Below are 53,109 nucleotides of genomic sequence, written 5' to 3' on the forward strand. Positions count from 1 at the left end.
GTTTATGACTACAAGAGTAAATTCCTTATAGATAGCTGCAGAAGTTACACATTGAGCATCTCTGCTGTGCTTTTGTGTGTTGATATAAGTAGGAAATTGTTTTTTTTTTGTAAAATTTAAATGTGGTCCACATTAGAAAAAAACATTAGCAATTTAGTAAATCTATGCAAATAAACACAAAAAAATAGAGAAAGACACCCGGATGCCTGTTTAGTTTGTGACATGTTTAAATAAATGACCCTTATAGAAATATCATCATTTAGTTATGTGTGCTTTGGGGTCAAAATACTGTTATCAGTAGAAAAAGGGTTTTAAGGGTTTTATTGTGAGATTTGGTTTATAGTAAAAGAAAGTGAGAAGAAAAAGGAGAGAAAATGTTAACAAACCTTATTCTGTTTTATACAACATCGTCACATTTTGTTTTAATATTTATAAGCATTAATGTGCATTCAAATATCATGGTCCACATTAGACACACACATTAGCAATTTAGTCAATCTACGCAAAAAATAATAATGACAGTAAAAAAATCAAGACACTTTGATACCTGTTTAGTTTTCCTGACCTATAGGAAAATATCTGTTTAAATAAATAGTCTCCTCTAATATCTCCTAACATCATGTATTTTACTATGTCATCATGTTGTTATTGTGTTCTATTTATTATGTCAGTTAGATGTATTTTAGTTATTATAGCGTAAATCAAAACAAACCAATTGCAGTTTGATTTATATATTAATCGGAATGCACAATAAAAAAATCATTTTTCATGTTATTTCATTTTGGAACCAAACTCTTCATATATATTAGCCTGATAAAACGTCACCATAACGTTTTTTTTAAAGAGAAGAATATACTTATTTAAGGCTGAAGTTTAAGTTGACATTTTTGTAAAACTCTTGTTGACAGAGCGAGTGAAAGAAATCTTTTGAAGCTTTTTGAAGAGCTTTACGGAAGCGCCCACCACTGGCAGAATCTGGTTCGAAGGGAGGAGTCCAGTCGCAGTATTAAGGCATAAACCTGGTCTGTGTGCAAACACACACCCATAGAAGGCTGTGGAAAGAGAAGGAACTGGAAAGACCATTAAAGAGAAGCGGGCCACCTTCTTTATTACCAACAAACCCGTTCGTCTCCGTGGAATTAAACACAATAGTAATACTCAACGCGTGGGCATCTCAAACGGCGGCGGACGTTGCACTTTGTTTGTAAAGGGAACGGATCTGGTTTGACATTGCAGAAGACCGTGTAGCTATTTGCCTATAATTTTGGGGTCGAATACTAAAGTGAGGAGAAAATGAAAAGCGTCAGGAGCTGTGTCGGCACACTTGTGGTGCTGATACTGTGTCGGGTGGGAGAAATTGCAGAAGCGTGCAGCTGTTCTCCCGTTCATCCTCAACAGGCGTTCTGCAATGCTGATATCGGTAAGTGCGTTTCAACGTTCTTTAAAGGCTCCTACGTCACAATGCGAAATCTTTAGTTCGTTCTGAATGGATCAAAGCTGTCCCGTTAACTGACGGCAATACGTACAATGAGCTCGTGCATTCAGAGTGCGTATGCGCATACATTGGCATCCTGATCTTGTTTTTTTCCCCTGTGTTTACGTGCATTTAATTTGTGAGATCGTGTAACTTTATTTGCTTGACTACTATGATGATGCGCACCTAACAATTATTGAACAATAATAACAATGAATCAAGTTTCCTCCATGAACACATTACCTAATACTGTAGTTGTTTTGTTGAATGACAAATGTGAATGTGGCACAGATGTCTGTTGGGTTAACAGCATGAGACATTCACACCATTCTGCTGGCTTGTGGATTCACACTGATTCAATGTCTAGCTTCAGGTCACCAACATCTCTGCGGTCACCTGCGAGATTATACTGTCACTGAGCACATCTCAGATAAGGAGAATTTATAGCAGATCTTAGTGTCTTTATGAAGCCAAAGAAATCTATTATCGTATCGTTTTCGGTGGTTAATTTGGTAAAACATTGCACCGATAAGAGCACGGTTATGGACCATATTGCAAGTCAGCATTTTTGTATGCGTATGCAGACAGAATTTCTACCAGGAAGAAGTTTGGTTTGCAGAATCATTTATTATTCTATCAGCATCAATCTTCAGTGAGGTCTTTGCCTGAAACATGAAAAATTGGTTCATAAATACACATATGTTAAGATATTTAACTTGTAGAAAATACTTGACAAAAAATGTTAAGAAACTTTTGCGTTGCAAGGAATACACAAACACAAGAATTTCTTTAATCATTAAAGCGTAACGTATATTTAATAATGCAATCGATTTTGCAATGAATGAGGTGTTACGAAGTGAGAGAGAGAAAAGGGAAGTGCCGTATAAAGTGGTAAAGAGAGAACAAGAGAACAACTAAGGTCTTGACTTCCAGCTCAATGGTCTCTATTTCATATTTGTCGGAGACGGAGAAAACCGAGGGATAAAAATGACAAGAATGTATCACATCCCACAGGGGTTTTCCCTCCCAGTTCATGCTTAATTCAAGCCCTGTCCAGAGATGGTTTGCTTGGTACGCGGCTGCTGGAACAGAATCAAAGTCCTGTCCCATGCTGGTAATAGAATTTAAGACAAATGCGCAGAGGCCTGCTCCCTCTTAAAGTGTTTTCAAGGGCTTATGCAGTGTGGTTTGATTAGAACCACGCATCTCCTCCAGAAAGCATCTGATCTGACATCTGGCCGACAGCTCTGGATGTGCAAGAGAGGAAAAAGCTATGAAAGTCTTTTAGAAATATGCATGGCATTCCTGAAACGGTGAGAAAAGCGGAGTCTTTGGCTGCACAGTCCACCCTTGCCTAAGCTCACTGGCTTTGAACCAGTTCGTCCTGGATCGACAGGTTTTTTCCATCGATTTCTAAAAAGTTGACCTTGGTGGCTGTTCCTTGAAGCAGTAGAAATGAACAGGCCGGAAATTAATTCAGTCCTTTTATTTCATGACAAAACCTGTTACTTGCAATATTAATAAAAGAAGCAAATGCTGTCATTTTCCTTTGCGGTCTGTCCGTGTTTTTGCCAGTGTTTCTTTGAATCTGTGGTTGGCATTAATTAGGTTTTTATGTGCCCAGACTCACATACTCGAATACAGTAGCCAGACTTTTGACTGATAATATAAAGTCTGGAACCTTTTTAAAGTTTATTCTGCACAAGAAACGCCCAGTCATAGAGGAAATAAATGTCTGATTGACATGCAATGAAGCCAATCACACATTTATTATTCACTATAATAGTATAAAATATTGAAATAATGTATAGTTAATCAAATAAATGTGATTCAAAAAACCCTTTGTGCATTAGTCTCAGTCAGTGAAGAGATCGTGGAAGTGTCGTCTGACTACTACCCGAGTCATAACATTGAGTATTTTCCTTGTTGTGTACTGTTGTTGAGTCACAAGCACAACGTGAATGTCTGAACGGTGACTTGTTCAGGGCTTGTTACATGATTGACAGCTGCACAGTGAGCTGTGCCATTTTTCATGTCCTTTTAAAGTCTGTCCAAAATGCATTTCTAAGATCATACTGTCGTATTGTCTTAAACAACACTGACAAAGCCATTTATTTTTGTCAGGACAGTGGAGTGGATGACAAGAGATTTTAAGAAATAAAAGAACTCATGTCACCCACTGGACTACTGCGGTATATGGAAAAGTATAGTTTACAAACCTATTGACTCCAACATATATTTAAAGGAACAGTTCACTCAAAATGAAGATTCTGTCTTCATTTATTCGCCCTCAATCTGTTTACATGTCTTTGTTCAGAATAACACAGAGAACGATATTTGGAAGAATGCTTTTAACCAAACAGTTCTTGGACACCACTGACTACCATTGTAGGAAAATTGCTTTTTAAATGTCTTTGTTCTATCGAACACAAAAGAAGATCCCCATTGAAAAATCTAGCATATGCTGGTCAGGTAGGTTTTGAAGCATTATAGCTGGTATGTGCTGGTTTAAGCTGGTCATTGAACCAGCTAAGGACCAGCTTAAACCACCACAAACCAGCTAGCATGCTTCAAACCCTACCTGACCAGCAAACACTGTTCAACAGGGATTTTTTGAAGAAAGTATGAAAGGAAACAGGTCTGGGGCACATTTGACCCCCATTGTAATTTTTCCTACTATTGTAGTCAGCGGTGGCTAAGAGTGTAGCTATGGCTTCACGCTGCTTGGCCTTGGGTGACCCTATTTCAATTCCAAGGTTTAAGGGCCTTTTTTGATCCTGTCCCCTTTTCCATCACTTCCTGTTAGCTTTTGCACTAAACATCTTTATATAAAGGGGGAAAAGTGATCAAATATAGCTTACTAGAAGGCAACAGCTCTATATCAATAAATGCAGTCTCTTTTTTCCTCAGCGGAACTTGTGAGATGTTGAAAAAAGTTCTTTGGCCTCGTTTGGTGTTCCCAGGATTGTTTATTCTGTATAAATAAAAAGAAAGCCGCCCAACTGAAGGCTAAATAATAATGGCCATCATTTTATCAAGATGTTTATCTGTTCAAATGTTTTCAGGCTCGAGCTGTAGCCATACCTGAACCCCTTTTGGCAAACCGTGCATGTTTCTTTTCAACAGTATTCAGAAAGAAGATCAGGGTGTGGTGCTAAACATTCCTGAATAAAACAGTGGTAAATTCCTTTTGGGAAGGTTCAGGGAAGTTATAAATTGGGTAAAAAAGAGGAATTACAAACGCAGGATGCCAAATTCCTCTCTGTGCAAACATTTCTCATAAGAGCACAGGTAGGCCTTTGTGAAGTCGGAGCGCACCAACAACCGGCGTGTTGTGGAAGCAGGGATTTTTGAGCGTGGTATTTGGGCGCACAACGTCAACGGTGGTCATTCATGCAGGGTAACAGGGGAACAATGATGTACGGACGCAGACCAACAATACAGGCGGCATTTTTGACATCTACGTGACATGTCTAGCATTACTGATAAGCTTTACTTAAGTTTCATAAGTTTCCACAAGCTACCTGGAACAAATAGTTCAACCACCAAGTTTTTAGTAAGCACGAACCGTTTTCATAGGGGATGGATTTGTTGATTTCTTATGTTTGTGTGACCAGATTCAAAGATCTGTTCCAATAGAACATGTTTATTAGATGAATCTTGTGTTCAACCAGAGCATTTCTTCTTTGACGTCCCAACCAAACAAATAAGTACCACTAGTTATACAGCTCAAATATCTCATCATCTTATCTGAAAAGAAGGAGAAGCCGCAGTCTCAGATCCAACCAGCCATTAAGACCAAAGATAAAGTTATCAAGAACTGATTAATATTTGGAAACACGTATGTATGTTACTTCTAAAAAAACTGCCATTGGCATGTTAGTCATCCTTCCCATTTATTTCTTGTTGTTTGCTCATTGTTTTTGGATTGCCTACATTGTGCCGCAGTTTGCGTAAGACAGATTGGCGTGAGGATGTGACTTTCACAAGCTACATGTCGACAATCTTCCCCCGCGTGTGGGTGCTCAAGAAAAATTCCCCTACTTGCATTTTGATATAGATGGAAGATAAATGGCGTTTAGATGTAGTCAGCAAACATCATAGAGACCAGCGCTGCCCCACGTCCTGTCACGCCCTCTCTGTGGGTTTATTTAGCCAAGACTGAGGCAGTTGCCAGCGGTCAGCTGGCAGTTGTTCGGACCAGACCTTTCTCATGTGGGTAAAACTCAGTTTTTTTAATTTGCAAAGGTTTTCTTGTACTTGTAATAATGACGATGCAGACAAATCCAGCTTTCTTTCTGTGGCCCTCTGGATCATTAAAGGATAGTTTAAGAGATTGAGTTCCTCATTTACTGACCCTCAGGTCATTCCAAACCTGTAGCTTTCTTGCTTCTGCAGAATGCAAACAAAGATATTGTGATGAACGTTGGTAGCCAAACAACAGTCGCTCAATTCACTTACGTTTTACGGACACAAAACCACTTTGTTTCATTTTTTTAAAGATCTTTGTTCAGATGAAGAAAGAGTCATACAGGTATTGAACGACATGAGGGTGAATAAATAATGACAGAATTTTCATTTTTGGGTGAACTATCTATTTAAGTGATTCTCAAAGGTGTCTCCTATGGCTTTTTTCAGTTCATTGAATAGCATCATCTAACTATATTCACCAATCCAGATATCATTATAGCAATGCGACTAATAAGTGACTCATGTTTCTTCCATATTTTGAGGATTTAAAGATAAAAAGACTTTAAAGATTTGTTTCCAAACTTTTCCAAACAGTATCTCAGAACAGCCATGTGTCGGTGTAATACTAAAAATAAAATAGCGCTGGTTTGATACCCATTAGATGGAATATTGTTTGGTTGCCATCTGTCTCAGTAAGTCCTGTGAGTGGCGTCTGTATAGGTGGGAGTCGAGGAGGAGTTTTGGGGCTTTCAGTGCAGTGGTCTGCTTGGGCTCAGTGTTGGTCGTGAATTCTAAAAGCTGTGCGATTGTACGGAAACTCAGGATGTGGCGGGTATTTGTGGTGGGTATGTTTTCATGGAAACTATGACTTTTTGATTATGATATGTGCATATATATAAGAGAGTGGAAGTCATCCGTGGAGGCAGCAGGCGTTGTGGGATATGCATGATTATCGGGCCACGGGAATGTGGGTCAGTGAGGAAAGATGAAGCTGAAGACACTGCAAAACATCGAAGGAACTGTGAGCCATCAGTAACCTTTTGATGTCAAAATCGTGTATTTTAAGGAAGTTGTACTGTGTGTTAAGAGTCCTTATGTAACCAAATTTGCATGCAAGCACAAGTTTGTTTATCTACCTTGGAAGTACTTTTTCCACACCATACAACAGTTTTACATGTTTCAAGATTTTCATTGAGGCATCTTTTCATTTTTATCATACAATGTATATAATATTTTTGTACTGTTTTCCTCAACATTGGAATTGAGTCCAATTACTTTAAGTGTATCGATACGCTATAGTGCACACATGAACATTTGCTATTCTTTCCTAACTATTTCTGTAATTGGAAAATTAACCAAAATACGGATAATCTTGCATTAATGGGTTTATCATATGATTTTGGTCCACCAACATACTCTTAAGAAAAGAAATTGCCACTTAATACTAGACAACAAATCATAGTTCATGGCTGTGACAAACTAAAAGTTAAGGGTTCCACAATATACCAGTATTGTCCATAATGGCGATATAAAAAAACATGATTATCCATATTGTGTTAATTCTACACAAATGATAATATCATGAATGATTCAGCAAAGCTTTGCCTTAAGAGGCCACAATGGTTACAAACTTCTTAAATCCTGCGATTTTTTTTGTGCCAAAAGTGGAGGGAAACAAAGTTATAGGTGAATTTGACTTATATGATCATTTGTTCATCTAAAAAGCACACATTGAAATAGATACTATGATAAAATCTTAAAAGCGAATTCCTCGACCACGATAAACGTGAAGTGTAAATATAATATGGTGACTGCGCAACTAAAGGCTTTACCCATCCAAACCTGCCCACCCTTTTAAGCCATTTCAGAGTAAATACATAAATTCAGAGATAAATCAAATAAACGGCCCTGGAGAGACTGGAGACCCATAATGTCCTCAAACCCAACAGTGACGTCTGCAAAGTCAGGCAGTTGCCACTGGGATGTTCTCTGAATTCTCTGGAGTATCGCTTGATTATTTCACCAGTAGATGGTTTCATCCTAGCGTTTGCCATCTGGAATTTAAGGTCTAAAACAGCTTGTATCACAACTGTTCAGATAGATGACCTACTTTAAACGTGAAAGGCACATCGAAAGTACTTTTAATTAGTTTAAGGACAGAATCTTTTGGTGCAGAGCTATCACGGCCTCTGCGTGTCCTACAGAACATCTCATCCTTATAAACACAAGAAGTCCTGACATACACAGAAAAGCATGCAGCTTGGACAGGATCGGGAGGGGAACTATCGTTAACTTTAAGAGTAACGAACCCTTCATATTTGTGCCTTTTCCAGCCCATAAAGTGAACCCATGGGTGTAGAATAATGACTGTGCGACTGCATATGTGTTTTTCCTTTTATGTCCCTGCATCTTATATTCCTGAAATCACATTTTCCACTGGTTTCTCAAAAACTGCAACGGTAGATTTGAGCATTTCTGTCTTGGTTCTAACTTGACTTTGGCAGATGCTTTTATAGAAAACACTTACAGTGCATTCTTGGTGTACATTGTATTAGTCGGTACATTCACTGGGATTTAAACCCATGACCTTCAACATTCGACCGGTTGATATACAGGAAGTCGTTATTAGCAGCGAGAATTCAAGCAGCAGGTCTAATTCAACTTGATAAAGCCAGTTTGTCTCATAAATTCTGCTCCATTTGTATCGCTCTTTCAGCCTTTGCCTAAGTAGTTTTGCAGAAATGTTCCTCGGCGCAGCTCGATTAAAACAAGCTGTCCTAACAAAACACACAGCGGATCCAAACAGCTGGCAAAGCACATCGAGCGTCTGTTTTTGAAAGGACATGGGTGGGACAAAAGAGGCGGTGTGGCACAGCTAATATGTTAATCCTTCAGACCTCTTTAAACTGACCTTAGGTCAGTTTTGATATTATGATTTCTGACTCGCACAGAAAGAGCTCATTGGTAGAATGGAACTTGTGCGGATGTAATTGGAGTCTTGGTTTACAGGCAGCTGGTACTGATGAAGGCCTACTTGAGAAGCTGTCTTGGTTCATTTACATCTGCACTCGATTAACATGGAACCGTGTGCTGTAAATCTTTTCAGCTTCTTTATAGCTGTTTTTGTTTTTTCGGGGTTTAGCTGATGAGACGGCGTCAGACAGCGTGTTTCCATCACCCTGTATGATTTAAAGGGATAGTTCACCCCAAAATAAAAATCATTTGATCTTTTAGTCACCCTCATGTCATTCTAAATATGGATGACTTTCTGTCTTCTGTGGGACACAGGCTTTTGTTTTTTTGATAGGTTAACATTGTTCAGAATATCTTCTTTTGTGTTCTGGAGAAGAAAGAAGGTCACACAGGTTTGATCATCATGAGGGTGAATATTTGAGGTGCACAGATTGACCGGTCAGAAACCCAATTTGGCCGGTTTTCGCATGATCGAGACTGACGGTCAGTCTCACTTCTTGCCGATCCGAATCCGATCGTATGTTGGCAGCGACGCGTGCAATAACATCAAATACGCAAGTAAACGTCCGTTCAAGACGGTTGTCTGTCACGGCTCATTTACGCTCGTGACTGCGTGGTTCCACCAAACTGCGCGAGGCTCCGCTCGGGCACACACAACATGTAGTGCACAGAAATTTTTTGACTGTCCACTACTGGACAGTAGTTCAGCTTCGTTGCTCCGTCTACTTCGGGTGTGTCCTCAATGCTAACTGTGATGCTAAACTCTGACACATGCAAAACTCATGTTGAAGTCGTTCACTATGTGTAAAACAAATGTTTATTCCATTCAACCCGATTATTTGTCTTACGTTAAAACTATGGTCATTTCACTGAGGTAAAATGACATTCAACACGACTTGAAAAAAATCCAAACTATAATAATTTATGTAATGATTATAAAAAAATATGAAAAAATGTGTATTGAAGAAAAGTTCATGTTTTTTTTATATACTGTCAATTATAGTTTGTGGATATCGGAATCGGCAGGTTTCTCTTATAATAAAACCGGAAATCGGAATCGGCAAAGAAAATTGCAATCTGTGGATCTCTAGAATAAATGATGGATTTTAATTTTGTGTGAACTATCCCTTCATGTTCATGTATTTATTTGGGGGTTCTCAACTGGTGAACATGACCTAAAAGGGTTTGCAGGTCCATTGTGATAGAAAATATTCCAAATAGTTAGAGTTAGTACAGCACAACAAGCTTATGAACGTGTTACAGATTTACTGCTTTCCTTTTGCTCAGTGGTAAGAGCATGGCGCTAAAAACGTCAATGTTGTGGGTTCGATCCCAGGGGATTGCACATACTTAGAAACAGATGTAGGATAATGCAATGTAAGTCGCTTTGGATAAAAGTGTCTGCCAAATGAATGAATGTAAATGTACTTAAGGGAAAAGAAATGATTACAAAATAATTAATTTCAGTATCAGTATTTTTTGTAACATCAGTATTCAGTAGAATACAGAGTATCAATGGAATATTGGCCTCCACTTGTCCAGTTTAAAATGTTGGGTCTTGGAACAAACTAAAAAAAGAATTAAAGACAAGATAACGTTACCACCTACATTACGCAAAAGTTCATTTAGGTGCAATGTTCATTTGCAATACTCCAAAACCAAAAACACTTCATCTCTTCCCCTTTTATGTTCTCACCTCAGAATCTGGCAACACGAATAAAGTCTATTGAAACTTGTCCTCTTTCGGTCACTAAATGGCGGTGTGCAATGTGGACATGGAATGGACAGGTTATTTTAAGGTGAATAAATTGTTCAAATAGAGATTTTCTGTATATATTTGGACAACTTCGCAAAGAGTGTTTCAAGCAACAAGAAGATCCGTTGGTTAAGACGGACATATTTAGCCCCGAGGGAAACATTAACCTGTAATCACTTACTCATTTGTTTACATGGCCAATGTGCGTAGACAAAACAAGGTGGTAAACAACATCAGATTCAATAAAACCAAGTTTTATTTGCAGCGAAGATTATAGGAGTGTCTTATTTGGGTGTTTTGAAGTCCATTGATGAATTCCAATTTGGATTGAAAAGATGAGCAATGTTCCCATAGCAAGTTTTATAATTACTTTTAGTTGAACTAGTTCACACAATTGTTTTGAGGTATGGCAAAGTAGCCACATGTGTTGTCCATTTAGATATACAGTATGTTCCATACAGTGTGACAACCAAAAAGTATCCCAATTCTATTCGAAGAACATCATTACAATTTACAATTATGTGTTTAGCTGGGACTTTATCCAAAGTGACTTACAAAAGTGACTTGAGATGAAAGAAAGGAGGAGAGGGATTTCTCTGTGTTTCTACGTTTAACTTAGCTTTGAAGTCCAGATACATTTGCTGGGTGGGAGATCTGTAAAACACACATTAGAAGGGCCTATCAAACACATTCATGCGTGAAATCATTGTTTAAAATATCCTCCATTAGATAGTGATATACAATTTATATTGGAGGACTTGGTGTTCTTGTTATCTTCTGTGAGTGTCAAGCAGACTTGGTTTGTAAAGGGTTAGAGGGTTCTTATGATGGAGTTCAGGGTCATGTTGGGGTAACCCCAACGCAGCCTCCGTTTGGAGGCTTCTTTTGTCCCCTTAAAAGGAAAGTTTATATGTTTATTTATAAACTTACATGTTGTTCCAATACTGTACTCTTTATGCTTTTGTGTGGAACACAGAAGATATCTTTGGAGAATGGCTCTTGCTATACAACGATCAATCAATGATGATAAAAGCTTAAGCTGAGGCAACAATATCACTGAAAAAAAATACTTCCTACGATCCACGGAAAAATATATCATCATATTGGTTCGGAAAGACCTGAGGGTGAGCAAGCGATGACAGAATGTTCATTTTTGTGTGAACAATTCCATTACCTTGCATGTTATGTTTCCGTCTAGCGCTTTCATGAAGAAATAACAGCCATTAAAAACCGATTAAGGAAAATAAGGGCGTATATAAAAGGCACGAGATTGAATGAGTCAGCTGAGGGTTGTCATGCGTCCGCACCGCATGTTGGCTGACCTGACAAAGAAAGCTAAAGAAAAGTCATACAGCTGCGAACGCTCAGCCCGCAGGAAATGGGATTTGGGTTTGGGGGCATGACTCCGTGACTCTCTGTGAGAGAGACCTCTCAATGCTGATCAGACAAGACCTCAGATGAGAGGTGAGCACCACACGAGAGTCATGCGTCTGTTTTCATCGTGACTCAACAGAATCCCTTTGTTAGACTTTGTGTTTATATGTTTTACTGAAATGAGGAGTGGTGGAAAATCCTGCTTGATCTCAGGGGGATTTGTAACCGTTTCGTGAGGCCGCTGATTTGAATGAATTACCACAGTGTACCGTACAAAGTGAATCACACAAAATAGAATATAAGAGGATAAAGTCCCCTAAACCTGATTAAGAGATCATACAAATGTGTACAAATAAAATGCATAAAATATCTTTGAAATTGCTGTGATATGTCACTTGGCTGTTGGACACAAATTTTTTTTTTGCTATTGATGAACTTTCATTTCCCATCAGAGAAATTTTAATTATTCATGATTTAAATAAGTTGGGTTACAGGGTTGAAATCTGACTTTGATAAATTAAAAAATTAACCGAAAGAGATTGTCATGATGCACAATGTTACTTCTACTTATGTGAGATATAGTGTATCTTACGTATTTGCAGCAAGATTTATATAGACTAAAACAAACTATAAAACATTTATTTTTAAATCCAATCAAAATAATCCTTACTAATAGTTAAAAACGTATAAATTATTCATGTTGTGCTGTACAATTTATATTTGGTAACTTACTGTTGTTATTAAACTAAACGAAAAATAGAAATGTTGCCTTAGGAATGAACTAAAGTAAGTTTAATTTCAGCATAACTATAAAAAACTAAAACTGAAATGTATGTACAATAAAGATATAAAACTAGGCATTATAAAGAAATGATACACTGACAAAAGGGCATAACATAATTGCTAAACATTTATCTAAACTTAACATAAAAGTAAAAAATATAAAAGCTATTTCAAAATGTTAATAAAACCACAATAAACTGAAAAAATATATAATAACTGATTTGCAGCAATAGTTTTTATAACAAAATTGCAGACTTTGACTTATGAAATAACTTTTAAAAGAGCTGAAAAGTTTTGGAGAAACATTCTGAAAAATATTCATATATATATTTTTTTATAAATTCTTCAGCATTTTTTGCAGTTTTTCAGCAATACGGTTATGAAAATAAGCATGTCATCATCTCTCTTTTTCTGCAGTAATCAGGGCCAAGGTGGTCGGAAAAAAAGAAGTGGATTCAGGCAATGACATTTATGGCAATCCTATCAAACGGCTCCAATATGAGATTAAGCAGATCAAGGTAAAGCGCACGCTTTTTTCCTCTCCATATCCAGCCGTCAAATCCAACCTACATCAAAACATCACTGAATATGTCACTCTGTATTCCCTTAGATGTTCAAAGGCCCGGATCGCCACATCGATTTGTTTTACACCGCACCCTCATCTGCCGTGTGCGGGGTGACAAATTTGGAAACGAATGGCAAGAAGGAATACCTCATCTCAGGTAAGAAGAAAAAAATCCCTACAGTGATGTTTATTGTTGTTTTGTCTTGTGGTTGAACAGCCGTATTGCGCTCCTGGTTACTGCCTTCACAGCAAATGATCCAATTAAGTCACTTTTAGAACGGACAAAGGTTTACAAACCGTGACATTCAGCGTATTGTATATATGAATGTATCTGTATATGCTCTTTTAATGAACTTGCTGAGCAGGCAACTCTGACGGAAAAATAGGATTGAATTTTAAAGAACGTCAAAAGATGAACACATCTTCTGGTTTCCCCATCTCAGACCATTCCAGCAGAACCCAAATTACAGAGCTGACAAGGCAAAAGGTCTGTGGAGGGTAGCAATTGCCTTCAAAAGCCAAAGTTTGAGAGGAGGAGGGGGGTAAAATAATGAGAGAGCTCAATCCTTGAGCACAGAATAGCTGCTGAGGTGGCCATTTCAGGGCACATGTTCCCATCCGCATGCGGGGTAGAAACAAGCCACTGTTCCAGAGCAGGAAAATCATGCTTTGGGTGAAAACAACCTCAAGATGGTTTAATGTCATTGTACTGTAGTTGCGTCCCTGCCCATTCCGTGAAATCCTGGGATAGCTACCGGTAGTGTTTGCTTGTCTTTCCGAGGACCTCTTGATTCTGTCATAATACAGATGAGTACACTTTATTCCAAAACAATACAAGGCCTGTGAACGTGGTAGCTTCGTGTTATCGTGTTATTGTCTGTCTGCCTTGACTATCAGATGTTCGCAGTCTGTTCAGATTATTATTATTTGTTCTTCACGTTGTGTTTCAGGCAAGTCGGACGACAATGGTAAAATGCACGTGACTCTCTGTGACCATCTCATGCCCTGGGAGTCCATGAGTGCCACCCAGAAAAAGAGTCTCAGTCAGCGCTACCAGATGGGGTGTGACTGCAAGGTGATTTATACCTGGAGACGCATAATAATCATTACTGTTGCACAGGATGTGAAAGACGTCTGTCTTTCTCTGGAAACAGACATTATGCAGTAAATGTTACTATTTAAGACTTGACTGTAAAATGAGTAAATGCTGTTGAAAACTTAAAAGACATCTTAAATGATGGTAGCATCTAACAATAAAGATAATAGTAAGAAAGATAATAATAGGTGGTTTAATTAAAGGTAAAATTATACTTTACATACAATTTTTAAAATCTCGTAAAATGAGGAGCACCCGAAGTATTCTGTAAAATAAAAACAATCCTGTAAAATTATACTTTTCCCCTGTTTACTTGTACATTTGTGGTTTTTCTGTGTAATTTGATGTCATTTTAGTAGACAGTAGACAGTAACAAAATCCTATAAAAATTTTTTAGCCAGAAATATACCGTAAAATAACTGTTTTTCCCAGTAAGAATAGTTTTTATAAATGTGTTTTTCTGTCATTTGACGGTTTTTGATTGTCGTTTTTTGGCCATTATACATGATAAATCGGTAAAAAAGTAGCAGTAAAGTTCTGTAAAATACATATTTTTTGCAGTGTATGATTATTGTTCATGGGCCACTTACATTTCTTTATAAACCTATTTAACATTTATTTACAATATGTATGGAGTTAATACTGCGATACACAATAGAAGATATTTTAAGAAATTAAATTTTTGTCCACACAACTGAAGTCAATGGGGCTGATGTTGTTGGGTTACCAACGTTCTTCAAAATATCTTCTTTTGTGTTCTGCAGAAGTAAGAAAGTCATACAGGTTCAGAATTGCATTCGGTTGAACAAATAAATCAAGAATTTTCCTTTTTAGGTGAACTGTCCCTTTAACACAATGTTTTTGCTTTGGCCAGATCACACGCTGTGCGACCTTCCCATGCGAGATCAGTGCCCCTGAGGAGTGTCTGTGGACAGATTGGGTGACGGAGAAGATCATTCAGGGGCGCCAGTCTGACCACTACGCCTGCATCAAAAGAGGGGACGGCTCCTGTGCCTGGTATCGCGGAGCCGCTCCACCCAAGAAGGAGTTCATGGATGTAGAGGATCCTTAATCTATCTCTCCCTCCCTCTCCACATCGCCCAATCTGAGGCTCTTACGAATATCATAGATGTAAGTTAATATCAACATAAAGACAAAACTCTACCAAATTGAAATGTTAAGGTTAGATTAGTATAACGTCTTCATTAGATATCGCAACACGAGACAGGACTGGAGTAAACTGGCACCCAGAAAACACAGCCCATTGTGTGAGGGACAATCTTTAAATACGAGCACTTTCTGCCCCCAACAGCGCTTAGATTTCTCTCGCCAAATAGAGCATACAACTTTTCCAAAACTGCAGTTTTTAAACGTCTCTCGATTTCTGGCATTTTGCTCCAAACCCACACGGGGCGACAGTGACAGTATTACTTTTGAAGGTAGTGTAATTTCCATGGCAACTGGTCCACTCAGATAAATGGTGAGGCAGGACTTCCCAGATTGTTCAAAGGTGTGCCGGGACCACGAAAGAACTTTTAACAGACGGCGGGGATTTGGAAAAACACAAATTTTGACCAAAATCAATGTCGCTAGGCATGAATTTGTGAGGGAAGCAAAATAGTGCTGCTGACCAAATTGCAGAATGTTGAACTGTTGTATATGAAGCTGTTGCTAACTTTTATCATGCTTTACATCCCTATCGTGTGTATCTGCTTCATGGCATATCCTTTTTATATACAGAAATAAGGGAATGACAATGTTAACATATACTATACAGACAACAGATCTAGTGTTCATAAATTTCGTAATATACAATCAATTCCTCGCCATATTTTGACTTTCTTGCGCATTTATGATCGAAGCATCCCCTTGTTTTGTAAGTACGTCTGTTTACCTTTCTGAATCTTTACTTTCAAACACACACAATGAGTTTATTTGTCCGATTTACGCATTCATTGCTCCGGTAATGAGTTGAACTTGTTGCACTTTCTTAAAAAAAAAAAAAAAGACGAAATCAGGAGGGCCGTCTCTGCTTTTTGTAGCTCTGCTTCTCTTTTACAATAGCGAATTTTAAATGCCTTCATGCTTAGTTTGCAAACGTCAAGCAGTTATCTAAGATCCCGGCGAGCTCTTTTACCTTGCGTATTGTTTTACTGTGTCATTAGATTATGTGCCGAAAAAAGGTGCATGAGACTTTAGTTGCCATGGTAACGGGAAGACCCTTAGTTTTGCAACAAGGCCAATTGGGTTGGCATGCAAAGATGCGGACCTATTGCGTGCTCTGATTCTCCACACAGAAAGAGGAAACGGTTCCTTCTTCCTGTGATGTCAATAAACTCAGGAGTTTATTGGCAGCTTGAGAGTAAACAACAGAGGTGGAGTGTTGCTGCTGTCCCCTTATTGGCCGTCGCGCAGTCATGTGACTGACTGAGGGGTGTGGCAATAAAATACTAGTTGCTATGCGCTGACAGGGTGAACCATGTGGCCCAGTGTGGTCGGACAGAGAGAGAGAGCATGTTTTGAAATTCGAACAGTTTAAAGGGATCACAATCATTGTATAAAGTCAACATCATTTTGGAGCATTATTATTAGTACTTGTTAAATTCATGCCTTTATATTTTGGCTATCAGTGTTCCAGCATTAGTGTAGGAAGCTTTTGACCTTAAGTGTGATTTAAATTAAGATTTGTTTTTAATATCATCACTCGTTCCTTCATACAGAAACATCGCCATAAACAAGCTTGAACTCGAATACGCTCTATACTGTTGATTTACAAGGTTAATGTTTAATACACATCAAGCTTTAACTACTTACAATAAACTGCTTTGTATTAAATGTTAAATGGCGTAAGTTAAATGATTTTTTTCCATGTTTCTACTTTTTTATATGTATTATTACCTTTGATTTATATGATCATGGTGTTATTTTTTACTTGTCTTTTGTCTTTCTCTTTAATGATTTGCGGAAAAGTACAGGAATGTGAGCTCGTGTCTGAACCACATGAGAGTTGTGGTAGAAAAACCAGACTATGCATGTGTTTGATGCTTTCTGTAATTCCCACGTGGATGTTCACTTGACGGATAAATATACAGTATTACCAAATAAAACATTAAACTACATGTTTTTGTCCCGCTGGTATTTTTTACATGAACATTTACGGAGAGTATTGACATTAAAGACGGCAACAACATAAACAAACATCATGTGGCCCAAACGTAACTTCCGGTAGACCTCCCCGAAGAATCAATAACTATTGAGCAGTTTTAATTTATATTAATGCAATTAATAAACAATAAAATATGAATATAAATTAAATCGAAAATAAATTGTTGTATTACTAGCCACTAGCCAGACTGATAACTAAACACAGACAAGAATTTAACTTTGGGCTAGGCGTGTAAGTCCAAAGAATCCATCTATAGGCAAAGATATATATTTTATGGGGTCATTATTCCCCATTCAAGAGCATTTTCAAAAAGATTTTCTTGACACTAAATATTTTCAAATATTTCATAAGCATCTGCAGTGCATCAACTTGACATTATAGATCTCTACTTATTACTCAAAATTCTAAAATTTTTATTTACAGATAACAAAAATCAATACATTGAACCAATATATAAAAGTAAACAGTTATAGCTGCTGTCAGCTGATATCACTTGTCGGTCCACTACAGGCCGTCAGCCGTCTGAATCAGACACCAGACACCAAACACGTGGCATCGACATCTGTGATGGCTCCTAAACTGTGTTAAATAATTCAACACCTCTGTCAGCTGTTTATCTATTAGTTTATTAAAAACTGTTATTTAAAACAGGGTTTCTGTTCAACCCACTGCCCCATATTTTATGAAAGTCTTGGTGCACATACACAATTTTAGCACATTAAGTGTAAATATTTCTGAGCATCATCCAGCTTTCTCTTCAAATGATCTCACACTGCCCTCATGTGTCAGGAATGAATACGGCGCATTAAAGTCCTCAAAAAATAAACAAAGTCCACTGTGGGTTCACTCCGTACATTACAACAGACCATGGGTTTATTTTGTCAGCTGTCCGTTTATTTCAACATGTCATAATGATGAAAACAAGTACATAACTCAGATCAGAGTTCACATTGAGTGCAGACTATGGATCCGACAGCCAAACTGAGGCTTTCAGTCTTTAAGGCACTCTTGAACCATGAAATGCTCTTTAAAACCATTTAATAGTGTAATGTATTCATTTATAATGTAAATGCCATTTCAAAACGTTAACAGTATGTACAAACTGTAAATCCTAAAAGTCTGACAAAAAAATCATTTAATGAATTCAATGAAGGGTTTTAGAGCATTAAATAAACCAAACCCTTAAAATAAACTTCCTGAGAAATGCTTGCAATAAAATATGCAGACTCCCCTTTTGGCATCAAGTGAAATAGTTCTTAGGTATTAAAATCTGTTCCTGATTATTCAGGGTAGCTCATAGCCAAGGAATAGACGGCATCTGAATTGCAGCATTTGGGACCATATACAATTCTCTTTAAATTATGCTTTAAAGCATATACATTTTTCTGGGTACTGTAACAAAACTTTGTATTTAAAGTTTAAATAAAAAAAATACGTTGTGTAAACGATACAAAACAGTCACATCCTTGGCAAGCTTTTTTTTTATCGTTTATCGCGAAAACATCTTCAAGAACCTCTGATTGGACAGTGACTCCAGCATTGAGTCCGGATGGGTCAGTCTGATTGGCCGGCGCTCACAGGCCTTTGTTGAAGTAAACAAATCTCACACGGTCTCCATGCTGAGAGACGATGGATTCCCTGAGCTCAGGTTCCAACTTGGATACAGCCATGGAACTGCAAATCAAGAACCACATAATCAAAACCTTACCAAACATTCTCAAATGACAGATAACTCTGGTATGACAGGGAAACCACGGCTATTGCTATACGAGATCTTAAATACGATTTTTAATGTGAAACATATAAAAAGAGAAGCATCTGCGAATAAAAGCGCAAGTCAAATGCATATCAGTAACTGAACATAAAACAAAATGTTTAATGCTTTGTTGTTGGCAAATCGCTTTGGATAAAAGTGTCCACTTCATGGATGAATGCAAATATGTGTCATATGTTTGGAAAGACTAAGGATCAGTAATAGTTTTGGGTGAACCATTGTGCTCATGTGAATGCTAACTTTACCATCTCTGAGGAAACAGTGAACACGCTGCAGGCACCATGAATACCAAACTATAAGAAGAGAAAAGGATGTTCATTTTTCATCTCGAATTTTAAATCTACTCCAATACCATCTCCACAAACTAGCATAATAATGTTCAATATTTTTATAATAAATAAAGTGATCGCTTACAATGCACCAACCATCATGACCTGCAGTGGCCCATGAAGAAATGTGATTTTCTGTAAAAGGTTTAAAGGATAAAAAAATTACATATATCAAATTTTGTATATCAGGGTTGAAGACCCATGTTCCAAAACTCTTTTCTTGACCTTTTTATAGTTTTATACCAGACAGTGAAGAGAGAAATGATCGGATGAGAGAGAGGGTTACAGGAGCTGGGGCAAAAAGCACGAGCTTGGATTCAAACTGGAGTCCCCTGCAGCGTTTTTGGCTCAACGTGTTAATCCACAGTCAACTGCGTTTATATTTACTGAACTTTCATATGAACCCTTTTACCATTCCTTTGTCCTCTAACATGTTGCCCTATCAATATGCAAAGACATTTTTTGATTTTCTTATAAAACGATGATACTGGTGCATACTGAATGGGTTTTTCATATCATAAAATCAGTGACAGTAACAGATTAAATAGTTTTAAGAACAACAGCTCATGCTTTGAGGATCTTTCTTAAGCCAGAACCTATAACCATGTTTATCACATCTCTTCTCTATTGCACTGCAAGCTACTTGAATGCAAAATGCAATGAGACTCACCTGCATGAATCGATATTTTTCCAGCCTCTGCATAATAATTGGGAGTATAACTGAAACAACACAAAAAGAAAAACAGCTGAATTTTCCACACTGTCCTGTGACTGTTGTCTGTTTTTTTAGCTGTGATATCTGATAACACTGGCCGTGCTCGGTCAAATCTCTGCACTTACTCATGCCTGGTGCTGCCATGGTAACGCGAGAGACGACCACCTGTGTGATGCCCTTGACAGCTGCTTTCTATAACAAACAGAAAATGTTATCAGACTAGAGAAATCAGTTTTCTGAAAGTGTTTCTAAAGTGCTAATAATGAAACGTACCGACGCATATTTCTGTATCTATCTATCTGGATAGAACGCACATTGGAGATTAGTCATTTTGTAAATAAAATCACTGATTATAAACTTTTTTATTTAATCCTACCTTGGGCCCGTTTCAGAAAGGAGGATTAGTGAAAACTGAGTATGTAAACCCTGAAATGAGGGTTTTAGGTCAAACTCAAGAAAGCGAGGCAAGTCAAACCCCTTTTTAAAAGAGAGATAACTTTTACTCCGAGTCAGTAACCGTAGTAACTTCCTCCGTGAACCTAAGCCTGTGGTGCGTTTCCAAAAAGCACCGATAGCCAACTATGGTCGCAAGCTCCGTCGTTTCAGCATAGTTCAACGATTCAGGTGTACGCTGAATACCTGTGGTTGGAACTACAGGTCTAGAGCTGTGGTTTGAAGCCCGGTTCCTTATATTATGACATGAAGACTTTGACTTTGACATCTTTTCGTTTGTCAAGCAAATAGAAGCAATGTTTTTTTCTAAAGTGTGCATGTGCCTGGACCCAAGTGCTCTAGGACCCTGGGGAATCCCTGGGTAGAGTTACAATTTATCGTGAGTTAAATATCCTGAAATAAAACAATAGAGAGCAAAAATACTTCTCAGATGCAGTGTACATTATATGACATTAAATCGATGTAAATGGATTAAATAGAAGCCGGCAGTACTCCAACCACTATGTGACGTCATCAACTATGTTATTGAACCAATGTGGTTCAAACGACAGATGTGCGACAAGTTGGGTACCTTATTACTAATTAATTTAATACATTCATTCATTCATTGCACACATTTTGATCACACGGAGACCATCTAAGTGACTAAAATGTCATATATGATATTATAGATGATTCTGTTCATGAAGAGGCTGCATTAATTCATAAGGAGGTACTTTTATTTGAGGAGAGGATTTAAGGAACCGAGTGGATTTTTGTTACAAGTAGCAGTTTTCTATTGAGGGCGAGAAGTGACATCCAATTAATAAAGTGTATAAATAAAGAAATTAATAAATACACACATGAATGCAGAAATGAACATATAAAAAAGATATTAACAATAAATGTCGAAATACAGCCACTCCTATACAACCTAAATTGAGCGGGACTCGAACCAACTATCAGTCCGGCTAAGGGACAAGAGTTTGACACTCTAACCAGTGTAGCTTACACCATAACTTCTTGCACTCATCTCTATAGCACATTTGTGAACCAGTATCACAAAACCAGACTTAAGTAGCTTGGGAACATTTTTAGTAAAAACAAAAATACACTCTTTGGGTCAAAATTACTGATTTTTCTTTTATGCCAAAAATCATTAGGATATTAAGTAAAGATCATGTTCCATGAAGATACTTCGTAAATTTCCTACCTTAAATATATAAAAACTTTATTTTTGTGAGTGGATGTCCTGCCACAGTGTCCCTGATTAACAACTTCAAAGGCCATTTTCTCAATATTTAGATTTTCTGCACTCTCAGATTCCTGAGTTTTAAACGGTTGTATCTCAACCAGATCATGTCCTATTCTAACAACTCATATATCAATAGAAAGCTTTCAGATTATGTAAAAATCTCAATTTCGAAAAATTGACCCATAAGACTGGTTTTGCTGTCCAGGGTCACATTTGGGGAGTGAGAAAATTTAATTTAAACGGAATTAAATATAGAAATATATATGTATACCTATTATGTTCAATATTTCTTTCTTTTTGCATTCTTTTATTGATTCATTTACATGTTTATTGGCACATGTATCGGTTTAGTAATTTATGAATGAAGTTATATTTGTCAATATAATTAATTTATATACAAGTCAATGTCCATCCTCCGTAGCTTTCTATATAACACCAGAGATGTAGAGCACATTAGTATATCCACTGTATCCTGACCGGTGAGAAAAGTGTGCCTCGAACTCAAAGCTTTCTGTAGCCATGTTACTTTTTCTCAATTATTGAGATGCTTGAGAAGGCAATGCATTTTCTCTTTGAAAATAACCATGTTGTTATATAACTTTCTCCAGGCATTTTTTTCATATTTTTTAGGGAATGTATAGATTATTAATATAGATGTAAGGGGATTATCTCCCAGTTTCAAAGACAAGGTTTAAAACTAGTCCCAGACTAAAATGAATGTTTGATAATGTCTGAAATGACAATAACTATCCCTGAAATATCAAAACATATGTGACCCTGGACAACAAAACCAGTCTCAGTCTGGCTGAGACACAACAGTATAAAACTGTGGAATCTAAGAGTGTAAAAAAATCTAAATGTTGAGAAAAGTGCCTTTGAAGTTGTTTTATATAATAAAAGTAGGACATTGACAAAATATCTTAATGGAACATGATCTTTACTTAATATCCTAATGATTTTGGGCATAAAATAAATATATTGATAATGTTCACCCACACAATGTAGTTTTGTCTTTTACTAAAAATATTCCCTCGCTACTTAAGTCTGGTTTGTGATCCAGGGTCACATGTCAGTGCCGTTGTTTTGTCTGAAGATGTACACCAGTAATGTTTTCTGAGACATTTTTATAAACACGACTTAAAGATCCAGTGTATCATTTTTAGGGGGATCTATTGACAGAATTGCAATATAATATACATAACTATGTCTTCATAGGTGTATAAAGAGCTTAAACAATGAAGCGTTATGATTTTATCACCTCAGAATGAGCTACTTCCCTCTAAATACATCTCAGCGTTGCACATAATTCGCCATAATTGTGTCAGCCGTTGCAATTCGCAACCTTGCCGCTAGATTTCACTGGCTGGTTCTTTAAATATCCTAATTTAACTAAGGCATAGTCCTGACTTAGTCTTTGTCTGTGAGACCGGGCCTATAAACTTATGAGAAATGAACACCAGACGTGTGTATTTTCCTATGATGTTATATATCCAGTGAGGTGATCACTTTGATCATATGCTTACCCTTGAATGACCCAGTTTATTTCCATCTTCATCTGTCACAGAGATGCCATTCAAAATCTCCCTTAGCATGAGAAAACACACTTAAAGCACTGAAATGCAAATCTTGACATGTGAACTTACTAGAAGAAGTAAGAAAAAGACTTGAATATAAGGAATTCTCACTGTTGTCTCATCATTGGAATGTTCACACAGTTAGCAGCGGCCACGGCAGCGAACGGGACCCAGCGAGCCACCAGTGGAGGAGCTTTCTGCGAAGAGGAAGGTTAAAGAAAAGGATGTACAATGCTGGTGCTTCCATATTGTTTATTTACTGTAGTATTGATCCAGAACACTGTTTTAATTATTTATTTGCTGTACAATTTATACCTTCGTGTAGAGGTTTAGCCCCACCGCTGTGGCCAGTGCTGTGCTGGTGGCTGTTACATAAGCAATTCCAATTTGCCTGGGCGGACATACACAAACAAAATAGTTAACAATGCTCGCAAAGCTGTTTTAAAACCTTTATCTCTCCCTGGTTATTATCTGCGAGTTCTTTCCCAGACATCTGTTAATGAATTTCCAAGAATCACGGGACTGTCACATTTTAAGTGGTATCATATATTGAAACCATGACCCGATCTTGCTTGCAGGGGAGTGAAGTTCAAACTTTGGTAAGAATGAGGTAGCAAAGACTTACTTTTGTGTGACGGGTGATGCAGCATTGCGATTGGTGTAGTTGACCAGAGCGTTGAAAGACTGATTCACCCACTGCCAGAACACTACTGCGGGAACTGTCCTACAACAACATGCAAAACAATAACTGTGATAAACAATCTCAATCGACATGGATAAATCTGCATTGGATCACCTGTATAAACTTCTAAATACACCAAAAATCCTAAGGGACAGTTTCCCTATAAACAAATAAAAATCATTCATTCATTTACCCTCATGCTGTTCAGAACCTCTACAGACTCTGTCTTCTGTGGAGCACACAAAAAGATAATTCGAGAAAAGTGGTTTCGTGTCATTGAAGTTAATGTGGTCCAGTGTTCTTCGGTTATCAACGATCTACAAAGTTTTGTGTGTTTTGCAGAAGAAAAAAAGTTATAGAGGTTTGGATTGACATGAGGTTGAGTAAATGACTTTAGGGGGCGTCTATACTACGGTGTTTTCTTATAAAAACGCATAACTTTTGCTAGTATAAACGAGGATCGTGATCGCTTTAAAACACCTTTTGTACGACAACGGGCTACCGAAACACCCCTTTAGGCGTTACTTTGCCACAGACTTGAAACATATGTGGTTGCAGTAAGAAACATGCTAGAGACCATTTGATTGGACAGCATTGCAGTGCAGGATGAGTCGTCAATAATGTTTGGTTTTGTTTCTAAAAAGCAAAGACTGCAAGTTCTTGAATTTTGGTTGTGTCAATGTTCAGGAATACAATAGCCTATAGATGGTTTCAAAGCTAGTAGATATCGACGTTCAAACAATCGATTGCTATCACTTCAGCCACTGACCTGTAAAACTGCAGCATGAACCCTGTGATGGCCATTCCTCCCGGCACCTGAAATGACATTCTTCCTATAAAATTCATCCTGTCCCCCGTGTCAGGGTGAAACGCAGAGTCATACAGCTTCTTTGCATAGTACCGCTGCTCTTCGGTTGTGCCTGGAGGACTAGAGCCAGCTCTGGAGAGAGAGACAGAAAAAGATAGATCGCTTTAACATTCACTTTGGATGTGGATGAACAAATAGTGTCATTGAACAAATGATAATCCGTCTTCATTTGAGTCACATGAACCTTGTTTTGAAAGGAAGCGAGTGAAAAATAATGCCTGCCATGGGCAGATCAAAATAAATGTGTGGTTAAGCAGGGGCATCGCTACCAGCCATGAATCTTGATACCCCTTAATGTTTGACAGGAAAAAGGGGAAAGAAAGGAATTCAAAGAACATTTCATCCTAAAATTTAATTTTGTTGCTATACTTCGCCACATCGCTATCACTTATGCAGTTGTCTGCACAAAACAAGGGTTAAAGGTTAAAGTTAATCAATCACAAAATGAAATGGCCTTTGTATCTTGCAATGACCCGGATTCCCAGGGAGTAAAAACCATGACCTAAACATTGGCTCTACAGGAAAATGATGTGTATGAATTTATTGTTTTCATTCACCTGCAGCTCTCTACTAAAGCTTTAGCTTCGTCGAGTCTGGAGTCGGTCAGCAGAACAGTGCGAAAGTCTGTGATGTTGAAAAAGTATTTGAGACGGCCCATGAATGTGGATTGATCCCAGCGTGGGGCATCAATATCAAAACCTTTCAGATCTGCCATGGTAGTCTCTCTAGTTTCAAAGGGCCTGGGTACAAACAATACAGAAAAATAATGGTTTAAGGACTCATACTGGAGGTCAAATAACAAGAAATGCACAATCAGAGAATCATTTTTTTTATATTTGTAGTTTAGTTGAGCTTTCTATCCAACACAGCAGTGCACATCTAAACGGTACATACAGATATCACAGTGAGGCCAGATATGCAAACAAAAATATAGATAACCTAGGAAACCTGGGTCTGACCTAGTTTTAACTGTACCAGTTCAGTTCGTACAAACTCAAGAACCTTAGTTTTCATTGAACCATAGACTACAACATTCACTGTCTGGTCCAAAGAGAAGAACATACAGGACACTGGATTTTGATTGAATGAAGTTGTAGATCGTGTATATACTAGCTTAGTTCTAGTAATGGCACTGTTTAAGCCAGGCATTGAAATAAAAGCACAACGAAAAGAAAGAAAGGTTTGAAATGATCATCAAACTAGTTTGTAATCTATTCAGGAGTGTCTTACAGGTTCAACCTGATTTACAGGTGACCTAAAAAGATGCATGTAAAATATACACTTAAGATAAACAACAAACATCGCACAACCTAAATGCATGCAAATGATGCATAGCTAGTTAACTAGTTTAGTGTGAAAGGGCAAGATTGAGGAAAGAGAGACCCCCCGAATTGTTGTCAATAGTGATGTGGCATCACAAAATATGCGCGAACCTTTGAAAGTATTAGTACATATGAAACATTAAGCGCCAATTTATAAAAAAATAAACAATAACTTATAACAATAACAATAACAGAAACATGTGATTCTACAGCAGGAGAAAGACATTGGCGCAAGTTCTCCTGCCGCTTGCATCAGTTCACGATCACCAAACCCGGATATGAGCTCACAAAACAATACAAACACAAACATTTTAATGTGCCACACAAATAAATACCTTTACAAAGTGACCCAACAATCTGTTTGATGAGCTGTAGCCGTAGTAAAAACCAATGAAGTAAGTGTATCACTGTGATGATGTGGGTTTGAAACAGTAGACGAGCACGTGGTTTTTTCTCTTCCAATCGCTGACCAGCAGATTCTCCCTCCCCTCGTGCATAAAATATCGCTTTCTTTATAATGTATGTTTTGTTACACAGATGTGTTAGTTTTATTTATTTAATAAACACAAACCAGAAAGAATATTACACAAGTGGGCATACCGCCTAATAAATGAAACACGTTCAGATGTCATGAAATAAACTATGTCTTTAATAACGTGCAAAACCTTTAATTTATAATAAAAACAGCATATGGTTAATCAGAAAAGAGTGCAAAAATAATAATAAAAATTATATTTGCTGCTTCGATTGTGTTCGTGCTCTACGTCACCACACTTTGGCTTTACGTAGGTTTTGCGTACTACGTCATCCCCTCTTCCCCTTAGTAACCCTCGGCGCGTCTCAGGGAGGCAGAATCACAAGATGGTGAGTTAAAGCGCTTATGATGAAAGTATTCTTACCTGTAAACGCGATAAAGATCTTGTCTGAAATGTAACATTTGCGTCTCCTATCATTTATGTTTGAAAATCTATCAATGTTTGCCGTAATGTCTTTGGATAGCTGTGGATTTGTAATGAAGCGGTATTAAACACGAGCAGCGGTTCTCGGTCATGGATGAGATTAGCCCGCTACACAGTTTAGATGTCACGACGTTTCGAGAATTGCTTATGCAATGCTCTTTATTCATAGTTTCATACGGCTTCAAGTGGAAAATGACACCAAGAGCTATTTTATTTATTTTAACATCATTAGAGCGTTCATCGCTGCCTTTGAAATTGTTTGTTGATGCCCGTGCTGATGACGTCATTCTTGCTTTGTGCGGCATACATTCAAAACATTGTATAATCGGAAGTTTTCATTTGATTGTTAGGGTTTGCTGTCAATTTTACGGAAACTGAAAAGCACTCCTGATCAGGAGGTGCGGATCTTGCTCCTGGGGCTCGACAATGGTGGCAAGACCACCTTACTGAAACAGCTGGCGTCTGAAGACATTACTCATATTACTCCAACACAGGTGATAAAGTTACTCTAACTACTGCCTATACATCTCAAAATAAAGCTGATTACATTTGCAAATGTGTTTACTCTATCAGATGCTTTTCATTAGTACGTTTACCGACTTTTCCTTTAGGGTTTTAATATCAAGAGTGTCCAGTCACAAGGGTTCAAATTAAATGTGTGGGATATCGGTGGTCAGAGAAAGATCAGGCCTTACTGGAGGAATTACTTTGAAAACACGGATGTATTGGTGAGATTATCTGACAGCATTTCAACAATACCAAAACACAAAACTAAGTGACTAAATAGGTACTTCTATTTCAGATTTATGTCATTGATAGTGCAGACCGCAAGAGGTTTGAAGAAACAGGACAGGTGAGGCACAGTTACCTACAATTTTTTCCCTGTAGTTTTGAGCATTAAGTGTGTGATACGTTTTCGATCTAATCACAGGAGCTGGCGGAGTTGCTTGATGAAGAAAAGCTCAGTGGTGTCCCAGTCCTGGTCTTTGCTAATAAGCAGGACCTTCTGACCGCAGCTCCAGCGTCTGAGATAGCGGAGGGTTTGAATCTACACACTATCAGGGACAGAGTGTGGCAGATCCAGTCCTGTTCTGCCCTCACAGGCGAAGGAGTCCAGGTAAATTAAGATAAACATTATGAACTAGAGTGATTTACAAAACATCTCATAATTTACCATTCAATACCATTGTGTTCTTCATTATACGTTCTTATAATTGACTCAAATGTTTTTTTCAGGATGGCATGAATTGGGTTTGTAAGAGTGTGAATGCCAAGAGGAAATAGAGCTGTGTACTCTGACGGTGGCTTTTACCACAGGGCATGTCGGGGGAATGTTAAAACAACGGACATGAGTTTGTCAATCAATTTAGAAAGGGAAGGCAAGCCCTCAAACTATTTTTAATCGCACTCTGCCTCTCTCTAGAGGACTACTATGGTCAACGGAGCTCCATACTGAAATGAATTATTTTACAGATGGTCCTATTGCTAGTCTTAGAAATTATAAAAATGAGAAGTCTTTATGACTTAACATTTTACTCTTGTGGATTTGAAGAAAGGCGATTTTTCTCTGATACATTCCATATCTTAATTTCTTGAGATAAGTCACTCATGTTTTTATTATGAATTTTCAGGATGTTTTGAAGACTTGGTTACTCATTTGTAGAAATGAAGTGAGATCCTTCACCGTTCCATTCAATAGCTTTACTTCTGCATTTTCACGTCACTGACAAATTCTTGTTACAGCATCATATTTTTTGAGAGTGTAAAAGTGATGATGGTACTCAAATGCAATCGTTAACATCAGAATATACAAGAGGAAAATGGTAAACCATCTACAGATAAACAAAATATGAAATAATTTTTTGATAAATGTAAATAATGTTCCACACAGCAAATTATTTTTCAAATGCTGCATTTTAAAAGTTCTATACTTTGTGGCCTGTACAGCTGTAATCTACATAGTTATAAAAAGATATTGTAATGTTTGTTTCATCACACCATAAATATTCCTGTAATGAATGACAAAACGTGTGTCTTATCACTGAAGCATACTGAATAAAAAAACTGAAAACAAGTCATCAAGATGGTGTTTTACTGTTAGAATATGATCTGAAAATGTACATATTTTTCTATATTTTAGAGTTTTAAATTTATATTTAATTGATGATTTACTGTTCCAGTGCTCATGAGGGTGCAATATCTGTCAGACGCACACATTCACAACATATGGTTTTGACAGAGATTTATCTTCTTTTTATAGATTAAAAGTTTGTGTTTCGAAATATATTTCCTGTTTACTGCTGCTCTAAAATAAAAAAATGATGTCTAATTTCAATAGAAAGTCAAGTGATTTGTCATTTAAAGGGATAGTCCACCTATAAAATGAAAATTCAGTCACAAATTACTGATCCTTAAGTTGTTCCAAACATGTATAAATTTGTTTGTTCTGTTGAACTCAAAGAAAGATATTTGGAAAAATGTTAAGAACTGTGATTTCTGGGGCACCAATGACTACTTAAGTAGAAAAATATTGTGTTTTTTATTCTGTTAAACACAAAAGAAAATATTTTGAAGAATTTAGGAAAACAAACTACCCCAGCAATCTCAGTTGCTAACAGTCTTCTAAATATCTTTCTTTATGCACAACCAAACAAAGAAATGTATACAGGTTTGAAACTACTTGACCTTGCACAATTTATGACAGACTTTATATATGTAGGTGGACAATCACTTTATCATGACATAAGTGTATAAAGGTGGCGCTATTGTCCACATTCACGATCCTTGCAATATTTCTTTAGTTCCTAATTTCTGTTTTAGTTCAATTGAAAGGTTGAAAAGGTTTGTCTTTTAATATCTAACTGACATAATGCAGTCTTATACAGTTATTGTGTTTGTTGTAACAGAAAACATCTTTTATTTATTATTCTAATGGAGTATCTTACCATAGGAAAATGTATGGTTTCATTATAGTAAAAGTGAAGTAACCGGAGACTGACTGCCATTAATATTATCAAAGTATACTATAAGAACTATAACTATCATGGTTCAATAAAAATGTGTGGTTACTATCGTATGAGAAGCTAGTTTATTTCATTAATGTTTGTTTATCCAGATAAAGCAGTGCATTATCTCTCCTTGATATGTATAAGCCCTTTATTCAGCATAAGCATTGACACAAATGTCTGTATTCATTAAAAACTTTAAACAGAAACTGTGATTGCATGTCTGCCCGTTGTTAAGACATTCTCCTGTGAATTTACATTTTTAGTGTTTCACGAGCAGACCTTAATCTTAATCGAATCAATTTCAGTTAATTAAATCAAAATGAGCTGGACTGACTGTGTTTGATCTTTAATGAGCAAAACAGGCTCCGTCACATTAAAAGAATCTCATTTTGTCTTTATGTTTGTGTATTAATGAGTAAACCGCAGCCATAAACAATGACACACTGTCCTCGACTCCCCCCAACCTCTTTTCTTTAAAACCAGGTGTATTTCTTTAAAAAGGGGTAATGAAGTCATGCTTGACGAGCGCCGTAGCTGAAAAGCTAACAGCACACGTGTTAAAATGTGAACACAACCGAACATCCCCCTGCTTGGTTTCGGCTTGAAGGGATACAACTATACCTCGACTAGGCATGCACACTTTAATACCGCATAATTTGTGTCACGCTGACAACAGTAAAAAAAAATGTTTTTATTATTGTAAGGTTAGGTTTAGGGTTGGGGTAGGCGTAATCTAAGCTCAATGTAATTTAATGAAATTGTATGGCAAGATTTTGCATCACTTCCTGCCGTAGCTGAATCCCTTCTATCCACAATCCCTCTGCTTCAACACACTCCGCAAGCGACACTCAAACAAGCTGACACGTGCACTCTCAGTGAAACGGGCAGGCTTTAATAAGCCTGAATAAATCTTTTGCCAGCCTGCTCTTTGAGACAGGCAATTAGACAGGCCTTCATACCTCCCTCTACATGTTAGTGTGAAGGACCAAGCCCACATCCAGTATTCTTGTCCACGGGTTTTTCCTTCCATCTGGCCTTTAGACAAGCCTGAGTAGAAAGTCTGTGCCTTTTTGAAATCTGCTTTTTGAAGCTAAATAGAGTCTTTTCTCTCTGATTTTAACTAGTAGCCTTGAAGTGTGGCTATTTTTGTAGGATGCAGACGGACATCCTTGAGCACCAAACTTCTGTGAGGTGGATTATTAATGTGTAGGAAAATGTCAGGGAAGGGGACAGTATTATGCATTATGATGGCATGTTTTATTAATCTTAAGGTAATTCACAAATTTATTTTTATTTTTAGAGCTGTAAAACGATTAATCGCGATTAATCGCATCCAGATTAAAAGTTTGTGCTTGCAAAATATGTGTATATGTATTGTGCCTATTCATTTTGCATTAATAAACACAAAAACAGCCATTTATATAGCATATATTTAAGAAATATTTAAATGTTTTTATTTATATGGAAATTAAACATTTATTAAATTTGTTATTTTATAATCTTTTTATAGATTAAAAGTTTGTATTTACAAAATATATGTCTGTGTACTGTGCATATTAATTTTATATTTTATAAACACATACACATGCATGCAAATATTTAAGAAAATTATATTTTATATTATATATATTGTAATTATGTATAATTTCAATAAAATAAATACATCTAAATATTTCCTAAATATTTTTTCATTTTATACAGTAAATGTAGGTTTATAAACACAAAATGAATATGCACAGTACACAGACATAGATAATGTAAATGCAAAGTTTTATTCTGGAGATGATTAATCACGATTAATCGTTGGACAGCCCTAATATTTTTACTTTGAATTTATTTGATTCATTTTATTACAAAGTTCTTATTATCTCGCATAATTTAAAACCCATTTTTTTGGGTAGAAACACAAAAATTCTTGAATTGACCAACAATAAAATCATTAATCATGAATAATCTTCTCCATTGCAGCTCCTCCCGAAATAAAACACGTTCACTATTTAATCTGTTGGGTGAGTTCTTGTTTTACTGTGTCTTTTTTCAGAAACAGAAATAAAATCAACAGCTATCCCATGTGTCTTATCTCCTTTCAAAACAGATCTTAAAGGAACAGTTAAACCAAAAATGAAAATTCTGTCATCATTTACTCATCCGCACGTCAGTCCAAACCGGAATTTCTGAGAAACATAAAAAAATATATTTTTAAGAATGTTGGTAACCAAACAACATTGGACCCCAGTTTTACTGTATGGCCACAAAACTACAACATTTCTCAAAATATCTTCTTTTGTGTTCCAGAGAAGATAGAGTCGAATACAGGTTTTAAATGATGCATGGGTGAATAAATGATGACAGAATTTAAATATTATGGTGAACTATCCATTCAAATATAATATTTAAATTGTTGGATTAACACTTTAATTTAAAACATCAGCGAGCACATGCCCGTCTAACAGTAACAATGGTGCGATGCCCCCTGTCTTAAAAATTTGGTTTGTGCTCCTCAGCATCTGTTCAGTTGACACAGAAATGGAATAGTCCAGGGTTGGATTAGTGGTCGATCTCCCCTTATCTAAGATCAAGAGGCTTTTTTTGCAATGACATCCTGCAGCATATGTAACCATAGCAACTCAGAGGGACCTGATTGTGGCTGTTATGTTGCACAAATAAAAGAGCAACATCAATTTTTATCTCATTGATGAAATATAGTCTCACTTGAGTTTATTCATTTCCATTCTGGACACGCTAGATTTAAACCTACTCAGTGCTGCTGATGATACTATCTTCTTACTTTCCTTCCTTTGTAGTCTCGCAAACATATTTCCCCGCATCATTTACAGTCGTGCATTTGACAGACGCTTTTATCCAAAGTGACTTACAGTGCATTTGTGTGTTCCCCGGGATCGCACCCGTGACCTTGACATTGACAGCGGCATGCACATAACCTGCATGCAAAATGAATAAAACTGCCATGGACCTCTTTAAGTGTGTCACTATCTATTTCTATCTATAACCATACATATATGGATCTGTGAAGAGATATTTGTGTGGCCTCATAAACACACATGCAGACGGAAGCACTCACAGAGGTTTAATCGTCGGTTCGGGCAGTAGCACCTCTGTTTTTGAGTGCCATTAAAATACAGGCTGTCAGAGGGGTGCAGTGAAGGAGACATAATTATGCACCTAAGCCAGACACAAAAGGCCCAACACCCACACAGATCTCCACACGGAGCAGTCAGGCTTTGCCACACGGGACACGGTATCAGGGATCATCTGGATCATCTGAGCACATTCAGTTGTGCATCTAATGACAGTGTTATCATTCTGGAAACACATGGAATGTTCTTCATCTCTTTCCGTTCTTGCAGATATCTTAGAGGGTTCTACCTGTTTTTCTTAACCGTGCGCCACCATATATGTGCATGTGTGTGTGAGGGGGAGGAGTTAGCGGCACAGTAAATTTCGTGTTGCTTTCTTACTGAACATTTTGATGGGAATCAGGCAGCTGTTTCGCAGCTGCTACATAAGCAGGACCACCCTGAGTCCTTATGGGAACGTGTTCTTGAATTTAAAGGGATAGTTCACGCAGAATAGAAAATGATTGCATCATTTATTCACCTTCATGTTGTTCAAAACTTGTATAACTGCAAAACACAAAAGAAGATATTTTGAGAATGTTTCAGTGGGTGAATGTCTATCCAATGGAAGTCAATGGGGCCCAATGTTGTTTGTTTACCAACATTCTTCAAAATATCGTCTTTTGTGTTTTGCAGAAGAAAGTAAGTCATACAGGTCTGGAATGACATGAGTGTAAGTAAGCGATGAAAGGATTTTCAGTTTTGGGTGTGCTGTTCCTTTAAACACACCTAGATGCCGAATACCCAAAGTATGACACAGAGGAAATATAACAGAGATCTGTAGACACATTGTAAAAGTTTTTTTAATGAAATTCTCTTAAAAATCCGCTACAAGACGCAGTGCAAAAGTCTGTCTAGCATAAATCATTAAATTTGTCTTTGAATTATTTTTAATAAGGAAAGCAACGCTTATTGTATAACATCTGAAAGATGCTGAGATTTCAAGCCACGTGTCTTCAACCTGCACAACATGCGTTTGAATTCACCCTTTCTTCATTTTTTTGGCCTGCGCATCCCCTTTAGCATTGACGAGGCTGTCATGGGAGAGAGTGAATGAAGGGGAGAGAAAGAGAGGTTTGATGAAAGAGATGTGGGGGGGTCGAGCAAGAGGAGAGAGAGGAATAAAAGCGAAGCCAGGAGAGATGCACAGGTGTCTTTGTCAGATCATTGGGTCCGCTGAGAGTTGGCAGAGGAAGGGGAGGGGCGAGAGAGGCTGGTGTTCAGTTACAGCGGGCCTATGTGGAGGGATGATCTGGGTCACAAGGTTCCCAGCATCTCCACTGACACACACAGGGGAGTGAAGCTCATCACCACCATCCTGTTGTTCATTCTGTTGGCAGCATGAAATGCAGGGAAAAAATAAATGCTGAAACTAATATGATATGGATATAGCTCATCCTGAAATCCTCGGCAAAAGTATAGTTTATGTTCTTTTGTGTACAATTTTTTTTCTTCAGATTTTCACCTTTTTGGAAACTAATGTGATTTTTTTAAAGAGGTTTTGTCTTAAACCAAAAAGATTTTGGTATAGACTATTTTGTAGGAATTCTATAACATGAGTACAAAAGCTCTCAGTTTTTATTTTTTAACACAAATAAGACTTAAAGGGACAGTTTACCCAAAAATAACAATTCTGTCATTTAATCTTTCTCAAGTTGTTCCAAATCTGTATACATTTCTGTAGTAGAGTAGGCGGGGCGAGACCGTGGTTCGAGTCCGGTGAGTAATTGTGAATTAGCGCCAGCTGTGCGCACACCGGGCTCGAATCACGTAGGAGATGGGAGCATAAAAGGAACGAGCGACCGGACCGTCGAAGAGAGAGGACCGGGCCCGAACTTATGTTATGTTTGTATTTATATTTATGTTCATGTTTTGTTCGCCGGCGGTCGTCCGTGAGGGGCCGCCGGCTGTTATTATTTATATTAAAACTTGTTTAATGTTTTCCGGTTCCCGACTCCTTCCTTCCATTTTATTGAGATGTGTTACAATTTCTTTGTTTGCTGTTAGCAACTGTTTGCTTTCCTAGATTTCAAAATATTGTATCTTCTTTTGTGTTCAACAGAACAAAGACATTTACAAAGACATTTTCCTACTATAGTATCGTCAATGGTGGATGAGAACTGTTTGGTTACAAGATTTCTTCCAAATATCTTTCTCTGTGTTCATCGGAGCAAAGAAATGTATATAAGTTTGGAACAACTTGAGGCTGAGTAAATGAAAACTAAATTTTTATTTTTGAGTGAACTGTTCCTTTAATTCAGTTCTAAATGATCTATTGGTCATCATTTGTATGGTGTTGAAAACTAAAGCAGGAAGTGCTTCTGAAAAGGTGTTTTTCACATCTCGCGTGTACATCATGTCTTGTGTGTACATCAAGTAATTATATCTATGGGGAGAAATGATATTCCTTCATACTTTTGTTTACTTCAGGAACCCATTTTGTGAAGCCAACAGTCCTTGTGCCCTTTAAGTATTAAAATGTATTCTTTCCAAACGTTTGACATGCTCAACTTACTGTGCTGGAAAAATCTTATCTCTGTCTGTTCAAATCAAACTACAGTTCCATTTATTACCATCTGAGAGGGAAAACAGCCTCCGTAAGCACTTGACTGGACATTAATCCAACCAGGGTCACTGACAAAAAGCAGAGATCTATTAAGTATTAATGACAGGCTGAGCACTGCCAAATCCCTGCTTCCCATAAGTAAAATGAGGAAAAACAACTGTATTGTATCGGAAGCACTTTTTTGAGCGGTTTTGTGCCCATATAATGAAAGTCAATGGGGCAGATGTTGTTTGCTTACCGACATTCTTCAAAATATCTTCTTTTATGTTCCGCAAAAGAAAATCATTCAGGTTTAAAATAACATGAGGGTGAATTTTCCTTTTTGACTCTTTAGAAACCTCTTACACATAAATTTCACATAATTTTTTTTTTTTATTGCATTGGTTGATGTTTAGACTGAGGTCACGGTCAGGTCTATCTTCATTTTGGTACACAACGCCCACGTTCCACGATCCAAACATTTCATGTAGGAAAAAGCAAGCCCCGCCCCCTAATGTTATTTTGTTTCACTCAATAGTATGTCACATTACATCAGTAAAACGACTTCCGAATGCCATTTCATGTCGACTTCAATGTTTATTGGTCATAGCACATTAACGCTCAGTTCTTGCTGCTGGGTAAAAAGGAGCAATACAGACGCAATGGGGCATTGAGTTCCATTTTCAGTTCCTTGCAGCCGTTGCCCCCCCTCGCAAAAATGTTTAGCGGTTAGATGTTTCGGTATCATCATTGCACAATTCTTGAATCAAAAGCATCTCTTTGATTAATGTCATTATCACTTCTATTAAATCGTGTCTTAAATCATTAACTTCAATGGCTCAGATGTCTGTCCTGGAGCTAACAAATCACCAGTTAAGACATCTGGCAAATTCACTTTGCACGTGTGCGAGACATCAGAGTGGCTTTCTCAGCCTCCCTTGTCATGACGACCATACCCCCCCTCCCCCCTTCATTCTTCCCGACTCCGGTCAACACATTCCGGGCATAAGTGGGCAGGAGGCAGCCGAGGTGGAATGACAAGTTTGATCGTAGAAGAAGGCGGTTGGCCTCTAACTAGCATTTTTCCTCGTGGAGACAAAAATTGCCTCATTGACACATACATAGATTCATTGAAATGGAGAAACACCCTGAGGTCATAAAAATCTCTCTCACTAATGCACACGTACACGCACACATACTGCGAGCGACTCACCGCAGGGGCCGGGGAATAATTTCATGGTGCCAGCGGAGACAGATTCCTCTGAAATATGACCAAAGGCATTTCCAACGGTATGACACACACTCCATCCTTCAGCTGTTTTTGAAGGCTGTAAAGGGCACATCTTGGACGATCTTGAGGCAGATATCAGCAAAAAATGTTGGACACTGGAGGCCAAGCTGAGGCGGACTTTCATGAAAAGATCCTGCGCCTGCATTATTAGAGCCGGTTAAAATAGCTTGATGGACAAAAGATATTCTAAATTTTCCTCCTGTAAAATAGGTTCGCTTTTTAAAAAAAACTCTGCTGAGGTAGTTTTGAGAGCTGACGCACATACACGAAACTGCTGAAATAAGAGAGGCAGTGGCCAGGACTGCTGAAGTATTTTGGCCTGTGAAAACAGGTTTAGAGAGAAAAGGGGATATTATTGCCTGAGAGGAAAACTTTCCATTAATCTAATAGACGCTCAGCTTCCTCTGGGACCTTCTAATAGAAGGTTTGGCTACAATAAACCTCCAAATCAGCTACTGAGTATAATTTTAAGGCGCAATAGCAGTTGCTTGTGGAATTCCAGAGAGAAATATTGTAGAGTGCCACACCCACTTATTTACAGTATGAATTTTTCTGAACATTTCATGAAGTAAACTTTAGGTACCTTGACAACAGAAAACGTAGTGTTGGGAAAGCAACTGTATCTAATTAGAAAAAAGTAGTTAGTTAATTTTAATATCATACATAAAGCCCCTATAAAGTACCTTAGAGGTAATGTATTTCTGCATTTTTGCAATTCATGTTCCATCGCCTCAAAGTCTATGTTTTTTTAATGAGTTTTTGATAAATCGCTTTAAATAAGGTCTGTGATTAACAAAACCTCAAAATGTTTTCACGTCTTAATCTATGACACACCTGTAATACCCTGCTCGTCATTCTTTTAAGCTTTGTTTTGTCTTAAAAGGGGCAGGTGCTCACAAGTTTGTAAAAGCGACTACATTCTTTGGCGGGGACGTTAGTTGTCATCGTGCATGTAAATCTCACAAATCATGCAACATGGTTACCAATCTTTAAAAACGTGGATGGAGATTCATTCACTAAGTTATTACTTACCAGGGAACAGGGTTTTAATAAAGCTTGAAAAAGTAGTCGGAGGCTATGTGGTGTTGACGTTAATATCGAGTGACCGTTGTTATAGTTGCTTGTCAGCTTTTGTTTAGGCTTCAGAAGTAACAAGTGTGTGTTCATTTGTAAAGATGATCTTGATAGCCAAAATTTGTAAACATATAAAGATAGCCGTAACACACGCGGTTTCTGCCAATCTCATATTAATCTTGAGTACCTATAGAGTAGTGTTGCATACTTGGTATCTTCAAAGAGTATTTAGTTTGATCACATTTATAAAAGATAGATACAACTGTACGATTAATTCCGAAAACATACGGCGCGTGAGGGGGGAGGGGTAGGCTGAACTAAAGCATGTGTGCACCCATTGTCAAAAAAACACAGATATCAGTTTTACTCACTGCATGCGGTTCATGTCCGGCATCTTTTAGCACTGGGGCGGCTCCATATATCAGTTTCAAACAATCTCCAAATCCAGCGCTATATCCACCGTTTATATAACATTCATCACCCAAATGCAGTGAACAAACAAACACCTCTACTTTGCGAACATATGCTCTCTCTCTCTCCTGTCCTCAAGTGAAAGTGACAAGGATATTTCCCATCACAAACACAGACGTAGGCTAACATGTTGATTTACTGAAATTAAAAGTATTTAGTAACATTAAAACACTGCCAATGATTTAGGAGCATTAAATTACAAGTATCTGTTAACATTAAAACGTTTATTAACACCGGATTAAAGTGGGAATTATCAAATTTCCGAGAGCACATGAAGCTAACTACTGTCTAGTCCCTCAAATAAACATCCTCCCTGTACCACTCAACTCCAGTCCACATTCATCATTTGTGGCAGCCTTTTGTAACGCATGATCAAAATAACATTAAACAACTCGATTTCTGACATCACATACACACACTATAGATTTTTGTGGTTACATGTAGAAGTTCACTGGCTAACCTGTTGGAAAAAACACCATGTGCTGGGTTAGGTCTGTTTTGATCCTTAAACCAGCACAAACCAGCATCAACACATACCAAAACAGCATATGCTGTTTTTTTCAACAGGTTAGCCAGTGAACTTCTACATGTAAACACAAAAATCTATAGTGTGTGGCTATCTGTATGCTAGTCGTCTAGGTTGTTAACTGTTAATTAACCGCACAAAACAAAGAATAAAAAATTAAGTTCAAAATCCATAGCTTTGTTATGTAACTTTGTATGTGACATAATTTGAAATATATGAACTGACACATAGTCAAGACCAAATATATCGCAATTTTGTAGAATTCCTAATCAAGCACTTAACGAAGTACTCATTCCAAGTTTTTTTCGAATGCACGTGCCTGGCCCAAAGTTAACTGTGTTTGTTTGGTTATAATATAACAATTTATTTTATATTTAATTATATTGATATAATTTCAATTAAGTATTAAAATATTTTATCGCATATGAATTGTATTAAATTACTTTAAAACTCCTCAACAATTATTGATTCTTTGGGGAAAGTTAGATTTGGGCAACATAACATTTATTTATGTTGTTATCGCTGAAACCAATCTCTTTGGGTTCCATGGGGACTAGATTTTGTATAGGGGCTTTTTACAATGTGCATCTTTGCATAGCAGCTTTACCGAAAACATAAGCTACTAAAGAAAAGTAGTTTAGAGGTGTGAGGTTTTGAAGGTGACAAAACCTTCATTTCACCATAGTTACCCAGTCTGAAAAGTAAAGGTTAAAATTAGTGTTGCACAATTTGGTTTGTTTGACAAACTGCTATGATTGGTTTGCCACGCAATGTGGTTTCATTGTGACACATCCGATGTATATGCCATCACTTTTAAACTCATGGGTTTAAGGCACTGCCTTCATCTCACCTCAGCACTATACAGTCGGCTCTGACGAGGAAGTTGGCCAAACTGAGGCTGTTACCACACGTAACAAATTGTACAGCATTCAAAATTACCAGATGTTTTAGCCCTATTCTACAGTATGTGTTTATTTTTTTCTCCAGTTTATGAATATCTCTGACTTTCTTTTCCATTCGCTGCACTGAAAATGCTGAGCTGCTATATAGAGTCGAACATCTGACATTCTTTTATAAAATAAAAGGGGCTGCATGCTCGCAGGTTATACAAACAGCATTGATCATTTGAGCCTCACACGTGTGCACGCACACACGTGTCACATGTAGCCACAGCAGAAAACATCCAATTCAGATAACTCTGGTTAAGACACGCATATCATTAATAAATCTTTGGATCAACGTTCTCTCATACACACACATCCAAACTGAAAAACAGTCCTTATTCTTTGTCAGTTGCAAAGTGCATTCATTATTTCCGTGGCTCAGTACAAAAAGCAAATGTCAGCATATGCAGATCACACCCATGTTTTACAATATTTGTTCCCAATTTATCACACGCCTACAAAGCATTGACAGGTAACTGGCTGTGTATTACAGTGCTAAACAATGGAGTGCTGGATGCATGCAATCTTACATTTAAGCTTTTAGAAGCTACTGCAAGTCACCTTGAGTAGCTGAAAAAAATAAAACACAATTTAAACGTCCAAAGCTCCAACTGAAGTGATTTACATCTCATAATTTTCGTCGTATGGAAAATGAGTGGGTCAGTTTCAGTTTAGAGAATAAACCATACCTGCCTACGTTTTTCTGTCAACGTATAGATAGATCATTTTGACTTCTCATACATATACTGGTTTCAGTTTCCACAGTGTTTGATGGGCTTTATAAACCAAATTTCATTTACCACGATTTCTTTGCATTGAAAATGTTTTGACATGAAACTACAGTTCTTGTTTGTCAAATTCATTCACGTTAAGTTTAAACCAAAGTTCGATCAGATAAAGTCAGGATTTCTTCAAGTGACAGTTGCAACAAAATGAAATTTCTGTCATTAGTTATTTGCCCTCATGTCAATGAATATTGAAGGTGGATGTGAAGCTGGCCTATAAACAATCTTCATTCTTTTCGACATTTTGTTATAAGCTGTAATGTTTCATTTGAACTATGCAGCTGTTTGGAGTTTAGTGTTACTATAGACCTCTTCGGATGATGTCAACGTCGCTTTTTAGTTGTTTAACAAAAACGTTTGAAAAACACAATCATCAGAATATTTATAACCAAATGTTAAACAAACATCTTTAAGGTTCAATTACATATTAAAGATTTAAACTAATATTAAAGAAATAAAAACTGAAACCAGAAGTGCTTCTGGACCAGGGTTTATGTTGCATCATAATCTTGCAAAGTCCTCAAAAGAGATGTTTGCAATGGTCGATTTCAAAACAGTCAGCAAACGAATCTGATTTTGAAATTCATTAGATAACTTACATTCAGTAACACAAAAAGAGACGGAAATCAATTCATTTGTATTTGGTTTTGTCTAATAAGCTGTGAAGGAACATGAAACAAAGTCAACTTTATATCCTTGTGTGTTCAAATATGCACGTTTGAATCGTAAACCATTTTGAAATTATCCTTTATTTTCAACATGTTTTTTTTCCAAATTACAAGTCTTTTTCGTTTCACAAAATATTTACAACAGAAAACTTTCCCTCCATTTCATCCCCAGCATTTAGTTAGTATAATAACGTTCATTGGTCAACATTTCCTTTACATAACTTCTTTAAAAAAAAAATCTCATTCCCTGTTTCAAAGTCTTTTTATAACTGCTAGCAGTTTTATTATTTTTCTACGAGTGCATATAAACTCTTTTCCACATGCACTCAGCAACAAACAGGAAGTCGGAGGCTCTGTTGCTCGGAGCCGGAAATGCTATGAAACACAAGGAAGAACAATTACAGCATTGACAGCAAATGCGAAGGAATCAAGTGCACCGTGACCCTCTGGGCCATTTTGTCAGCGACTGACACGTTAGCGCTAAAGCCGCCGTCGAGTCAGATATAATGAGAGACCGAGGCTAAACGAAAGAATGCGAAACCAATACATCCTGTGTTTAACACACAGTATGTAAAGGGGAGCATTTCTGTGGCTTCGAAGGGCGTGAGAGACGGAATGAGGTCCGGACTGAACGCTGAAACGTTCTCGAACCGGTCAAGGCCCGTTACTTAGGAAGCCTGAGCAAAACCACGAATCAACGTAAAGAGCATTTCCAGTGAACCAAAAGTGAATGGAAATCGTGACAACGCCGTGCGGTATGAGTATCCTCACGTGCCTGGTAAAAACGTCACAAGGTGGCCGTTAAAATCCAAGCTAACATGTGCTTGTGCTATTTGTGATGAATAAAAAGACCACAGACTCCAATTTAAGCGAAAACAAGCAGAAATATGGAAGGCTGTGAAACTATACAGAGTTCTCGCACATGCTGCATATGGGTAATCCAACAAATAACAACCATGTGAAGATAATAAAACTTTTGTGGGCTACAATTCTCTCAATAGTAGACAATTAGGCGATCACTAAATCATTTTACAGCTGACATCCATTGTTTCATCCAACGAGTCAACCGTAATTGCGAAAATTTTGATTTTACCAAAGAAAGTGCCACATTACCGATGACAGCAACCTCCATTATTTCTGCATCCCCTGCAAGAACTGAGTGTTTCTAGAAGAGCAACTTGCATTCATGGTATATCATCACAACACCATTAGTGCCTAAATATTGTGCAAAGCTATGCTTGACTTTGTGATATTAACTTTTCCACTGCTTCAGAAGTTTATTCTAAATGGTTGATCCGTGTACAAAAATGCCCCACGTGCATTTCTCACACCTGGTGACTGGTAGCAGTCACTACAGCACGGGTTAACTGGTGACGTAATGCTTGGTGGAAGACTGGCCGTAGAGGCTGTAGAAGTCAGTGTGCCTGTGCGACTGCGAGGCGTCGATCCAGTCCCGCATGGACAAGCTCTGGAGAGGCTGCGACATGGCCGGCGCAGAGGGCAGAGGGCCATGCGCGTACTCCTGCGAGCTTACCGGCCAGGGGAAGGAACTGGAGCGAGGGTACGGCGGATGTCCACGGTGGTTAGACACGGAAGGCACCCCTGAGCAGTAACAATTGTCAACCGTGCACATCAGGATCTTCCGCGCTCCGTATTGGGGCAGCTGGGAGGCGCTGGTGTTTGGGTAATGGGAGTGGGGAAATACGGATGCGGAATGGGGTAGGGGTTGAGAGCCGGAGGCTGAGCTGCTGGTTCCTACGTGCTGGGAGGAGCTGCACGGCCCTAGGGCTTGCTGGGAGGACTGTCCCTCGCCCGGGGCGGATCCTTGAGTGAGACTTAGGCATGGTTGCTTAGCAGCTGCAGAGCCTGATGAAGAGGAAGAATCCATGAAGCTAGCGCCCGCTCGGTTGCTCCCGCTGCCTTCAGGGAACGCCACGGAATGCCTGCGCTTCTCGCACAGGTACGCCGGAATACTCTGGAAGAAGTTGGCAGGAGCGCTGAACGGAGCTAAGAAGAGAAGAATCAGAATGAATTATTTAAATATAACTAAAAGGAATTGCAAGATCAGAAGATTTCAGATAATTCATTAGCTTGAATATATTATTTCAGAAACAGCCTACCTTCCAGCATTTTGCAGAGGTTTTTCTCTCTTTTAGAGATTTCGGATAGAAAGAGCTTGGAGTTGAGGCTGCCCACTTTGTACGTTGATAATGTGCCGCCCACATATGATTGAGACCTACAACCCAAAAAATGATTTCACAAGAATTAACCAGGCAAACTGATGTTTACGTTGACACAATAATCAGAGAGGGGTGATGACTTTTGAAAGATGATATGATGAATAATGTATGAACATTTTTCTGTTGAAATGCACCGTTGACTCACCTGTCCATTAGTATTTTTACAGACTTTGTGTTCTAAAAGTAACAAAACAAAAGCATATATTAGTGTATACAAATACTTTTTCAATAAATGAAATCTCAATTTTGAGTGGTACATTTTGCAGCGTATTCTAGTCAAGAACTGCCCACAAGAAGATTGTCTAACTGATCTACAGCTATTGACAGTTAAGTTTTTAAGTTTCAAGTGGTTTGTAAAAGAGCTGGTTCCACATTTTAAATATCACGATCACGATCATGATCACGATCATGTCATTCAAAACCGGTTTATGTCTCTTTCTTCTGTGGAACACAAAAGATATTTTTAAAACATCTCTGTGGTCTTGTGGAAGTCAATAGGGCCCCAATATCGTAAGAATAGCAACATTCTTAAAGGGAAAGTTCACCAAAAAAATACATTTCTGTCATCATTTACTCACCCTCAAGTTGTTCCTAACCTGTATACATTACTTTGTTCAGTTGAACACAAAGTGAGATATTTGAAAAAGTTAGCAACTGACATTTCTGGGACATCATTGACTACCATTGTAGAAAAGATTTAAATGGTAGTCAGAGGTGCTGCTGAATTGTTTGCTTTCCTAAATTCTTCAAAATATCTTCTTTTGTGTTCCACGGAACAAAACATATTTTGATCCAAAAAACATTTCCTACTATGGAAGACAATGATTTCCCAGAACTATCCGTGTTAAACAGAACACAGAAATTAGTAAATGAAGACAGAATTTTCATTTTTGGGTGGATTATCATTGCATCTTATTTTATGTTCCGCAGATGACAAAGTCATACAGGTTTGGAATGACATGTGGACGGGTAAATTATAAGTAATTTTTCCTATTTAGATCAATTAAAAAAACAAATATGGCGCACAAGTGTCAGAGACAGAAAATCATATGGAAAATGCATTTTTGCATGTGCACATCTAATATACATGCTACCGTGTGCCTCAAACAAGCATTTACTGAATGTTGAGATCTATTATTGCATACTGTATTATTTTTAACAGTATTTTGTGCCAATGAGAAATTTTGGCAATGATACATGATAATACTTTAATCTTCAAATCCTACACTCTTATATGTACAGTATAGGTAGAAACACAAAACATATTTTAATGTCTCGCAGAGTTTAGCTCAAGAAAAGTTAATCTGATTCTGCATCTGTGAATCTGAACAATAAAACCAAATCTGAAAAATACACTTCTACTTGCTGAATCCCAGAGAGGTGATCCGTGCATCCAGCACATGAAAAATAGATGCCTATTCTACATGAGGCTAGAAATAATAATTTTTGCCATCTACAGACAAGATCACGCCATTTTGCGTTTTGAGTTCAACCATAACAGCTTGGCAGAGTGAAACTCTTCATCATCCTCTCCATGACACAGGACAAAGACTCTTAAAAACACTGTAAAATGTCACCATTTATAACAATCACAGACCATCTCGCAGTGACAACGGCAATAAAAAATTAGGTCACCTTCATAAAACCGATGTCCTCTGCCTTATCGAAAACCATCTGGATGGAGCCGAGCAGTTTCTTGGCCTCTTGCTGTTTCTGATGAAGCTGGAGGGCCTGGGCCGAGTTCTCCTGGCAGAACTTGGAATGGGCTTTATCCAGAACCTCCAGGGTCTTCCCTAGATCTTCCTCCAAAAGCTGCTGCATTTTCTGATACTGCAGTTGTACCTCCTCCTTCAGATGCTGCACTTTGTCCTAAGGTTCCGCGGTCGGCACAAAACCACTTATTATTATTCAGGTTTTATAGCACCTCAGCTATTGGGATTACACACTGCATCTTATTCTAAGGGAACGATTAGCAAAGACCACTTTGGAAACTGGATTTCTTGGTGCAGAGAACTAGGCAAGAGAACGCTGTACAAACGTGCTAATGTGGTCATTAATCACAGCAACAGGAAGTGAGGCACAGATTAAAAAGCTAAGTGTTTACTTTGAAAGCTTGCAACGGATGAAGTTGTTCTGCTAATAATAATAATGCATAAGCCTGTCATTGGATGAGAAAGACACACTTACTTCCATGAGACATTTGTCAGATTCTAGTTTGTAGAGTTGCTCTTCGATGTCTTGAACCCGGTCCTCAATCCGATCTTGTTGTTTAATCAACATTTGCTGAAAGAGATAAAATGATATTATTAGATTAGTATTGTTTTTATATTCTAAGATTTGGTTGACTACATTTGCATTGTCGGATTTTAAGCTCATGTACGGAAAACAACCTTAGAAAATGATCATTTACTGTACATGCACTAATAAAACGATTTAGCGCCATGAAACAACAATGCATATCAATAAACACCCGTGTTTACTTAAATATAGTCCATTTTATGGTATTTAATCATATTTTATCGGTTGTATGAGCTTTTCAGGAGGATTTAAGAAGGCAACTATATGACATCATTACTTACAAGAACTCAGCTTTGTTTCTAAACACTTCAAATACTTAGAACTTGAATAAAATGTTAAGTGATTCAAGTGATTGTTCTCCCAGAAAAAAAAAATCTTTCATGATTTATAACCCTCTTGTCAAACCTTTGAGGTGTTAACAACATTCTTCCAAATATCTTCTTTGGTGTTTTGCGGAAAAAGAAAGGCATACCGGCTTAAAATGACAAACGGATGAGTAAGCGATGACATAATTTTCATTTTTGTGTGATCTATCCCTTTAAATTTAATATAAATCACGGTCGAACCACACAATATTTTTTAAGGCTACGGTCAAGTCACCTAGATGAAAAACGCTAAATACACTCAATTAAATGTTTTATTCTGCATTCATGTGTACACCACATTCTTAATGTTTGAAAATCGGCAATAGATATTATTATTGGCCTTTTGTAAATCCTTATACATCAATGACCCAAGTATGTGCGGAAAAAACTGCCAAATAAAGTGCACAAAATCATATGAATATTCATGAGGCTGATTCATTTCATACCACTAGCAACATCATTATGAATATATTCTGAATATACACTATATACCGTCTAACCCCAAAGCTCAAATATAGAAAAAAAGTGGGTGGGTGTCTGGATGCATGCCATGCATTATTCATCAAGGGACACTGGATTCAAGTTCTACATTACTAATGCTGAAAGGCAGAAATCAGTCATCAGAAACTAAAATCCACTTCAAACTACAAACCAGCCATTCTTTGTAGTAGGCTATCATTCCCATAAAAAAACGTATTTCAAAATAAATAAAACCAAGAACGTGAGCAGACTTCAGACACATAAAAGTCTCGTCTGTTGTGTGACGACACAAATGGAACTTTTCCTTCGCTAACTTCCTGTTCCTGTTCAGCGAACGCAATTGTCACATCTCCTGCCGAGAGTGAATTGGTGCACGGGAGGAATTTCAATTCTTTTTCTTTCATATTCCACAGCAAACAAAAGAAAAACACCATCACCAGACGACTTGACAGAAGTTCAGTGGTACCTAAGGAACGAACCAAATTAGCTTTAATTAAACAAACGCCTCATGCAAGAGGCAGCCACAAAAGCGAAGGTGGGGGTGCTGTCATGGCAACAAAGCTCTTTTTTCATATCTGTATATTCAGAGGGGAATATGGGAGAGGGAAAGGAGAAGGACAGACAGCGTAAAGGAGAGAAACGAGAATGTTTGCACCGTCTTTCACCATTTTGTCTTTGTCTGCGACCGAGGCAGAGACAAATCGCATTGACCCCGGGAGTGTGTGCTCTGGAGCCGAGCTCTATAATGAATGCAGGCGAGCTCATAGATAACTGTTTCCTGTTCAAAGAGGACAACCTCAGCCTCACCAAGCCGCTCGAAAGCTTGCCGGTTGTGCCGCCGAGGGCTAATGTTTAATTCAGTAGCATGACGTCAAATTTTAATAACCTCACTCGCAGAATAATAAGAACCTTATATAAAACAAGCATTCCTAGTAGAAGGAAGCATACAATTCCATTTTGGAAATCTGAGGAAGTAACGCACGGATTCATCCAAAGAGCAAAAAACACAAACAAAGAGAATCAATGTCAATGTCTTCAGAATTCAGCGGTACAGGACAAACGGAAGACCCAGGGAGGGATTCGCTGCAGACTAATGATCCTCAATCACCCCGTCTGACAGACGCTTATAACAGCTGACTGTACCCTCGGTGCCAAATGAACTACATCAATCACTGCAGATGATACACGCAGCCCAACCTCATCCTTTCAACGGATTTTGTTTGCAGAGCGAATGACAAATTGCAATCGCGATCGCAAGGTACTCTGTAAACGAACCAAGTTTTAGCGGTGTACGTGAATTACGTCTCTGCTCGTGCACCGACTGATTTTAGAATTGGCACAAATATATTGGATTTGGGAGTGAATCAGTTTTTAGTTAAGTCTATTACAGATATCTGGTATGAATTGTTACAACGTCCGCATTGTGTTAGTTCAGCCATAGAAAAAATTCTGTAATCTTTTATTCGGCCTCATGGCGTTTAAAACCTGTATGTGACTGTATCTTCTGTGGAACACATATTACAATCTTTTGAAAAAATGTTTTAGTGGTTTTGTGTCCATACAATTGAATTCAATGTGGGCCAATGTCATTTGGTAACCAGCGCTCTTCAAAATATCTTCTTTTGTGTTCTGCAGAAGAAAGAAAGTCATACAGGTTTGAAATGTCAAGAGAGTGAAGGGCTGTCACACGATTAATCGTGACTAATCGTTTGCAAAATTTAAGTTTTCGTTTACATGAAGTATGTGTGTGTACTGTATATAATTATTAATATATAAATACATAAACATACATTATATATTTAAGAAATATTTATACATGTATATACATTTTTATATTATTATATAGTTTATATTTTATATAAACATAAATATTTAATATATACAAATATTATTTTTCTTAAAATTTTACATGGATGTGTGTCTATTTATATGTACATAATTATTATATACAGTACACACACATATTTAATGTAAACAAAAACTATTATTTTGCAAACGATTAGTCGCGATTAATCGTGTGACAGCCCTAGATATATTTTTCATTTTTGGGTGAACTACCCCTTTAAACGCGTTGAAGTCATTCCTACGACAAGCCAACTGACACACAACATGATGTGTTTGGATTGCAAAAAACTGGTTTGAAAACCACCCATTACTTTACAGATTTAACTGCTGTTTATCTACATCAACATCAGGAACAGAAGGAAGGTCAAGGACCAGAAACCCGCACGGAGACACAGAATGTCTTTGAAGCTCTAGGATCTAAGACCATGGCCTAATTGTAATGACTGATGAGCTCAGGCTGCCGGCGGAGGCCTGGAGGGTGGAACCTAATACCTCATGGCGGTGGTGCTGGCTTGCCATCCAGGACCTCTCTCAAGGGGGAATGGGGGTAGGGTGCTCAAAATCACTGTCATTTCAAACCAACGTCTCTTTTGCCAAGGTCAGAGTGAACGAGGGAATAGCAACCTTGCCCTGAGCTACGGCCCCAGACAGGGGCATTTGCTTTGCGGCATATGAATGTGGAAAGCGTGTCAAACTTAACTGCACCAGGTGTGAATATAGAGAAATACACGATACTAATACCACATCTAAAATCAGTTGATGCACAAGCATGCCGCTTAAACTTGGTTTGTTAACGAAGTACCCTGCGATCGCGAATGCAACATTAAGATTCCCAGTCTATTTCAAGTTTTTAAGTCTAAACTTCAAAAGCATTTTTATTCAATGGCCTTTCCTGAATTTGAATTTATGGATTAGTATTGTTATCTATCTCTTAATTTGTATTTTAGTTTATACTTTACTGTATTTCATGATTGTTTTGTACAGCACTTTGGTCAGTGTAAGCTGAAGTAAAATGTGCTCTAAAAATAAAATGTGCTTGCTTACTTACTTATGCACATGGAGAAATAAGCCTGTGGAAAAACTGAAACCTATGTGACAGACCAAATTCCAAATGCTTGGGATAGAGCAGAGCAAGGTTGGTTGGTTAGTCATGGCTAGCATGTAGTTTGACAGAAATGGCTTTGACGCTGTCAGAGAAAACTGGTGGCGTAGGATTTTATGTAGTCAACAAAAAGGGAAATTACACTGGCCGCTTCCAACTGAATCAAACCAGTCGGACCCTTAAATATGAATGTTGACACAAATGTAGAATTTAAACACATTATTATTGTAATAAACTACACAAAATCCAGACAAAGGCCCACTCTGGCTGTGAAACAGCACTTTGCCTTGTTTCCTGTTTATGAATCTGCTGCTTCTTAATACTATAAAAGCCTTAGAAATGATTTTTCCGAAGCAGTGTGCATTGCAAAAAGGTGAAAAAAGACAATTCAGGTCATTTTGTTGCAGCAAGCCTAGGAAAATGCAGGGGGTTGTTGGGGGTGAATTAAATCCCAATCTGGCCTTTTCCCTCATCTGTGCCACAGGAAATAAGACTCATCATTAAATTCTCCAGTCGCAGTCCTCCCCCTCCCCAAAATGCCACGCAAGGATGCACCTGTGCTGGGAAGATAAGCCCAGAGGAGAGCTTTGGTATTGTTTGCAGCTCTACCCAATTGTTTATCATTCAAATGGAAGAAAAAAAGGGGGAAGGGGACAGCATAGTTAGGCACGACGCCGATGAAACTCAACCTGTCTTTAAAAAACGAGTTTGGAAACCCAACCGGACACACCGTTGAAATGACTTGTGTGGTTTATGGCCAGCAAGAATTGAAAACAGATTTGTATCAAAGATCAGGCAACTCAATCGGACCACTTACCCTGATATCATTTCGCCTGACTTCAATATCACACACGGCATGGCCGTGGTTGGTGGCACATCTGGAGAAGCAGCAGTATTGGCAGACGGCCACATGCTCGGTTTCACAATGATACAGTCTGTACTCATCATGCTGTGGACAGCTCCAGGCCCTGACGTCCTCAGTGTCCACCAGTAAGTGTCCGGCATTGGAAGAGGGTTGTTGGAGATGAGTCTGTACGTGGGAATGGCAGCAGGGTGCGTTACACCTAAGGCAAACCTTCTGGGCTTGGAGCGGAGGACCACGGCGACACAAGATACAGTGCAAGACCGCTGGCGTCTTCTCGACATTTAAAGCATTAAACTTCTCAACGATGTTAGAAAGTTTGTGGTTCTTCTCCAAACTGGGTTTTTGGCTGTAGGCGTGGTTGCACTCGGGGCAGCGTACCATTCCTGAATCTTTCGACCAGGCCTCATTTATACACACGCGGCAGAAATTGTGTTTGCAAGGAAGTTGAACCGGCTCGGCGAACACATTCAAACAAATGGGGCATATTAGCTCTTCCTCGAGACAGTTTTTCCAATTCTCTGCCATCTTCGACGCTTTGAAGTTCACGGCTGGCCTGAAACTTTAAAGTCAAGTGGAAAACTGCATAAAACCTTGTTGAGGCGTTTGGAGAATCTCAACTTTCTCAAGTTCCTCTGTCAGTCACAGACGGTGAGAGATGAACAAACCTCAACTTTGTGCAAACGCTAAAGAAAATTATAGTTTCACACAACACACTTTTGCTCAAGGCAGCAACGTTACACCACCCACTTCTTTTATCGTTCGTGTCAACTGTAGGCGTCCCGAGAATTTTGTATTACAGCCAAAGCAGTGAAGTGGACTTTTCTGTCTTGTGACTTTAAATGCCAACACGCTAGTTTATATTCCGAGTGTGTAACGATGATTCTTGCGCCCACTATTTATCTATGACGACTATGAATAATCCTGTCTGCGCGGCTGACAGCTCTCGTTTGGGAGCTTAAGTCAAGCCGACAGGCCTTTTTTCGAGAACAGCCTTAAGCAAGAGACTGGTTTATGAAGCGAATTATTCTTCTCCCGATTTTCGTTTATTTGTATATGCGTGACAACGTTATAGTTTAGTTGCGCACCCGCTGTTGAAATAGCATCACGCTGACATGAAGAGGATTATAATCTTTCCGCTGGATCTCTCAACACAGACGAGTATTACACTTTACGTACAAATATCCTTCTCTCGCATTCGAATGAGCGCGTTTTGTAATTTAATTTCACAGAAAACGACCCCCGCTAACCGATCGGTTAATCCCTACACATACGTGTAGACTACAAGCATACTACACTTCCCCCTCATTATAACAAAGGAACAGTGAGAAAACATACACTGGTATGTAACCCGTCCATATACTCCCAAGTCTAAAGGAAACCGGACTGCCAAGTGCCGTCACTTTGATCTCTTTAAAGCGCCCCACCAAAGGCTTTACTCGGTGTAACACCGAATGTTTCAATGTATCATTAAATGTTACATTTGAAATACTTTGTATCGCTTCCCTACTGCGCGGGGCTGGTGTCCATGTCCTTTGATTCCTGCACAGAGAAGAAAAGGCGAGGAAAAAAGAAAGTGCTTAAAGGCAACCAGCTCTAATGTCGTATTCCGACACACGTCCAAAAATAAACGGGTAGCCCTTCATATTTTAAGGGAAAACGGAGCCGATCTCGCTATTGGTGTCTGTCATCTGCCATTTTGCGTTCCTCTTTAAAACTGAAAAAGAAAACGTTTCTGTGTGTCCCCCATCGAGCTTCTCTCGCTTTAGTGCTGAAAAGAAATCAAAAGTAGATCACAGCCGTGCGTTTCTTCGCAGTTTCCGAGTCCAATCGAGGCCGATTCCTGAGAATGCGCGTCCATGTGCCGATCTTCAAAACGGGCCGATCTCACCATGGTATTATTTATGGATTTCCCCCCTCTGCTCTCTTTCAGGATTTGATGAGGGTTGGAATGCAGGCAAAGCACCGAGAGTTTCAATACACACGGAGCTTCACAATCGCCCCTCCCATCTCAATGACCGCTCCGCCAATCATGTGACTCGTCACAGCGTTAACATGCAAAAAGGAGGGGCTTCGAGAAACGGGGCGGGGGCTTGTTTAAAAGGGCGACAATAACGTGAGTAATATAAAAACTTTGGATACTTGAATATGGACCTTTCTGGGGAGGCAGACGTGATACG

General features: G+C 38.1%; 4 protein-coding genes across 4 annotated transcripts; 2 read left to right on the top strand and 2 right to left on the bottom strand.

The window, feature by feature from the left end:
- Positions 1-1,007: 1,007 nt before the first annotated feature.
- On the top strand, positions 1,008-17,331 carry timp2a (TIMP metallopeptidase inhibitor 2a). The gene is made up of 5 exons (XM_056772056.1): positions 1,008-1,420; positions 12,969-13,069; positions 13,162-13,273; positions 14,067-14,191; positions 15,087-17,331. Exons 1-5 carry the CDS (start codon positions 1,294-1,296, stop codon positions 15,282-15,284), a joined length of 663 nt encoding a protein of 220 aa, XP_056628034.1. The 5' UTR covers positions 1,008-1,293; the 3' UTR covers positions 15,285-17,331.
- A 1,165-nt stretch (positions 17,332-18,496) lies between these two features.
- On the bottom strand, positions 18,497-26,790 carry sfxn2 (sideroflexin 2). Its single transcript, XM_056772151.1, has 12 exons — positions 26,665-26,790; positions 25,565-25,747; positions 24,909-25,079; positions 24,083-24,181; positions 23,773-23,848; positions 23,569-23,654; positions 23,407-23,467; positions 20,322-20,388; positions 20,152-20,201; positions 19,567-19,616; positions 19,398-19,445; positions 18,497-19,052 (listed from the first exon to the last, which is right to left on the bottom strand). Exons 2-12 carry the CDS (start codon positions 25,720-25,722, stop codon positions 18,953-18,955), a joined length of 966 nt encoding a protein of 321 aa, XP_056628129.1. The 5' UTR covers positions 25,723-25,747; positions 26,665-26,790; the 3' UTR covers positions 18,497-18,952.
- Positions 26,791-27,145: 355 nt separating this feature from the next.
- Positions 27,146-29,362, top strand: arl3b (ADP ribosylation factor like GTPase 3b). The gene is made up of 6 exons (XM_056771384.1): positions 27,146-27,193; positions 27,639-27,782; positions 27,900-28,016; positions 28,091-28,141; positions 28,220-28,405; positions 28,525-29,362. The coding sequence occupies exons 1-6, from the start codon at positions 27,191-27,193 to the stop codon at positions 28,570-28,572; spliced, it is 549 nt and encodes a 182-aa protein (XP_056627362.1). The 5' UTR covers positions 27,146-27,190; the 3' UTR covers positions 28,573-29,362.
- Positions 29,363-41,799: 12,437 nt separating this feature from the next.
- trim8b (tripartite motif containing 8b) lies at positions 41,800-52,897 on the bottom strand. Its single transcript, XM_056771524.1, has 6 exons — positions 50,885-52,897; positions 46,165-46,260; positions 45,613-45,846; positions 44,123-44,154; positions 43,858-43,973; positions 41,800-43,744 (listed from the first exon to the last, which is right to left on the bottom strand). Exons 1-6 carry the CDS (start codon positions 51,455-51,457, stop codon positions 43,101-43,103), a joined length of 1,695 nt encoding a protein of 564 aa, XP_056627502.1. The 5' UTR covers positions 51,458-52,897; the 3' UTR covers positions 41,800-43,100.
- Positions 52,898-53,109: the final 212 nt, after the last annotated feature.

The sequence above is a fragment of the Triplophysa dalaica genome, chromosome 17, assembly GCF_015846415.1.
Source record: "Triplophysa dalaica isolate WHDGS20190420 chromosome 17, ASM1584641v1, whole genome shotgun sequence".
In the NCBI taxonomy this organism is placed as follows: domain Eukaryota; kingdom Metazoa; phylum Chordata; class Actinopteri; order Cypriniformes; family Nemacheilidae; genus Triplophysa; species Triplophysa dalaica.

Bases quoted from the DNA above. Each gene is read 5' to 3' on its own strand.
- arl3b (XM_056771384.1), top strand. The intron at 28,017-28,090 runs GTGAGATTATCT...CTTCTATTTCAG, and splicing joins TTGAAAACACGGATGTATTG to ATTTATGTCATTGATAGTGC. The intron at 28,142-28,219 runs GTGAGGCACAGT...ATCTAATCACAG, and splicing joins GGTTTGAAGAAACAGGACAG to GAGCTGGCGGAGTTGCTTGA.
- trim8b (XM_056771524.1), bottom strand. From the start codon at position 51,457: ATGGCAGAGAATTGGAAAAACTGTCTCGAGGAAGAGCTAATATGCCCC. The intron at 46,261-50,884 runs GTAAGTGGTCCG...TATCTCTTTCAG, and splicing joins TCAGGCGAAATGATATCAGG to CAAATGTTGATTAAACAACA. The intron at 43,745-43,857 runs GTAGGCTGTTTC...TTCTCTTCTTAG, and splicing joins CCTCTGCAAAATGCTGGAAG to CTCCGTTCAGCGCTCCTGCC.
- timp2a (XM_056772056.1), top strand. From the start codon at position 1,294: ATGAAAAGCGTCAGGAGCTGTGTCGGCACACTTGTGGTGCTGATACTG. The intron at 13,274-14,066 runs GTAAGAAGAAAA...GTTGTGTTTCAG, and splicing joins GAAGGAATACCTCATCTCAG to GCAAGTCGGACGACAATGGT. The intron at 14,192-15,086 runs GTGATTTATACC...TGCTTTGGCCAG, and splicing joins AGATGGGGTGTGACTGCAAG to ATCACACGCTGTGCGACCTT.
- sfxn2 (XM_056772151.1), bottom strand. From the start codon at position 25,722: ATGGCAGATCTGAAAGGTTTTGATATTGATGCCCCACGCTGGGATCAA. The intron at 23,468-23,568 runs GTGAGAATTCCT...TCTCATGCTAAG, and splicing joins ATTCCAATGATGAGACAACA to GGAGATTTTGAATGGCATCT. The intron at 19,053-19,397 runs GTAAAGTTAGCA...CTTGATTTGCAG, and splicing joins TCACTGTTTCCTCAGAGATG to TTCCATGGCTGTATCCAAGT.